This window comes from Chlorocebus sabaeus, chromosome 19 (assembly GCF_047675955.1).
Source record: "Chlorocebus sabaeus isolate Y175 chromosome 19, mChlSab1.0.hap1, whole genome shotgun sequence".
NCBI classification, from domain to species: Eukaryota; Metazoa; Chordata; class Mammalia; order Primates; family Cercopithecidae; genus Chlorocebus; species Chlorocebus sabaeus.
The window spans coordinates 13,911,096-13,982,357 of NC_132922.1; the positions used below are offsets into that span (position 1 = coordinate 13,911,096).

At 48.6% G+C, this 71,262-nt stretch overlaps 1 protein-coding gene, 1 long non-coding RNA gene and 1 pseudogene across 5 annotated transcripts; 1 reads left to right on the forward strand and 2 right to left on the reverse strand.

Moving 5' to 3' along the window:
- Positions 1-19,159: 19,159 nt before the first annotated feature.
- On the reverse strand, positions 19,160-19,241 carry LOC119627471 (small nucleolar RNA U13; annotated as a pseudogene).
- Positions 19,242-27,248: 8,007 nt separating this feature from the next.
- Positions 27,249-54,953, reverse strand: CSF2RB (colony stimulating factor 2 receptor subunit beta). 4 transcript variants are annotated; one of them, XM_007975668.3, is made up of 14 exons: positions 54,862-54,953; positions 45,306-45,553; positions 44,209-44,332; positions 41,404-41,594; positions 38,082-38,239; positions 37,834-38,002; positions 37,140-37,275; positions 36,820-36,995; positions 34,746-34,885; positions 33,677-33,839; positions 32,236-32,326; positions 31,990-32,047; positions 31,011-31,114; positions 27,249-30,290 (listed from the first exon to the last, which is right to left on the reverse strand). In XM_007975668.3, exons 2-14 carry the CDS (start codon positions 45,379-45,381, stop codon positions 29,165-29,167), a joined length of 2,712 nt encoding a protein of 903 aa, XP_007973859.3. In that variant the 5' UTR covers positions 45,382-45,553; positions 54,862-54,953; the 3' UTR covers positions 27,249-29,164. The 4 variants fall into 4 exon arrangements, with proteins under 4 accessions (XP_007973859.3, XP_007973858.3, XP_007973861.3 ...); XM_007975667.3 differs by having other exon boundaries at positions 41,404-41,597; XM_007975670.3 differs by having other exon boundaries at positions 36,820-36,977; positions 54,862-54,952.
- Positions 54,954-55,060: 107 nt separating this feature from the next.
- On the forward strand, positions 55,061-58,840 carry LOC140709094 (uncharacterized). The gene is made up of 3 exons (XR_012089463.1): positions 55,061-55,142; positions 55,304-55,414; positions 56,231-58,840. It is a non-coding gene; the product is annotated as an uncharacterized lncRNA (long non-coding RNA).
- Positions 58,841-71,262: the final 12,422 nt, after the last annotated feature.

Here is a 71,262-nt window from a genome sequence, read left to right on the forward strand (position 1 = left end):
CACTTGTCAGCCTCCAGTTAGAGGGAGTCTGCCTCTCATGGTCAAAGTTGCCAGTCCTGCAGACAAAACAATGGGGCAAGGCAGGTCCCCAAAGCCATCGTGGAGACAGGATTGGTCCAGGATGAAGCTTTCACTGCCCATTCATGGGAGGAGAAACCCCTGGAAAGTGAAAGCAAGGGAAACGGCCAGCTGCCTCTGTTTGAAAAGGGCCATCCTGAGATCTGAGATCAGAATTTTTTGATTACTTCATTTGTATTAAAATGTCCCTTTTTACCAGCCTGGCCAACATGGTGAAACCCTATTTCTACTAAAAATATAAAAATTAGCTGGGCATGGTGGCACCTACCTGTAATCCCAGCTAGTCAGGAGGCTGAGGCACAAGAATTGCTTGAACCCAGGAGGCGGAGGTTGCAGTGAGCTGAGATCATGCCACTGCACTCCAGCCTGGGTGACAGAGTGAGACTCTCTCTCAGAAAACAAAAAATAAAATAATAAAATAAAATGTCTTTTTTTAAAGTAGAAAATGATGTTGATAGTAAATGATATTTTCTTTTTTATTTAAAAATAAAATTGTATTTTTCTTTCCATTAAAAAAATTTTTTACTCATCAACATAATAGAAAACTGTTTAGAAACCACATCTGTAGAGGTATGGAAACAGAGAAGTAAGCTGTAATCAAGAACAACAGGGTCTCCAACCTGAGCTTTGTAGAACAAACTCTGGCGTGGGGAAAAAGGCAGGAACCCAGTTGTCAGAGGCTGCACAGGGTGGCCCAGTTCTCAGAAGCAAGGCTGGGCCCAGGGATGAGGACGGAGGCTCAAGGAAGTCTAGGCACAACTGTGACCCTGTGAACCCCTCCTGCCCTGGGTCAGGGCTGGTCCTGGGGCTGAGGATGGAACTGAGCCTCCAACTGGGCAGTGGGGGAGGGGCACAGGTGTCTTAGTCACAGAAGGAGGAGGACCCAGGAGCAGGAGGCAGACAGGTCACCACTGAGAACAAGAGAGGCCTGAATAGGCAGATCCTGCAAGTGTGGTTCAAGGCATGCAGCTGCCTCTATTCCCCATTTTTGGCTCAGATGACCCCTTCCCATAAGCAACCCTGTGTCGGCATTTCTCTGGCCTTAGCAGAACCAGTGGCCTAGGGCAAGTCCTCTTACAAGAGACAAAGAGACACTGGGAGTAGGGGCCAGGGGGGTGGGGGGTGGCCAAAGAGTCACATTCTGGCACATGGAGTTTGAGGCATCTCATCTCTGGAACATATAAGGGAAGAGGTTCTACAGGTCATTGAATTCATAGCTGTTAGGTTTGGGGGAAGAACACCTACTTAGGAAAACCTTTAAGTAAAAGCTTGAGAGAGCCTGCAAACTTGAAAGCAGAGCAGGTAGACCGGGATGAGAAGAGGAGCACTGAAGACCCCTGGGGACACTGGTGCCTAAGAGGCTGGCTGAGGTGCTTAGGAGGCCAGGAAGGGAACAGAGAAGGGACAATCAGAGTGGGAAGGAGAAAGCAGAGTGTGGTGGGAAGCATAAAAAGGGAGATAGTTTTAAGGCACTAGGAGTGGCCATGTTGCTGGTGTTGTGTCTGAGAGGTCAAGGCAGGGGTGAATCCATCTGGTTAGGTGATGTGGAGCTCCTCTGTGATGCTGGCGGGAGACCATTCTAAAGCCAGGTCATAATAAATAGAGAGAGGAGTGAATAGGAAATGGGAAAATGAAGACAGCTCTTTGGAAAAACTTGACTAGAAAGAGAAGAAAGAGATGGTATGGAAATCTAAGGTGGACACTTGAATGGGTTGAGGGAAAGGGGCATTTTTTTTTTTTAAGATGAAAGACAGTTGGTTATGTTTTCAGGTCCTAGGAAATATACCATAAACTTATGAGATACATGAAAAACAGGGGATTAATTAAAGGGGTGAGGAATGTGAGAGGGATAGATGCTAGCTCATACTTGGTGGCAGTGTAGGAAAGTTGAGAGACAGTGACTGGGAAACAGGGATTCTCTGAAGCTGGGTTTATTAAGTCCAAATGACCAAGTGCCTGTTGTTGGGCACATTTCTGACATTGTGTATGTATGATGATGTGATCCCAGGTTACATCCAATCTAACCAGCAAACAAATGCCTGTCATAAGAACAAATGATTGATTGCTGCCTAACAAACCACCTCCCAAGCTTAATGGTTGAAAACAACAATCATTTATTATTTGTAACCATTCTGTGGGTTGGCTGGGCTCAGCTGGGTGGTTCTTCTGTTCCACAAAGCTGGCAAGGTCATTCATGTGGCTGCATTTAGCTGGGAGCTTGACTAGGATGGAGTGAGAGAGGGCTTCACTGGCTCCTTCCCCTCCACATGACCTCCCATCCTCCAGGGCTTCTCTCTTCACATGGCTTCTGTAGTAGGAGAGCCTGGACCACTTTGCATCATGGCTGACTTCCAAGAGAGCAAAAGAAGCTGCAAGGCCTCTTATGGCCTAGTCTCAGAAATCATATAGCTTCACCCCCACTGCATTCTACTGGCCAAAGGAAGTCACAAGGAGGCCCAGATTGAAGGGGAGGGGAAAGAGATTCCACATTCTAATAGAAGGAGCTGCAAAGTCACAAGGTGGAGGAGCATGTAGGATGAGAGGGACTGTGGTCACTGAGTCTGGAAACACCTGAGCACAGTACATCTCAGGAGTCACTGTTCTAGCTAACTCTTCATTCTCAAACATAGGGAAGCATTTCAGATGCAATTTGCAGTAAACATGTCTTATGCTTTTTAAACTGCTCAGTGAATGTGCATTACATGAAAAAAAAATCATTTTAAATGAACATTATAATTATACTTTTATTACATAAATGTGCATTTGTGGTAAAATTACAAACAATGTTTTACACAAAGGAAAAACGGAAGTCAACTGAATAACATGCACAGCAGGCATATAACCCTGCAGGCTCTTGGACTTACAAACAGAAACTCAATCTGTAATTCTTTCAGCCAGAAATCCCTTTTCTGACAAATTAATTCTTAAAAGATATATAGTCTTCTTTGAATAATCATTGAAAATCATTAAGTGGAACTTGAGATGTTATGGGAAAAGAAAAAGATGTTGAGTTTAAACCTCATTTTCTGGATGTCTAGTATATGTCTGGGAGTATGCTAGGCTTTGAGGATTCAAAACTACACAAAACCTACCTCACCTCTGCTCTCAAGTTGCTTATGGAACAATAGGAGAGAGAGATGCACAAAAAGAGAATTTCAGTTAATTGTGGTGGGAGCTACAGCAGAGGGGTGCACTGAATGCCAGACGAGAGGAGAGGGAAGAGGAAGGGGAGGGACAAGGAGGCAAGAGGAGAGATAGAGCAAGTTTCTTGCCTACACCTGAGGAGAAGGGCAATACACCAGGACAAGAGGGAAAAGGGGAAAACATGAATGAACACAGGCAGATGGAAAAAGAAACTTATGAAGAAAGAGTCTTTGATACTACATATTATGTCCCAGGTTTGGTTTTGTTTGTCAAATTTCCAGATTCAAATTTTTTTCCTTTCTGAAAACCTGTTTTATTGTTAAGTACAAATATCCCAAGCCATATGAAACATCTTTAGCTTAATAAATCATTACAAGGTCAGGCAAGGTGGTTCATGCCTATAATCCCAGCACTTCGGAAGGCTGAGGTGGGAGGATTGCTTGAGGCCAGGAGTTCAAGATCAGCCTGGGCAACATAGCAAGACCCCCCTCTCTACCAAAAGAAAGTATTTAAATTAAAAAATAAATCATTGTAAGGTGAATATCCTTGGATTGCTCCCCTCCCTACACTCCGCACAGGAGATAGAAGCTTGCCACCCACCCAGAGCCCTGCACTGCTCCAGACAAACCTCCCAGTCCCCCAACCCAGGAATCCTGTGTCCTAATTTCCACGTCAGGGTCTATCATTTTCTCTCGTTGTTTTATCACTCTGTGTGTATCTCTGAACATTACCACTTGGTGTTGCCTGTTTTTAATCTATAATTTCCCCTCCACTTCTCTCTTTTTCTTCCTTGCAAAGTATTTGCCTATGCAGTTTTTCCCACGTACTTTTTATGCTGAAATTGAAGCAGTCAGTTGTAAACACACATTGATTATTTCAAGAGTAAAATGCTGCTATAAGTAATGATTATGAAAGCTATTAATTTTATGAAGAAAGACAATAATTAAGAACTTTAAATAGCTGAGTAGAAAAAAGATTGATTATTAATACAAATATTAGGAGAATGTATTTGCTCAATCATTTTACGAAGATTATAGACTGTTTGAGCTTATAAAGTTTAAATAACAATAAAAAGCAGAACAATGGTGATTTAATTATATTATAAATGTAATATTGGCAGAAATTTTAGAGAAGTAGCAGTTCTCACATGAAACTAAATCCCTTTAAGAACTCTATTTCATTTTTAGCGGCTTAATTTCATTTAAGCCAGGGGTCCTTCAAGCAAAAGCACTATTTGAGAATTCTCTACATCTTGTGAGGAATACTTTAGAAGCAAAATGTCGGCTTCGTCATGTCCAAATCTCACAAAGATAAAACTACTCTAAAATCAGTACATATCCAAGATAAATCATCTTTGAGTCAGACATAATAAAGACAATGGAGAGAATGAAGAAAGACATTGCTAAAAATAAACAAAGCACTTCAAATGTGTTTTGCTCTGATTATTCAAATGTCAAAACAACAGACTTTACAAGAATGCTTTAGGAAGGAAACTCCACACAGTTTTGAGTCTCTGGAGGCTAATTTAAACAAAATGTTTATAGAAATGACTGCTATAGATGGCCAAGCATTTTTGGAAACTGAAGATGAAGGTTTTGGGAGTCCTCCTCAACCATTAAGTGCAGAGTTCCTTCTAGGAGCAAATTGCCAGAAACATTTATCTGAATAACGTACCACTATACCCTGAAAGATTAGGGAAATTATCCAAAGGGTTTGTTGAACAGGAGTGTTTATTAAGCATGGCGGGAGTGTGGGAGAGGAAACCCAGGAGCTATGTGTAGCAAAAAGAGTTGAGAAATTGGTATTCTTCCCCAGAAAAATGTCAACATTTAAAGTTCGGATACCAACGTTGATAAAAATGAAACTGTAGTAAGTTTTTGTCTCTGGAATATTGGTATTTCAGGTTTATTCTTGTATCCCGTAAGTGTGTTCTATGATGATGATGGTGCTTGGACCTTCTTAAGAGTCCCAGGCTCTGCTTATGAAGGTGTCAGCAGAACAGAGAGCTGGAGCACCCCCCAGGCTCAGAGGGATGCTGAGTCACAGGAGGACCAGGGACGGAGGTTGAAGGGCTCTCCCAGGCACACGGGGGTTGGGAGCTAGAATATAGACTGATAAATGCCTTCCAATACCCAAATTTTACAGATGAGGAGAGGTCAGAGCCAGGTTCAGAGACAGCGGGGAGCACACCTAAGTTTACACAGCCAGGCAGAGGCTAAGTTGAGGCTGGAGTTCATCTCTCTTGAGAAGGAGAACATGGGTCCTTCCTGATGCTTCTAAGGTCCTGTTTCCAATCATCTCTTTGGGGCTCAACATTTCTCTTGTGAGCTCATCATCTGTGAATCCATCTAAATCTCATCATTCTATTTTTCGGCCTGAACTCACCCTCCACCCATGCCTGCCCAAGTATGAGAAGATCTCCAAGGTAACTTTCCTACAGAAAATAGCTGTGTCTCTATCTGAAGCCCAAATGTTCAAGCACACAGTCCTTTAATTCCCCCTTTACATTCAGTTCCCTTCCTGATGTTGCATATTCCACAAAAGAGGTTTTCTATTCTACCGCCATCTCAGCCTCTGGGAGGTTCTCCAGGAATCTGTCTAGAAACCAGGACTTGGAGTTTATCAGAAAGAAACTGGCATCAACTTAGAAAACCAGCAAGGCAAGTGGAATGGGAATAAGGGTGGGTTAGAGATTCACCTCTTCCAAAGAGAGCGTAGATTCCACTCCATTGCCCCATAGAGTTTTTTAAGGACATACAGGCCAGGAAGCCTCTCCTCTCAGGATAGGCTTGGACAATTCCGGGAGCAGGCAGCCTTGGCACATGAATGAAATGAGGAAGCATGACTGGGGCCCAGGCCAAAGGGACACTGCTGTCCAGGGATTGACAAACGTGACCCCCAATACCACCTGGGATGCCCACCAGCACCTTCAAAGATAAACTAAGTCATGTAGACAGAATACCTACATGCTGTGATCTATCCGAGTGCTTCATACATACCTACTAAAAAATCCATCTAACAATCCTGAGAATGAGGGGCTATTATCATCTCCATTGTACGGATCAGAAAACTGGGGATCAGAGAGGTTAAGTGACTTGCCCAAGGCCAGACAGCTAGCAACGGGCAGAGCTGAGATTTAAACTCAGATAGGGTGGTTCCAGCTACACAATCAATCATTATAGGACATTGCTTATCTTGACACCACCTGCCATAACTGAGTTACAGGAAATTTACCCTTCTGGTCAATTCTCATAGCTAGACCCAGAACCTCCACAAGGCTCATTTATCATTGTTCAGTTTTAAAGTATTTTATCATTTAATGTTTTTATAAAAAGATACTTTAGAATTTGCAGTTATCACTGTCTATAAGAAGCTTTGACTTTGATATTTTCCCATGTTCTACTTTCCACATACCACATACATTTCTGCATTGCACACACATTGCAGCCTGGCCAGGGGTACTGAGCTCTTGCTACTCAGGGAGCTGGGAGGCTGAGAAGCATCTTCTTCACCAAGGGAAGGGACCAGCAGTGAGAGTCTCTCTGCACTCTCTTGGTGGGCAGTGAGGGTAGACATTTCCTTGCGGCAATGAGATGCAGCTTCCTGAGCTCCAGGCAGCAGAAATCCCCAGCAGACCCTGTGCTGGGTCAGTTTTCCCAGGCCCTAATGTTTCAGGGCATGGCCATGGGTGGAGGGCATGAAGGATGAGTCCAGCACCAGCGATCCTCTGAGAAGCATCCTCCTACTTCCACTCCATGCACATCGAAGGCTGAGCTCCTCCTGGCCAGCCCTGGGTCTGGTGCCTCTCTGCATTCCCAGCGCACTGAAGGGGCTCAAGGAAGCCAAGTGGGACCACCCAAGAGAGAAAGAATGCTGGGGACAGGACATTAGCTCAGACCCTTTGTGTCCCCTGAATGCCCTCTCTGTGCCAGCACCATGATTTCACACACATGCAGGGTTGCCAAAGAGAGTTCAGGGTCCCCAGGGCGCCCCAGGCATTCCCTGAATACCCTCCAGTCCTCCACTCCAGGCAGGACTTTCCCCACCAGGGAAGGGCATCCTACACTGTTCCCAGCCAGGTACCCTTCCTGGTGGCAGTAATTCAAGAATCATCGAGGCAGAACGTCAATGGTTCCCAACATTCCCTCTCCTCCTCCCTGCCCTTCTCCCCAACACAGGAAAAAGACAGGAAGAAAAGGCAGCCACCAATCTCTGAATTCTAAACATCAGGACTCAATGTGCCCATCTCTGTGGCCTACACAGGGCACCCAGTCTTTATGTTACCAAGTGAGGTCCCTCAGTGTGTGTGCACAGCCTTATACCTGGCTGGATAGAACCAGAGATGCAAAGTAGAAAAGCATGGGCTCTGGAGTTTCTGTCCTCAAGGAGTTGCTCATCCATCCATCCATCCATCCATCCATCCATCCACCCACCCACTCATCCATCCATCCATCCACCCACCCACCCACCCATCCATCCATCCATCCATCCATCCATCCATCCATCCGTCCGTCCATCCATGCGTTCATTCCGATACCTTCCAATACCCAAATTTTCCAACACACAATTTGAAGTGCTACCTCTGTGCCAGGACATGTGCAGATAACCAGGGAGAGAGATATGAATCAGGTGTGTTTGTAGGGGGCTGGGGGTGGGGATGAACACTGAGCACTCCAGGACTGTGTAGGAGGAAGGGACAGGGCAAAATAGGAACCAAGGAAAATACGAGGGATTTAGCTGACTCCGATTGTAGGTTACCATGTGACAGGCATTATTTCACTTGGTTCCTTCAAAATCATTTTGGGGTTTGTAGATGACCATCTCCAAGTAACAGATGACAGTTTTGGGGCTTGGAGAAGTAATATGCAGATAAATTGCACGAGGTCTCACTCTTAGCAATACTAGAGGTGGGAGTCCAACCCGGGTCTGTCTGGCTCTGGGCTCACACCAGCTGTGGTTGTTGGAGCCACTCCCATCTGCATCCCCATGAGGAGTCAGGGAAGGCTGCACGGAGGAGGCCCTGCGTCAGCTGAGGCTTGAATGATGCATAGGAGTTTATAGTAATTTTTTTCAGTTTTATTCTCTCTGTGTTTAATTTAGATAGTTTCAATTACTATATTTTCAAATTCACTAATATTAAGCCAATTCGATGATGTTTTCTTATGTTGTAGTCTTATCTGTGGTAGTTTTGTTTTTATTTTGACATCTTCCATTTCTGTTCTTTTCATGTTTTTGAAAAATTATTCAGCCTATTCACAATAACTGTTTCAAAGCCCTTGTCCACCAGTTCCATAATGAGCTGCATCATTTTGGGGTTCTATCTTTGACTGGTTTTTCTCTTGTTATGAGTTACATTTTCTTGCTTCTTTCTACATGTAGTAATTTCTTTTTTCTTTTTTTATTTTTTGAGATGGGGTCTCACTCTGTCATCCAGGTTGGAGTGCTGGGGCACGATTTCAGCTCACTACAACCTCCACCTAAGAGGCCCAAGTGATCCTCCCGCCTCAGCCTCCCGAGTCGCTGGGACTACAGATGCACACCACCATGCCTGCCTAATTTTAAATTTTATTATTATTATTATTATTATTTTGCAGAGACAAGATCTCAACATGTTGTGCAGGTTGGTCTCAGACTCCTGGGCTCAAGCCATCCTCCTACCTCAGTCTTCCACCGTGCTGGGATTACAGGTGTGAGCCACTGCACCTGGCCTACATATAGTAATTTCTGACTGGATGCTGAATGTTGTTTATTTTATGTTGGTGACTGCTGAATTGTGTTGTCTTTCTTCAAAAAGTGTTGGATTTTATTCTGATGAGTCACTAAGTTACTTGCAGATCAGTGACATAGTCTGGGTATTTGTCCCCACCCAAGTCTCATGTTGAAATGTAATCCCCAATGTTGGAGGTGGGGCCAGGTGGGAGGTGTTTGGATCATGGTCAGGAAGATCCCTCCTGAATGGCTTGGGCCGTCCCCTTGGTGATGAGTGAGCTCTCACTCTGAGTTCACAGGAGATCCGGTCATTTAAAAGAGTGTGGCACCAGCCGGGCATGGTGGCTCATGCCTGTAATCCCAGCACTTTGGGAAGCGGAGGCAGGCAGATCACTTGAGGTTAGGAGTTTGAGACCAGCCTGGCCAACATGGTGAAACCCCGTCTCTACTGAAAATATAAATGTTAGCCAGGTGTGGTGGCGTGCGCCTGTAATCCCAGCTACTCAGGAGGCTGAGGCAGGAGAATAGCTTGAACTGGGGAGGTGGAGGTTGCAGAGAGCCAAGATCGTGCCACTGCACTCCAACCTGGCAACAGAGTGAGACTCCGTCTCAATAATAATAAAAATAAAAACATAAAAAATAAAACTAAAATAAAAGTGTGTGGTAGTTGCCTCTGCACTCATGCCATCTCTCTCTCTCACTTGTTCCAGTTTTCACTGTGTGACGTGTCTTCTCTCTTCACCTTCTGCCATGATTATAAGCTTCCTGAAGCCTCCCCAAGAAGCCAAGCAGATGCCAGTGCCATGCTTCCTGTACAACCTGCAGAGCTGTAAGCTAATTAAACCTCTTTGCTTTATAAATTACCCAGTCTAAGATATTTATTGATTTTTTTTTTTTTTTTTTTTTTTTTTTTTTTTTTTTTTGAGACGGAGTCTTGCTCTGTAGCCCGGACTGGAGTGCAGTGACCAGATCTCGGCTCACTGCAAGCTCCGCCTCCCGGGTTTACGCCATTCTCCTGCCTCAGCCTCCGGAGTAGCTGGGACTACAGGCGCCCGCCACCTCGCCCGGCTAGTTTTTTGTATTTTTAGTAGAGACGGGGTTTCACCGTGTTAGCCAGGATGGTCTCGATCTCCTGACCTCGTGATCCGCCCGTCTCGGCCTCCCAAAGTGCTGGGATTACAGGCTTGAGCCACCGCGCCCGGCCGATATTTATTGATTTATAGCGATGTGAGAATGACCTAATATGGAAAATATCCCACTCTCAGTGCCAATTTTCTGTATTAGGTCATTTTCACACTGTTATAAAGAAACACCCAGGACTAGGTAATTTATAAAGAAAAGAGGTTTAATTGGTTCACAGTTCTGCAGGCTGTACAGGAAGCATGGTGCTGGCATCTGCTCAGCTTTTGGAGAGGCCTCAGGAAGCTTCCAATTGTGGCAGAAGGTGAAGGGAGAGCAGGCACGTCACAGTGAAAGCAGGAATGAGAGAGAGACAGAGAGACAGAGAGAGACAGAGATCAGTGTAGGGGTAGATACCACACACTTTTAAATGACCAGATCTCCTGTGAACTCAGAGTGAGAGCTCACTCATCCCCAAGGGGATCGTCCAAGACACTCATGAGGGATCCCCCAACCATGATCCAAACACCTCCAACAGGTCCCACCTTCAACACTGGGGATTACATTTCAACATGAGATTTGGAAGGGGACAAAAATCCAAACCATATCAATCAGTTTGATCTTTTAAGTTTTGTTTTTAAGCTTCCTTGAGCACTTATTATTATTATTATTATTACTTGAGATGGAGTCTTGCTTTGTTGCCCAGGCTGGAGTGCAGTGGTGCAATCTCTGCTTACTGCAACCTCTGCCTCCTGGATTCATGCAATTCTCCTGCCTCAGTCTCCCAAGTAGCTGGGATTAGAGGCACCTGCCACCATGCCTGGCTAACTTTTGTATTTTTAGTAGAGATGCGGTTTCACCATGTTGGCCAGGCTGGTCTCAAACTCCTGACCTCAAGTGATCCACCCACCTTGACCTCCCAAAGTGCTGGGATTACAGGCGTGAGCCACTGTGCTGGCCTAGAGCAGTTTTAGAATGACCCTCTCCTGGGCTGGTTTAGTGCTGGCACTAAGGTGCTTTTCTTCTTGGTTCTCTACTGAATGTGTGAGGTGTTCAGTGAGAATTCCTATTCTGGCTGGTTGGAACTTGAACATCTCCAGCCCTTGGTGAGCTCTGGAAATTGTTCAGATACATCTCTCTGTGTATTATTTACGCAGCCTAGTGGAGCTTCACCCCACACATGCATGGTTTAGTGTTCAGCAGTACATGCAAGGGGATCTCTATGTAGATTTGCTGGCTCTCTTTCTCTGTGTAGCTCTTTCTACTCTTGTTTTCTACACCAAATTCCAGCTTCTTTTGCCTCCTCAGACTCAAACCCCTATTGCCCAACACAGCAAGACTGCCATGGTCATGTTGGAGTTCTTCTCCCTACATCACAGTCCAGAAAGTAGTAGAAAGGTAGAAAGGTGGGCACAGCGGCTTATGCTTGTAATCCCAGCACTTAGGGAGGCCGAGGTGGGCAGATCACCTGAGGTCAGGAGTTCGTGACCAGCCTGACTAACATGAAGAAACCCCGTCTCTACTAAAAACCCAAAATTAGCCAGGCGTAGTGGTGAGTGCCTGAAATCCCAGCCACTCAGGAAGCTGAGGCTAGAGAATCGCTTGAACCCGGGAGGCAGAGGTTCCGGTGAGCCGAGATTGCGCCACTGCAGTCCAGCCTGGGCAACAAGAGCGAAACTCCATCTCAGAAAAAAAAAAAAAAGAAAGAAAGGAAGAAAGAAAAAAAAAAAAAGAAAAGAAAGGTAGGATGATCATAGGACCCACCATGTTTGTTTTCCTTCTCTGAGAGATCATATGGAAGGATGTCCTCTTTTCTAACAGCTGAAAACAGATTCTTAATATCGTCCGTTCAGTTTTATACTTCTAAAGTAGAAGGCTAAATCTGGTCCTAGTTACTCCATTATGGCCAGAAGGAGAAGCCCCTCCCTCCCCCCATGCCTGTCTTTTGACCCTCCTCCTCCACTTGCAGCCATTTGACCCATTTGGGTGTTGACTTTGATGCAAGTCAGGGGTGCCTGCATTGGCGTCTGTGCATGCGGTTGTGGGTGTGCGTGTCTGCGTAGTGGCTGGGTATGCATGAGTCCTTAAGGTGGAGGTGGGGCGTGGGAATGGGGTGCAGGGGAAGTGGGGCGTGGGAATGGGGTGCAGGGGAAGTGGGGCGTGGGAATGGGGTGCAGGGGAAGTAGAGGTATGACGGTAGTGGAGAGGTGTGAAATAGCTTCTTGGGAAGGGCAGAGTTCCTCCTTGCTACTGGGAAGTGTCATCTGGGGTTCCTCCTCTGCACTCCCGCCTCCGATGCTAATCCTGAATTTAAGTTAGACCAGCTGATGTGGTTTTGTTCAGCTGGGCATGGGCAGGGCAGGAAGACTGACAGTTCACCATTTCCTGTACCGAGAAGCCCCTCTGCCTCCTCAGGAACTCCACCCCTATCCTGTCCTCCTTCCTAGCTCCTTCCCAGCATCCTCAAGGTTTTGTCAGCACCCTCATAGGGTGGTCAGGTCCCATCGGGGTTGTCCGAGCATGTGTGTGCAGGTATGTGTAGGTGTGTATGTGGGTGTGTGAGTGGGTGAAGGCTTGCATGTTTCATGTTTTCAGAAGTGTTGAGGGAGAAGAAAAGAAGACATCTGACTTTTCTTGTGACATCACAAAGGGCGAGAAACTAAGAAATGCCTCAGGCTCCTGCAGAGAAGGAGGGATGGGCAGTAATAACCTGGGGCGGGTGAGGAAGGATGGTGGAGTGTTTGGTATTGAGTGAGGTGTCCCAAAGGGTGTCTGTGCATCCTCAAGACCTGGGAGGAGAAAGGCTCCATCTGTGGTGGGTGGATCCACAAAGCTTATCCACCAAAATCACTTGAAGAGCTTAACGCAGCCCACTTGGGCATCAACCCGGTAGCACCCAATACGAACACATAGAATCTACACCAGCACTGCAGGGATGGGTGAGAGCGGCAGAGGAGGAGATCCATACCAGGTGGAGAAGGCACAGGTCCAGACTCCCCATACCCTCAACAAGGCCTTCTCCCTCTTCATCAGCCATATCCCTGGGGAGACGAGAGGCGTGGATGGGCCTTATCCTGGCCCACATCTCCTTTCTCAGGACCTGGGGTAGGGCGGCAATTCATGGATGGAGGAATAACAAGACCTGGTGAGATCAGCTTGGCCTGTCTCCCAGCTGGGCAGGAACAGGGGACTCCAGGGCATGGAGGACCCCACCCCCGCCCATGACCAGCAACCACCTGTACCGGCACCTGCCTGTCCAGAGCAGACCAGGAGAATGGTGCTGGCCTGGGAGCTGCTCCTCATGGCCCTGCTGGCCCTGTGCTGGGGGCTTAGCCTCGTAGGGGCAGAAGGTGAGTTCCATGGCTCCCACCCCTTCCCTCTCCCCCTCCTCACTGCTGCACCCTGGAGGAAGCCCGCACCATACCCCTGGGACCTTACCCACCCAACTTCCTCCTGCTCCCCTCGCTTCATCTCTCCCCCCACCTTCCCTGGGCCTCCTTCACTTCCCTTTTCCTGCACACTCCTGCTCATTCTGTCCTGGAAATTCCATCTGAGCATGTCTGGCTTCCCAGCCCATATTTCTCAGCACAGCACTCCAGGCCCCCAGGCTCCAGGGTGGCTGCTCTGGCCATTTCCCTTCCCCTCCTTCCCCAGCAGACACTCGCTGCACCTCAATGGTTCCCACCTCCAGACCTTTGCTCCTGCTGCGTCCTGGCCTGGGGTTCATCTCAGGGCTGGGTTTGTGCCTCATCCCAGGATGCTTGAGGGTCTGGGGGGCAGGGCCTGCCGCTGCTGCGTGTCTCCATCCTGCAGGGATCACACGGTGCTTCTGTCAGGAGAGGAGGGTCCACAGGCAGAAAGTTACCCCGGCAGACCCCTTCCCAAACCAGGGCACCTCTGCCCCAGATCAGCTGGTGGGGGGGTGGTGATAAGGGACCCTGCAGGAGAAAGAGGTGACCCCCTCCTGCCTCTCTTGTCAGAAACCGTCCTGCTGTGGACCCTGTGCTGCTACTGCGACTACACCAGTCACATCACTTGCAGGTGGACGGACACCCAGGTTGCCCAGCGGCTCATCAATGTGACCCTCATTTGCCGGGTGAATGAGTGAATGACGCTGGGTGTAGGGAACATGGGCAGGGGCTATGGTGTCCCCTGTGCTTGGCGTGGGACGGTGGTATAGAGAGGGACGTGTCTGGTCAGCCACGGGGTGGGAGTGGACAGAGGACAGAGAAGGAGGGAGGCCCTCCCGGGAGTTCCTGCCCCGCCAGGCACCTGCCAGTCCAGGCACTGCCGTCTAACCTGGGGTTTCTGGGGAGCACCTTCTACACTGATGTCGTCGATGATGGTGGTGGTAACAATGGTGACAATCTTCTTATTTTGTCACAATTTAACACAGTTGCCCCACAAGATCTATCTTAGTTCCTCCTCACTGTGAGGTGGGCAGGGCCAGGCCACGATGCCCAGTTCACAGATGGGGAAACTGAGGCCCTGGAGGTGAGGCACCAGCCCTGGCCACAGATGGGGAGTGGCAGAACAGGCCATGTGGACATGTCTGGGAGGGAGCTCCATGCTCTCCCAGGCTCCCCCTCTGCGTACGGGCTGCCACCTCTCCCACCCAAGCTCTCCTGGGCACGAACCACACGGAAAGGGGACCAGCATCGCTCTACGGTGTTGACCAGGGTCTGAATCAGCCTTAAATGAAATAATTAAGCCACTGGATCCAGAGAGGCAGGTGACAACTGATTGGAGATTCCCCCACCTAGAGGGGGAGGAGGGCTCGGCTCTGCCACCCCCCACCCCTCCACCACCTTAAGTTCTCCTGGGGGCCTCCATTACACCTTCTCCATTCTCCTCAAAGACCACCCTGTCCCTCCCTGTGACCTGCTTTCTGCTGCTCTGACACAACAGGGGACAAAGACCACCCTGTCCCTCCCTCTGACCTGCTTTCTGCTGCTCTGACACAACAGGGGACAAAGACCACCCTGTCCCTCCCTGTGACCTGCTTTCTGCTGCTCTGACACAACAGGGGACAAAGACCACCCTGCCCCTCCCTGTGACCTGCTTTCTGCTGCTCTGACACAACAGGGGATCAGGGAGAAGCTTCTCACCCAACCCACACTTACACTTCCCACTCCCTCTGCCTGCGACCGGGGCCTGGGCCTGGGCCTGGGCCTGATTCTGGGCTGGGGCTCCTGTCTAAGGCTTGAGACCTGATGCCATCTGGTTCTGTTGCTCAGGGGAAGTGTGGGCTCAAGGTCGCCTTTGGGAGATGCTCTCATGGCCTGAGGTGGTCTCTGCAGAGGGGACACAGGAGAGAGGAGGACATCATGACCTCAGGCCATCAGGCCTCAGGAACATCACGGCCCCCAAGTCCCCACTCTGCCCTGTGCCACCCACGGTGCCCTCTCTCAGGATCTTTCCCAATTGCCTTGCAAACCTGCCCCGACCCCCTCTCAGATGCCCACCAGAGTGCAGAGCCTGGGCATCTCCTGAGCTCACAACCCTGTGGCCTCCCTTTCTCTGCTTCCCTTGACAGCAGCCCCCCCCATAAAGAGTTGTCCACACTTATCGTGTGGAGTGTCTTTCCAGCCATTTCTTCCTGAGCCCACTTCCCCACCAGTGGCCCCCATCAGGCCACCCAAACTGCTCTGGTCCAAGTCAGCAAACATCCCAGGAACAGGATCTCATGGCTGGGCCTCTGCCTTCTTCCTACTTGACCAGGGGCAGCCCCTGACGAGGAGGACCACCACGGCCTCCCTGCAGTTCCTCCTGCACCTGGCTCTGCCCACAGCTCACCCAGCACCCCCAGGGCCCTGCCCACCCTCCTCTTTCTCCTTGTCTGCTGCCTCTTGGTTCTCTCAGCTGCCAAGGCTGAGACGCCCAGGCCCAGTTCATGGGGCTCCTCTCTGCCGTATTCACTCGGCAGAGACCCCCTCAGGCCATGAGAGCATCTCCCAAAGGCGACCTTGAGCTTGCCCTAAGCTCTAGGCCTCCAGGTGCACTGGCCTCTCCACCTGTCACTTAGACAACAGGCATCTCTGACTCCAAATGTCCTCAACCAAAGTCCCACTCTCCCATCTCAAAAACAAAAATGATAATAAATTAAAAAAATAGCCGAACGTGGTGGCTCATGCCTATAATCCCAGCACTTTGGGAGACTGAGGCTGGCAGATCACCTGAGGTCGGGAGTTCGAGACCAGCCTGACCAACATGGTGAAACCCCGCCTCTACTTAAAATACAAAATTAGCCAGGCATGGTGGCACATGCCTGTAATCCCAGCTACTTGGGAGGCTGAGGCAGGAGAATGGTTTGAACTCGGGAGGCGGAGGTTGCAGTGAGCCAAGATCATGCCATTGCACTCCAGCCTGAGTGTCAGGAATGACAGTCTCAAATAAACACATAAATAAATAAACAAAGTCCCACTCTCACTGAAGCGGCTCTGCTGCCTCCGTCTTCCCCATCTCCCTTCGCTAAATGGGAGCTCCTAGTGGCTCAAGCTAAACAACAGGGAGGATTTTGTTTTGTTTTTAAGTCTCTTTTTGCCACTATTCCTTTCCAACTGCAGCATCCGATCCACCAGCAAATGCCGCCAAACTTATCTCAAGCAGAACGTGAATCTCATCCACGCCTGCCCCACCACCCTGGTGCACAACACTTCCTGCCACCTGGATATTCCAGAAGCCTCCTAACAGGGCTCCCTGCTTCTAATGTTGCCACATTCCCACCTCAGTCTATTCACAACTGAGGACCCTCAGGAATCCTTTCAAAGCATTCATCAAAATCTGCAACGCCTTTGCTCATAACTGTTTCCCGGTCACTCACAGTGAGATCCAATTCTGATCCAAGACCCGAAGGCTTCTTCATTGAGTGGTGAGCACTCAACGAACCTTTGAAGAGTGAGTGATCCTCATGCACAGTGGGCTAAGCTGTGTCCTCTCCCAGCAGGGACCCTCCGGAGCCTATGTCCTGCTAGCTCAGTGATGACATGCTGTGGTCAGCCTGCCCCTGTCCTTGCTGTGTGCCCAGGAGATGTGTCATTACCTACCACAGTTTTGTCATCAGTGACATTGACTACTTCTCATTCCAGCCAGACAGGGCTCTGGGCGCCCAGCTCACCGTCACTCTGACCTAGCATGGTGAGGAACTGGGGGCCCTGGCTGGGGCAGGTCTCCTGTGTGAATGGCCCTCCATGTGGTTTCTATTTCTAGAAGGAAACAATGTTACAACAAATATTTATGTACCTACAGTTTTGGGTATGGGTCTGAATATTTCTAGAAGCATAACAATAAAGTCAAAAGGTGTACATTTTTCATTTTGCTAGATATTGTCCAAGAAACAACTTCCCACTAAAGTGATATAAGAGTGCCTGGTCAAGAGAATGAGAAGTCAAGACAAAGAGTGGGAGAAAATGTTGCAAAAGACATATCTTTTGGATAAAGGACTATTATCCAAATTATTCAAAGAACACTTAAAACTCAATGATAAGGGCCGGGTGTGGTGGCTCGTGCCTGTAATCCCAGCATTTTGGGAGGCTGAGGTGGGAGGATCACCTGAATCGAGACCTCATCTCTACAAAATTAAAGAAACAAAACAAAATGAGAAAATGAACAATCCAATTAAAGACCAGAGTAGACACTTCATCAAAAAGACATACAGATGTGAAAAGAGCGTATGAAAAGGTGCTCAGCATCATGCGTCATTAGGGAATTGCAAATGAAAACAACAAGATACTGCTACACACCGGTTAGAATGGCCAAAATCCAGAACAGGGATAGTACCAAATGCTGGCCAGGATGTGGAGCAGCAGGAACTCTCGTTTATTGCTGGTGGGAATGCCAAATGGTGCAGCCCCCTTGGAAGACACTTTTGCAGTTTCTTATAAAAGTAAACACACTTTAACCATATGATCAGCAGTTGTACTCCTTGGCATTTACTCGTATGAGTGGAAAACATGTCCACACAAAAGCCTGCACATAGATGCTTATAGCAACATTAACTGACAAAACTTGGAAGCAAAAAAAAGATGTCCTTCAGTAGGAGAATGGATAAATAAATTATGATACACCCAGACAATGGAATACTATGTAGCACTGAAAAGAAATGAGCTATCAAGCCGTGAAAGGACACGGAGGAAACTTAGCTGCATATTGCTAAGCAAAAACAGTGACTCTGAATAGGCTCCGTACTGTGTGATTTCAACTATATGACATTCTGGAAAAGGCAAAACTATGGAGAGAGAAAAAGCATCAGTGGTTGCCAGAGGTTAGGGTGAGGGAGGGATGAAAAGTGGAGCACAGAGCGTTTTTAGGGCAGTGAAACTATTCTCTGCCATGTTATAATGCTGGATACCTGTCAAGATGTATTTATGTAAACTATAGAGCTTGAGTGATAATGATGAATCAATGTAGGTTTATCAATTGTAACAAATATACCACTGTTGCCATGGATTGAATGTTTATATCCCTCCAAATCAGTGTGTTGAAATCCTTTTTGCTTTTTTTTTTTTAACTTCTTTTTCTCTAAGTTCATATCAGATGGGTAATATGCCCACACGGTAACTGACAGAGCAGAAGCATCGCCATCTTGGACAAGCACTGCCGTTCTCAAGTTCCCCTTGATCAAAAATTGCCTAAATTCAAAGGGCATCAACCTAGTGACTAAGGTCAGCATGACCATAAACCACAAATGACATCTCCAACCAGAAACATTCCAACCTTAAGATAAATCCCTCCCCGACCAGAGACATGCCAACCCAGAGATAACTTCCCCACGGGCGGAGAGACGTCAGCCTCAAGATAACCTCCCCTCCGGCCAGAGACATTCCAACCCCACCATAAACTTCTCCCCGACACAGAACCATTCCAAGCCTGTGATAAAGCTCTCTCACTCTAAAACCAATAAATACTCTTGTTGTTTATAAGCCACCCGTCTGTTATTTTGGTTATAGCAGCCCAGTGGGCTAAGACAATTGCAGTGCAGGCTGTTGATAGTTGTAAGAGAGAATATTCCGACCAAAATTGGCCAGAAGCCCCTTTCAGGTTTATTCTCCAAAATAAATCTGTTTTTGACTGTTGAGCCCCTTTTCTGGTTTCTTTCCTCTTCAACTCTTACAGTAACAAGGTTTGAAGGTGGCACATCTCACACATACTTGGGAACACCCAATCATCACGTCTATGAATTACAAAATGATCTGTGTTGAAATCCTCCTCCACAAGGTGATGGATTAGGAGATGGGCCTTTTGGAGGTGATTAGTTCATGAGGGCAGAGGCCTTAGGAATGAGATCAGTGTTTTTATAAAAGAGACCAGAGAGACTCCCTTGCTCCTTTGGCCATACGAGGTTACAGTGAGAAGGCTTCATCTATGAGGAAGCAGGCCCTAACCAGACACCAAAACTGCCAGCATGTTGATCTTGAACTTCCCAGCCTCCAGAACTGTGAGAAATAAATGCTCTTGTTTATAAGCCACTGGTCTATGTTATTTTGGTTATAGCAGCCCAATGGGCTAAGACGATTGTAGTGCGGGCTGTTAATAGTTGGGGAGGCTGTGCATGTGTGGGACAGGGAATATATGGGAATTCTGAGCTGCCCACTCAGTTTTGCTGTGAACCTAAAACTGTTCTAAAAAGTAAAGTCTATTTTTAAAAAAATAGACTAGTATTTTGTAGTACAAGAGACCTATACCCCCACACATTTCCCATTCTGGGTATTGTCAGTCATTTTACCAGTAATGTTTACCAATGTGGTGAGTAAAAGAACTACATCTCATTTTAATTTGAATATACAGCCACATCTCGTCTTATTGCACTTTGCTTTATTGTGCTTTGCAGATATCATGTTTTTCCAAATTGAAGGTTTGTGGTAGCCATGTTTCAGCAAGTCTTCCATCGCCATTTTTCCAATAGCATGTCTCTGTTATAGGACCGATGGGTTCATATGCCCATCGTGCAGTAACAGACCCATTACATAGTGACAGCAGGGTTTGCAGCAGAGGAAGTTTAATGATTGCAGAGTGCTGAGTGAGAAGATGGGAGGAGACCCTCCCGCTTATCTCACCAAAGAGCTTTGGGCTGGGGCTTTTAAGGGGAATACAGAGGGTGAGAGACTCCCTCCGTAACTGGAAAATTGGGGTTGCTGATTGGTCGGAGGAAGGGAGGATGAAATCATCATGATATGGAAACTGCATTCTTTGGTGAGTCAGCCCATTGTGGGGTCCTTCAGACCGGCTGGTTCAGTAGTTTCATCAGTATATCGGACCTGAAGGACTATCTCACAGGGAAAACTAAACATTTTATAATGTTCACGTTGTTATCTACGGAGCAGTTAAGGGGAACTGTGATCTTGTAACAGGGTCTATGTGATTTTAGCACAGTAGGTACCAAACAGCTATGAGCATGCAGGCTGGAGAGCAGGCCAACCTCATGATGGAGGCCAGCGTGGGTGATTTTTGTTTCTCTCCCTTCTTCCCTGATTAATTTCATAAAGTGTATAGGGGCAGTTTAATCTCTGTGTCACCTTTTGGTAATTCTTGCAATATTTCAAACTTTTTCATTATTATTGCTTCTGTTAATGGTGTTCTGAGATCAGCAATGTTATTACTGCAATTGTTTTGGGATGCCATGATCTGTCACAGAAGATAGTAAACTGAATAAATGTTATGTGTGTTCTGACTGCTCCACCAACTGGCCGTTCTCTTATCTCTCGTCCTACAGTGAGAAGGCTTCATCTATGAGGAAGTAGGCCCTAACCAGATACCAAATCTAGCCTCCCTATTCCCAGAGACCCAACAACAGGTAAATTAGGCCAATTAATAACCCTACAATTGCCTCTAAGCTTTCAAGTCAAAAGAAAAGTTGCACACATCTCTTACTTTAAATCAAAAGCTAGAAATGATTAAGCTTCAATGAAAGCCTAGATAGACTGAAAACTAGGCCTCTTGGGAAAATAGTTAGCCAAGTTATGAATGCAAAAGAAAAGTTCTTGCAGGAAATTAAAAGTACTACTTCAGTGAACTCATGAATGAGAAAGGAAAACAGCATTATTCCTGATATGGAGAAAGTTTTAGTGGTTTGGATAGAAGACCAAGCCAGCCACAACATTCCCTTAAGCCAAAGCTTCATCCAGAGCAAGGCCCTAATGCTCCTTAATTCTCCAAAGGCTGAGAGAGGTGAGGAAACTGCAGAAGAAAAGTTGGAAGCTAGCAGAGATTAGTTCATGAGGTTTAAGGAAAGAAACCATCTCTTTAACATAAAAGAACAAGGTGAAGCAGCAAGTGCTGATGGAGAAGCTACACAAAGTTATCCAGGAGATCCAACCAGGATGATTAATGAAGGTGGCTGCACTAAACACAGATACTCAATGTAGACAAAATAGCCTTTTATTGGAAGAAGATGCCCTTTATTTGAAGCTTCAATGCTTCAAAGGACAGGCAGAATCTCTTGTTAAGGGCTATTGCCACTGGTAACTTTAAGTTGAAACCAATGCTTATTCACAGTTCCAAAGAACCCTAAGGCCCTTAAGAATTGATACAGTTGGCCGGGCGTGGTGACTCATGCCTGTCATCCCAGTACTTTGGGAGGTTGAGGCGGGTGGATCACGAGGTCAGGAGATCCAGCCCATCCTGGCTAACACGGTGAAACCCCCTCTCTATTAAAAATACAAAAAATTAGCCAGGCGTGGTGGTGGGCATCTGTAGTCCCAGCTACTTGGGAGGCTGAGGCAGGAGAATGGCGTGAATCCGGGAGGCGGAGCTTGCAGTGAGCCGAGATCACACCATTGGGTGACAGAGTGAGACTCCGTCTCCAAAAAAAAAAAAAAAAAGAATTGATACAGTTTGGCTCTGTGTCCCCACCCAAATCTCATCTTGAATTGTACTCCCATAATTCCCACGTGTTGTGGGAGGGACCCAGTGGGAGAAAATTGAATCATGGGATGGTTTCTCCGGTACTGTTCTCATGGTAGTGAATAAATCTCACGAGATCTGATGGCTTTATCAGGGGTTTCCGCTTTTGCATCTTCCTTATTCTCTCTTTGCCTGCTGCCATCCATGTAAGATGAGACTTGCTCCTCCTTGCCCTCCACCATGATTGTGAGGCATCCCCAGCCACATGGAACTGCAAGTCCAATTAAACCTCTTTCTTTTGTAAATTGCCCAGTCTTGGGTATGTCTTTATCAGCAGCATGAAAACAGACTAATACAAGAATTATGCTAAATCTATTCTGCCTGTGCTTTGGAAATGGAACAGTAAATCCTGGATGTCAGCACATCTGTTTACAGCACGGTTTAGGAATATTTTAAGTTCATTGTTGAGATATAATTCTCAGAAAAAATATTTCTTTGAGTATATTACTGCTTTTTGCCAATGTACCTGGTCACCCAAGAGCTCTGATGAAGATGCACAAGGAGATTAATGTTGTTTTCATGTCTGCGAACATAATATTTATTATACAGCCCTTGGATTAAGGAGAAATTCCTACTTTCAAGACTTGTTATTTAAAAAACACATTTCTTAAGGCTATAGCTGTCATAGACAGTGATTCTTCTGATGGATCTGGGCCAAGTAAATTGAAAACCTTCTAGAAAAGATTCACCACTCTAGATGTCATTCAGAACATTTGCAATTCATGGAAGGAGGTCAAAACATCAACACTAACAGGGTTTGGAAGATGTCGATTCCAACTCTTGTGGATGACTTTGAGGGATTCAAGACTTCAGGGGAGGAAGGAACTGCAGATATAGTGGAAATACAAAGAAAACTAGAATTAGAAGTATGGCCTGAAGATGTGACTGAATTGCTACAATCTCATGATAAAACTTGAACGGGTGAGGAGCTGATTCTTATGGATGAGCAAAGAAAGTAGTTTCTTGAGATGGAATCTACTCCTGGTGAAGATGCTGTGAACATGTTGAAATAGCAACAAAGGATGAAGAATATCAAATAAACTTAGTTGATAAAGCAGCAGCAGGGTTTGAGAAGATGAACAACAATTTGGAAAGAAATGCTATCAAATAACATTGCATGCTACCAATAAATATTTCATGAAAAGATGAGTCCATCGATGCAGCAAACTCCATTGGTGGCCACTACAAAATTGCCACAGCCTTCAACACAACCCCAACCTTCAACAACCACCGCTCTACTCAGTCGGCAGCTATCAACATAATGGCAAGAGGCCCCAGCAGCAAAAAGATGACAACTTGCTGAAGGCTCACATGACTGTTAGCATTTATTTTTAGCAGCAAAATATTTTAAATTGCAGTACGTACATTGTTTTTTAGATATAATGCTCTCACACACTCAATATACTGCAGTATCCAGCAATTAGTCACATTTCTTCCCTGTCTACAGCCCTTAGCCGAATAGTTGAGTCATTTCAATGGGGATGTCAAATCAAACTAAATATGGCCTGAGAAGGACTCGGTACTTCCATATTTGAGTCCTTGTGGATGAACTGCAACCTAACTTAGTAGGTAGACAGGACTGAAAACCCAACTTAGGAGTATGTGCCTGTAACAATCACTGAGTCTTGGCCAATCCCAGCAGTTATACTTCAACTGCTCATACACTGCTGAGTGTTCAAACTGTGTTCAAATAAGGCAACTGCCAATCTGTAACCAATCCAGCTGTTTCTGTACCTCAGTTCTGATTTCTGTATGTCGTTTTACTTTTTTTGTCTATAAATTTGTTCTGCCCACAAGGCACCCCTGGAGTCTTTCTGAATCTGCTGTGATTCTGGGGACTGCCCAATTCACAAATTGTTTATTGCTCAATTAAACTCCTTCAAATTTAATTCAGCTGAAGTTTTTAACAGGGAGATAGAGGACAGGGAATGACAAATTTCCAGAACCAGCCAGCAAGAAACACTTTTAACACACACACACACACACACCCCATACACTAGCAGATGCACTGGGTCTGAGCTGGGCATTGAAGCCTGAAGTAAGCCTGGCAGTAGCTGGGCTCAGGGAGCTCTCAGTCTAGTTGGAACACAAAGTTGTGAGTCAGGAATTACAAGACGGGTAATAAAGGCAGGGGGACAAAGTTGAGTGGTGGGACAGACAGGCTGAGACATGCTCTGTTTGTGATAGAAGTAGGAGGTGGACAAATGCCTAGGCAGATAGGGGCAGGTCCTCGGTGAAACCCCACCTCCAAGCCAAAGACAGCTTAAAACCTGAAAGCCAAGCTACAAGTTAAATCCTCCGACTGGACTGGTTTGATAACTTGTTTTCCTATTTGGCATGCTTACCTCTGATTGGTCCTCACCATTCACCTATTTTACATATACCTCCCTACCCCTTCCTGATTGGTTTTCCTACACCGTTGTGCCCACCTTTGAGTGGTGTTGTCCCTTTAACCTTTTTTGCATACTCACAAACCAATCAGCACACACTCCTCCTTTTGAATCCATAAAGGGCCCCAGACCCAGCCACATGGCAAAACCTCCCCTGACACCCCATCTCCCACTCCCGAGTTCCCTTTCCACGGAAAGCCATTTTCATCGCTCAATAAAATTATTCTCAGCCCTTCTCACCCTCCAATGTCCAGTATATCTTCATTCTTCTTGGGCGAGGTACAAGAGCTTAGGAACCACCGAACGTGGGTACAAGTTATAATACAGGCAAGCTGGGGTACAACAGCGAGGCCGAGTGAGACCTGGGCAAGGCATCCCTGGCTGGGGGCCCTGGCTTGCAAAGTGACCAAGAGGAAAAGTCCTACATCGTTTGGGCAGACATGGGAATTTCCAAAGAAGCTGGAGGGGCTGTGTGCTAAGAGGAACCCACACTTGAGTTAGTACTTGTTGGGTGACTCAGGGTCCCTGGTGTGGAGTCCTGATAAATGAGCAATGATGAGGAAGAAACCCCAGGTTGGGGAGGGGCCCAAGTCGGGAGAAAAATGAACAACTGTTCTGAGAGACAGCTAATCACAAACAACTGGGCACAACGACCTCATTCTGCTTGTTCTGTATGTTGCCCTCTTCAACGTGACCCTATGAAACTTTCCTTTAGTGCCTGCCTCTTTGCAGACAACCCCTTCTCTGCTCATTGTAATTGTAACCTTGCAACATATTTTCATATCTTCTCTAATAAATCTGCCTTTCTTTACCTACAACTGGCTTGGTAAATTCCCTCACCTCCTGTGCCACCAAACCCAGAGAGTTGCTACCTGCGTCACCGGGCAGATGAAGTTACCCCTGCTCAGGACACCCAGCGTGACCCATGGCCCAAATCATTGCATTTCAATGCTTTGGACACACTGTCCCCGGAGCTGGGCTGCCCAGCTTTTATTGATTGAGCACCCTGGGTGCAGGTCGCCTTGTTGGAGTTGGGAAAGGATTGTTTTCAAAAGAAGGAAAGGCTCCCTCTAGGAGCAAATGACTGTCTTGGTGCAAGGGTTCTGTGTGATCAAACATGTGAAATGCTTGTGAGACCCAAGCCACTGATGGTCTCCAGCCCTACTCTTTCCTTATGTAGTAGGTTCTTAGGGTTCCCCACCATGAAGGGCTCTGGGCCTAGCCATTTCCACCCCACACGGGCTCTTCCAACAGGCAATTCATGCCCCCAAGTTCCCCATGGGGGGACAAATGTCAACTCTGGATGGCCAATGGTTTCCCCGGCCCACTTCTGCTTCCTGTCCTCCCTCTCATCCCCCTAATAAGTTTTTTGTCCTCTTCCATCTCAGGGACAGCCTCCTGCAGGCCTTGCTCACCTCAATGATCACCTACTACACGCGTGGCTCTGGGCTGGGTTCTCAGGGGAAGACAGACGAGGGAGCTGCAGTCCCCCAGGAAAGGTCTCTCAGGACTCCAGTGGGTGAGAACCGCACCTTCACTGTTCAGCTCCCAGATAAACAGACATTTTTCAGGGTCACCTCTGATTCAATCTCCCCCTGCCACCAAATCAATTTATTTGGTTTATGGATTTTTCTGTTTTGCCAACCAACATGGATCATCTTACAACCACGTATGGATCTTTAGGTGACAGACTTACCTTCTGAGGGCAGGCTCTGAGCCACAGGACTACAGTTCAAATCCTGGCTCTGCCCCTTACCTGCTGGCAGACCTGGGGCAAGTTGTGTGACATCTCTGTGTCTTAGTTTCCTAGATGATGAAAATGATACAGGTAGTATCTTCCACTTCCATAGTATCTAAATGAATTGATCTTATAGGTCACTCAAACGGGGCCTGCCAGGAATAAGCTCTCGATCACTCTCAGTTATTTTTATGGGGAATTTGGTCTCTATTTAGTTTTTCACTCTCATGGCTAGAGATCAAATACAGGACGTTCAGTTATGTTGGAATTTCAGATAATAACAAACGATTTTTTAAAAGTGTGTTCTTTATCCTCCTTTCCCTCACTGTCTTTCCTCTTCCCCCCTGCCCTCCTGGATTTTCCCAGAAGCACCCTGCATCTCCCTCCATTGCGTGGTGTCCCACACGCCATCAGGTACCCACTGCAGTGCCCCAAAGACCAAAGGCCCTTCTGTTTAGCAGAATTCATTTCCTTATGTTATAGGAATTATTCAAAAATTATTTGAGGCAGATAGAGAGGAAAAGGGGTCCTTGGGAAGTTTTCATTTCTGTCTTAAAAGCAGCTCCAAAAAATGTTTCTTGTCTAGCAGGAAAGCCCCGGCTCTTAGAGTCAGGCTGGCAACCTTTGATATGCAAATGTGGACCATTAGAAACCGGGTCCACCCAAACATGGGAATTCCCACCATCTTTTCCTTGCCCCTAGGTTTGCCTGGCAGTATGGCCGCCCCCACATAGCCCCACCTGTGTAGAGCATCATGGCACCCTGTATTTGCATATTAAAATGCTAGGGTGAAAGGGCCAGGTTTTTCAGGGGTTACATGAATGAGATGCCTGGTCAAACCAATCCCCTGAGCCCTATGCAAATCAGATACCGCCTCCTCTAGCATCCTTATATAACTGGCTAATTTCCGTGGCACTCGGTTTCCTCTCTCAGTGTTGGAGCCCCCCTCCCTCTGTCCCTTCTTCCTCCTTTCTTGCCTATTAAACTCTCCACTCCTTAAAACCACTCCATGTGTTTCCGTGTCATTTTATTTAAATCAGCGCAAGACTAAGGATCCTGGTGTTCCTTCAGTCACTGGAGCTGTATCACTTACAATAGCAATTGAGGTTTCAAAGAGCACCCCCTTCCACCAGCTACACCAGCATGCACACACAAATTCAGGGTTTCCCTTTGTTTTATGTTACAGATATTTTATTGCAACTTTTCCCCTTTAACAGTGTCTGGATATTTTGGAATTAATATCTCGGACTTCTTTCTAATCCACATTGGTTCATCTTGTTCATTATGAACAGAGGATTCTACTTTACAATGTACTAAAATGTTGCCATGAATTTCAGGACCATTGAACATTCAAGTTGTTTATCATTTTCTTTGGCCACCAACATTGCTGTAATGAACAGGGATTTAAGAGCAAAAGTAACGAGAACACTTGCTTAACCACTTAGGAAAACATATACAAGTAGAACAATCAAAATGGTGGATGCCATAGAGAGAACGAGGTAACAAAATAGGAAGCCTAGGGGCCGATGAAGTATATATACAAGGACTTCCTATATCACAAAAGTAACACTTCAGATACATGGAAAAAGAATTTCAGTACCAAAAGGCACCTCCATCTCACATCTGTACATTCAAAAATAATTAAAATTTTACATGAAAAGTTGGAAACACAAAATGAACTAGAAAAAATTATATAAATGAGGACAAATGCTGCTTTGCAGTGGGAAGACCTTTGTAAATTTGACAGTAAAAGTGGAGAAGGAGTTTACTAGGGATCTGTTTGACATTACAGAAGCATTCACATTTGTACACCATAAAACCTCAAATACAACATTATAAGACAAACTACAGATTTGGGGGGAAAACACTCCATCATCCATGAAAGACCATATGTTAATAGTTGAAAAAACTTAATCAGAAAATGATAGCACCCAACAGAAGAAAAACCTTAATGGGCTTGGCCCAGTTAAAAACTACCAATCAATGTCTAAGATGCCTATAAAAAATGTGCAAACTGGATAACAAAAATAATGCAAATTAAAGCAATTTAATGCCATTATTTTTCATGTATCTGAAAGGCAAAGATTTAAAAGAAATGTAATCCTTGGTGTTGGCCCAGGCATTGACCAGCAGCCCCTCATCCGTGGCCGGTGGGAGTGAGAGTTGCCTGGTCTATCTGGAAGAGTGGCCACCTGGGCCATTTGGACCAAAGGCCCTAAAGCATACATGCCTTTGGGGCATTTTCCTTTGTTAGGCAGTTTCCCCCGACTTTTCTGCAGTAGATGTGGGTTCTGGACTCCTCTCCTGATGTTCCCCAGGTCCCACCAGCCTGCCCATCACTTGGGCCGTTAACTTCTCTACATGACATGGGATCTCAGGGGACTGGAGGTCCCAGAGACATCACCAGCAGGGCTCCCCAGAAGCTCTCAGTCTCTCATGTACGTCCCTTGCACCCCGCCCCCCGCATTACCATGCCCATTTCTCAGAATGACAATCGAGGCTAGTCTGAATTCCCTGAGCCTCACTGAGCGTGCTCAATCCTGTGCCACTCTTCCAAGCCCTAACCCCCACTGTGCCCACCTGGTGCCTCCCGCCTCTGCACCCAGATGAGAATCATGTATGTGCATCAGCACCTGCCGGCGACAGGCAGCCCACACAAATCCTAAACACAACCAGATGCGTCTCAGTCTGACAAGGCTCTGCTCAGACCTCAGCCTCACTCTCATAATAAATCAGGGAAAAAAGAAGCAAGAAAAATGGCAAAAGCAAGGAAACCTGATTTAAAAAAATGAGGGGGAGATGGAATGAGTATGTCTAGAAAGTTCTAATAATTCAGAACCTACAAATAAGTTACCTTGAGGGGAAAAACGTGTGCACGTACGTGTGTGTATGTGTGTGTGTGAGCGCAGGGAGAGAAGTGATTTGCCGAAGGTCAAGGGGTCTGGAGCAAGGCTAACTCCTTTCCCAGGCCTCCAGCTACCTCGACAGGAGGCTGCCCCTTGGCTTTGCAGAAATGACTGAGGAAGGTCAGGCGGGAGGGAAGGTAAACCCTCTCCGTCCCCTTGCCTGTCTAGGTCTGAGGGTCTCAACACACTTCCCCAGGCTTGTTGACCTCCCAAGGGGGCAGAGACAGGTAGTCTTGCTGCTTCAGGACTTTGAACAGCTGAATGATGGGCACCTGGGGCACAGCCTGGCCTGGGAGCTTCTTGACTTGAGAAGCCTGGTCTAGATCCCTGATCTCAGGACAGGGTCCCGGGGAAGAGGGTTTACTCCGTGGTGAGAGAGGGCCGGGGCTCAGGCCGGGGAGGAAGCAATAGTCGCCCACCTGCTGCAGGACAAGGAGGCCCTCGGGCTGTGGGGATGTTGGGGACACATCTGCCCGGCGTTCGCCTGGATTCAGGACAGGGCTTCTGACCTCAGGGGGGACAAGATTGTTCACTGGGGACTTGGGGGACTGGCCCTCAGTTGGAGGGAGCTCCACATAGCCCTCGAACCCTGACTTCACAGGGCCTGGGGCTCCAGGGGGTCCACTGGCCAGCCCAGGACAGAAGCTGGGGGTCTGGTCTGAGGGGACGCCCAGAGAGGGAACCAGGGAGAGAGCCGAGGCCCCTGAGTGTGGGGGGAGTACCAGGTCTGCAGAGGAGACGTAACCAGAGGCCACTCCAGGGTCCTCAGGAACCCCAGAGCTCGCGGGTATAGCCACAGGGCTGTCCTTTGGATCGTGTCCTCCCACCCTTGGCCCAAGAGCAGGAGAGGCAGGGTCTCCCCCGGACTCCAGGGAGGAACTCTCTGCAGTCCCCTGGCTCGGCCTCCTCTCCACGTCCATGGCCTGGCCATGTCCCATCGCCTGGGCCAGAGGGACAAGCTGCACCTGCCCCCCAGCAGGCAGACACAGGTACTCCAGGGACCCCGGAGGTGGGGACTTCTGGCTCCCACATGCCTGTGGGGGCTCTGGCTGGCCCAGGATGTCAGGCAGGGAGCGGCTGTGGGGCGGCCCCAGGTAGGGCCCATTGAAGTCAAAGCTGGAAACCTGCTTCTCAGGCGTGTGGGAGGAGGCAGGCGGGCCTGGCTGGGGGCTGGGGGGCTGCTCTGTGGGCAGATCTGAGGCAGCTGGAGTCGTGTCAGGCCCAGATGGTGGATCACAGACATGCCTGAGGTCCTCTATGGTGAGAGGTGACACCTCGCTGTCCCCGAATCCTACAGGGAACACCCTGTGGGAAGAACATGGGCCAAAGAGTTGGGACCACCCTGGGCAGATGATTCGGCTCAGGCACAAGGTGGGGTGGAGATGGTTCTCTGGAAGCCCTGATGTCCCCCAGAGCTCACAGTGAGAACCTGAGCGGGGCAGGGTTGAGGGAACAGGGGCCCCAGAGAAGAACACGGGACATGAACTCAGTCTGTCTGTGGCTCAGGTGCTCCATCCTCCGTGCTGAGCTCAAGGTCTTCCTCCGCAAGGCTGGAGCCCTCTCCCTTTTGACCTTAAAGTCCATCCTCCTTCAGCACCAGGCTCATGCCCAGCCTGTGCACTGGGCCACCCTTCCATCATTCTATCAGCCGTGCCACCCCCTTCTCCCTGCCGAGTCGGTGGTGAGCTGCTGGCTCAGGCGCCGAGTTCCCGGGAGTTTACAGCCCCAGCTACCCCGTGAGGCCTCTGCAGTGTGACACCTCTGAGCCAACAGGGGAGGGGAAGGCCATCTGTTTCCCTCTTTCGCTTCTGGTCACTTCCTTTGTCTGACCCTCCCTAGCCTGGAAAGGGGAAGTTCTTCCTCACATCCACCCCAGGTGTCTCCTGCTTTAGTGCAAACCTGCCCCCTTGGATCCCTTCACAGTGAGCCACAAACAACCTTACTTGAGTCCCAATTTGCAAAATGGGGTCAGCTCCCCATATGCTCCCCACAGGTCAGGAGTGATCCATGAGCCCAGACACTCACCCCTCCAGCTCAGGGAAGCGGCTGTCCCACGGCCCCTGGTGTAGGGGGCTCCCACTGGTGAAGACCAACATGCTGCCTGGGGTCCAAAGCTCTGCGCTCCTGTTCTGCAAGGGTGGGGACATTTGGGCCTGTGGGCATCAGGAGGCCCCCGAGGTGGGGGCAAGGCAGAGGGGGATGGGGGTGCAGGGGGATTCAAGGAGCCCCCAGACAAGAGAAGCATCTCCACTTCTTCAGGACTGGCCATGGCCTTTTGACACCAACAAAGTGAGGCCCAGATAGGGGCTGGGACTTCCCACATGTCCCTGATACCTGAGGACAGGGTCCTTTTCCTGTGATTTTTCTAACCTGGGGTGCCTGTCTCCATGCTCACCCACATTTCTCCTCCACACCAGCCAAGAGAGATCCCTCCACAGGCAAAGCTGGCCCCGCCTGCCTGACTAAAGGGCTCCCATCACCCACATGCTGGTGTCTTCCCCATGGTCACCTCAGCCTCCCGAGATGGCTCCCAGCCTCCTGTCCCATGCCCTCAGCTCCCTTCCTGAAGGGTTTCCATCTCCACCCTCAAGATGCCCTGAGCCTGAGCAACTTTTGCCACCTGGCACCACTCGGACCCTCACAGCTCAGCCCAGGTGTCTCGTCCTTGGGGAGCCCTTCTTCCTCCTGACACCCCATCCATCCTGGTAGCAGGACCCCCCCACCGTGAGCCCACCCTGTCCCGGGCAGCCCCACACTCAGTTCTGTCCACTGGGCTCCACGCAGAGCTCTGGCAGGCAGGGCCAGGCATGGGCACTCCAGGGAATCCCAGGAATGAATTTCCAAGTGCTGGCCCCAAAGCTCCCAAAGCTCCCAAAGCCCCTCTCCAGCCCACCTACATCCCTACCACCCAAAGCCCACTGGAAGGGAAGGAGGAGGTGGGGACAGAGACAAGAAAGGTAGGAACAGAGAAGCCCCCAGCCCACCCCTCGCAGCCAGTTCCTACCTGGAACAGGTGGCTCTTGCTGGGGTTGGGGATCCTCTCCTCCCACTTTCTACGCAGCCTGGAAAACACGAGGGAGGTGACAGCCATCAGAGAACTCAGGGCCAGTTGCTCCCATGCTCATGTCCAGAGGGGAAACTGAGGCCCAGGAAGTGAGTGGCAGAGCAGGACCTGGAGGGAGCTGGCTGGGATTCCCTGGTGCCCTCTGGGGTCTCGGCTACCACCTCCAGCCCCACAGAGTCCCCTCACCTGTACCCGTAGATGCCACAGAAGCGGAGGGCCAAGAGCACAGCGATGGTGAGGAAGATCACAACGAGAGCCAGCACCCACATGGGCAGCACTTCCAGCAACCGGGGAGGAAGAGGAGTGTCAGCATCGGGAAGGGAAATCGACCTCAGGGCAGGGAGTGGGGTTGGCGCAGTATTCCCTGAGAGCCTGCTCTGTGCAGGCCTAGGGCTCTGGACCTTACTGCTTTGGGGGATTAGCAGAGAGAGGCCAGATCCATGCTGAGAAGGGCATTGGTCTGAACCCCCACAGTGTTCAAAGTGCTGGGAGGACACCGGAGGGTCAGATCCTTTCCGGGATCTACAGCACAGAAGGTGCTACAGGGAGGGCAAGTACCACACAGTTCATGGCAATCACAGGGGACTTCCTGAAGGAGGTGGCATATTAGCTGGGCCTCTAGTAATAGGAAGGATTAGAGAGGTGGAGATGGGGAAAGGCATGCTGGCAGAGACACCAGCAGGTGCAAAGGCCCCTCTGGAGGCCCCTGATCCCTCCTGCTGCCCAGCCCTGAGCTCCCAGGTTCCTCCAGGACTCCCCTCTTGGTCCTCTCTTGGGCCCATTGGTCTGGCCTCGTTTCTACCTGGTTGTGGCCCTCTCCCTGGGCCCCTGCCACTACCAAGCCGGACTGTGCACTTGGGTTGCCCCCAATATCTCCTGTATCCTTACTCCCTCTGAAACCATCCCTTGGACTTGTCTTGTTCTACAGGAGTCCCCTGGTGGTCACTATGGTGAAAGGTGAGGGGTCAGTGCACAAGGCAAGTGCAGGGAGGTGGGAAGATGAAGGAATCACAGCAAAACCTTGCAATCCAAGGACCCAGGCTGCGGCTCTAGATTTTCTTGCTTCCATGGTAACAGGAAACTCAGGCGGAGCAACCACAAAAACTTGGTAGTCCCAAAAGCTAAGAAATCAAGGGCCATATTAACAGAGGCCTAAGCCCCTGTTTAAAGGAGGAGTGATCATGAGACCTGCTCTCCTCTGCTCCCTCAAGTCCTCACTTGCAGTCTGTATTGCACACCAGGTGTCACTTTCCAATGACCAGTGGCCCAAGGGAGGGAAGGAGGCCTGAATGGGGGTGGGGTCTGGAGCCCCACATCTGTGCCCACACAGCCTGCACTCTCTGCCCAGCTGCGCTGTCTCATGAAGAGTGGATGGAGAACTTCTGACTCCATGTCCAGTTTCTGCCTGCTTTACCCTTTGCCTCTTTCAACTTGCGGGTCTGCCGACCAGGTGGGAGGTGCTATCTGCAAAGGCCTTCCCTTTCTGTTTGGCCACCATCTAATTGGGGAGAGGGCTCACCAACAAGCTGTTGCAGGCCTATTACAGCTATTGCATTGGGGATTATATGGTAGTGAGAAGCTATGAGCTGGTCCTGGCCAGAAGCTCTGGACTCCTGCCTTCACCTACCCGACTCGGTGTCCCAGGAGCACACCTCACTCCAGTCGCTCCAGGTTCCATTGTAGCCGGTGCGGGAGGTCCTGACCCTCACCCTGGCCCAGTATCTGGTGGAGGGCTCCAGGGCTGGCAGGGCCATGCTGTGGGCGTTCTGCAGGGTCTCGGTCTTGCTGTCCTGTGGGTTGGCGCTGAGGGTGAGGCCTGGCCCGGTGCCTGTGGGAGCGGCTGTAAATCTCTCCCACCTGGACCCTCAGCTTCGCTGGCTCCCAGCTTCTGCCATGCCCCAGGCCCGCTGCGGCTTCTCTTCTCTCTCACCACTGTGGATCCTCCCTAAGGTCCCACCCAGGGAAAGCACTTCGGATGGCACCGGGGACTCCGCCCCTCAATGCAGGCCCTGACATTGACAACACTGAGGCCCGGAACCCTGAAGCCACCTGTCCCACCATCTTTTGAGCCTTCTCAGCACACCCACATTATGGCCTTTCCAGGAATGCAGTGCAGGCTGACTGGACTCTGGACCCTGACCATGGGAGTTCAGGACCCCAGGCCCGCTCCTGGCTCCACCCCTGGCCCACCTCCCTCCTAGCCTCAGCTGCCCCATTTCTAGTCTGAAGGTCTGGGGTTGGTTCTGTGGTTTCTGTTCTGGGCTCTGGAGGCAGGGGACTGAGTCCTGGCCTGGACGCACCCCCGACTCATCAGAAGCAGCTCTGTCTGAGCCTCCATGTGTGTCCAGACGAGATTCCTCTGAGGAAATAACCCCAAACTTTCATGACTTTTGAAAACCTTCTTCCCAGTGCCCTTTCAACCCCTCCCTGCCCAGAGGGTCCTCTGTTCCCTGGGAACTCAGGGTCAGCTATTCGTGTTGGCCAAGCCACGCCACTTTTCCGAACCTCAGTTACTTCACCAAGAGATGGAACAGTGACCTGCTGACCACATAGCCTAGTGATCACCACGTCCCCGTGGCTACCTCTCACTGGTCACCTGCCAAGGGCCCGACACCTTGCAGTTGGAACACCTCTGGTTGCTTTCTCCTCTCCTGCCCTCCCCAGTGTTTCTCCCCTCCCTGGGCAAAGGGCCTCACCTTCCACGTGGCCGTGTCTTTCATGTACTGGATCTCAAATGTGTGGTCTATGTGTTCGTATTGCATTTTCATTGTTTCCCAGCGCAGACTGTAGCTGTCTCCATCCCTGGTCACGTTGAGGGATGGAGGGGCCATCTGGACTGGAGGGAGGGACACTGTTAGGAGAGTCATCACACCCACCCTCCAACAGAACATTCCCCGTGTCTCATGCTAGACACTGGGGCTGTCTCCACTGGCACAAGACCCCAGGTTCTGTCCATGGTTCATCCTTTTCATCCCCACTTCACTATATCATGTTTTGACCTGAGTGGTATCCTCTTGGGAGATGCTGAGATACACTTGTTTTGTAGCGATGTGGCCCAGTGCTTGCATCACTCCTATTTTTTTTTTTTTTTACAATAAAAATAAAACCACTATTAGTTGGTTCTATTCTAGGCAACCGGCTATTTTTTTTTTTTTTTTTTTTTAAACAGAGTCTCACTCCGTCACCCAGGCTGGAGTGCAGTAGTGCAACCTTGGCTCACTGCAACCTCTGCCTCCTGGATTCAAGTGATTCTCCTGCTTCAGTCTCCCAAGTAGCTGGGATTACAGGCACCTGCCACCACGGCCAGCTAATTTTTGCATTTTCAATGGAGATGGGGTTTCGCCATGTTGGCCAGTCTGGTCTTGAACTCCTGACCTCTTGTGATCCACTTGCCTTGGCCTCCCAAAGTGCTGGGAATACAAGTATGAGCCACTGTGCCCAGCCAGACTATGTTTTAGGCACTGTTATACATATTATTCCACACGAATTATTCCACTCAATTCTAACAGCCCTATGTGGTGGGTACTATTAATCTTCACTTTTCACAGACAGGGAAAGTGAGTCACAGAACCATTAAGTAACTTGCCCTGAGGAAAGGCAGGTAAGCAGTGGTAGAACAAAGATTGCGACCCCACCAGTGTGATGTGCTCTCTTGTCTGACACTCCCAGAGGTGTTGTGGGGAGATGGCTAAAGGCCAGGACCATTCACACGTTCTCATCACCAGAAAATCCCCAATACAGCAGCTGTAGCAGGTCTTCAACAACATCTAGGTGAGGCCTCTCCCCAGCGAGATAGTGGCCAAAGAGAAAGGGGAAGCCCTTTGCAGACAGCACCTCCCACCTGGCCGGCAGACCCACGAGTTGAAAGAGGCAAAGGGTAAAGAAAGCGGAAACTGGGTAGGGAGTCAGAAGTTCTGAACTCTAATCTTGATCTGCCTACTAACAGCTGTGCAACTTTAAGTAAGTCACTCAACCTCTCTGAGCTTCAGTCTACCCCAAAGAAAAAAGAGAATGCTTATAACCTCGATGCCTTCACAGTATAAACATAATATGAATGCCTGTAATTTGTCGAGGCCTCTTATGTGCCAGGCATTATATGAGACCCTTAATATATCCTGTGAGTTTGAACAATCAGAATTCCTTTTTGCAGTGAGGATCCCAAGAGAGTTAATGATAGATTCAAACCCAGGTAACTAAGACAAATTGGCCTCTGCCCTTCACACATGCTAAAGACTGGACGGAAGAACTTGGTCATCCTGAAACAATGTGAGAGGTTCCACTGCACTGGGGTCTTCATTACATCACAGAAATGAAGCATATTAAACTTCAAGGATCAACACTATTTGCACACACCACAGGCCCCAGCTGAAAAGTACATCATAGATCAATTACATTAAAGGAAGAATATCAGTCAGCGGGGAACTTCGGAAATCAGAAAGGAAAATCCAACGAGGAATGAAAGGGAGGGTTTTGGTGACAGGACCAGGAGGGTGTGGCTAGCGGTGGAGATTTGGAGAGCTGCAGGATAGGAGAGGGAAGCAGAAGAAAAGGACAAGAGATCAGAGGTTTAAAAGATCTGCTCCTGTTTTCGGCCACTGCCATCGTGGTTTCATTGCTTCTCTGTTCACTTTTGGTCACTGGACTGCTGCGTCTCTTTGAAAGTGACAAACATGAAGACTTGGCCAGAAGGAACCCTGAGCTGATCTGGGTTACACAATGAGGGTGTGCTAGTCCCAGACCATCCCCACAGCGGGCTGGGAGCAAACTCACTGTTTTCTGAGCTCTTTATGCGTTTCTCTGCCCTCCTTGGCTGAACGGAGACGATGTATTGGCCGTGGGTCCCGGGGTCGGGCACGGGAATCTGGCAGTGGTGCCTGGTGTAGAGACTGCCGAGCCCCTCCCTCAGCACTGGGGAGCACTCTTCCTCCCTGAGGAGCACAGCAGAGCTGAGGGCAGGGGGAGGGAGGGCACACGGGAGGGAGGAGAGCTTGGGGTGGGCTGTGGCTTCTGCCAGGGCCCCAGGGACGGGAGGAAGCATGGAGAGAGCAAGGCCAAGAGGAGGGGAGGGGACGGAGGATAAAGATGCTCACCCTGCATCTGGGCTGGGCTTGTAGAAGAGGCCAAAGGAGACTGAGCTGGCCACCTCCTGCCTCACCTCCCAGGAGCAGCTGAGCACGGCGGCCCCGTCAAAGAAGCACTGCAGGTTCTGGGGCTGGGCCTCGTCCCCTGGGAGGGAGACAGGTCCTCATGCACTCCCGCCTTCATCCCTCTCATCGTCCTCGCTAGGTGCCCTCCGTGTGATTCATCACAGAGGTCACGAGCTCTGGGGTCAAAAGACCAGCACTGAAACTTCAGCCTGAACCTGCCAGCTGGGTGTCCAACAGCTCCGAGAGAGAGAGTTCTGTGCACCTGCACACCCTCCCAGAGAATGGAAATAGTATCTAAGTTTCAGTGTTTGGGGATTGAACAGAAAAACGTGGGTAAGCCCTGCACATCCTGTAGCCTCCAGTAACACACGGCTGCTAATAGCGCTATTGTTGTTATTATTGTAATTGCCAGTGGCAGAGAGCATGCAGAAACCGGGAAGCCCAAAGTGAACAGATGCAGAGTCCTACTGGGCAGCAATCACAGTAGAGGTGGGATGGCCCAGGGAGGCTCCTGGAAAGGTGGCAGCAGGAGCTCTGGGAAGCCCCCAGGTGGAGCCCAGGAACCCTGCTGTGCCAGGAGCTCCTGATGAGCCCACCCTCCCACCATGGGGCATTTCCTGAGCTCTGGCTCCATTACCTGGCTGGGAGTCCCAGCGAACCTCTGGGCTCCACTCGCTGGGACGTCCCGAGAGCCGAGAGCCTGAGGCCAGGCGGGTCCGCACTCGGGCCACATAGGTGCTGCTGGGCATGAGGTGCTCTGGCCCCAGGGTGGCCTGGGAGGTGTTGGAGAGGAAGGTGGCTGCATCCTGTCAGGAGACAGTGGGTGCTGAAGGAGGGGTGCCGCCCATCCCTTTGGGCTGGGGCAGAGCTGGCCGTGGTTCCTACCTCCCAAGAATCCTGGAGCCGCTTGTAGACCACCTCAGACTCCAGATCCCCTAGGGACAACCAGTGGCTCTGGGGACTCCCAGGGGCCACACTCCAGGTCAGCAGGAAGTGGTCCTGGTCGGTGCTGATCTGCAGGTCCTTGGGCGCAGGAGGCTGGACTGGAGGGGGGAAGTGAAGGGCACCTAAGGGCTGGACCACTGGGGGGCAGTCAGGGCCTGTGTGGCCTTTTGTGTGGACACAGGGGGTTCCAGGCCACCCCTGCCCCCAGCAGCTGAGGGACCTTGAGCAAGACCCATTTCCTCTGTGGGCCTCAGCCCTTCATCTGCAAAACTGTAGGGTTTCAACATGAAACCAATGGAAAGCCGTGCCGATTGCAACGCCCATGTGACCCAAGCTCCCTAAAAGGCGCTGGCGAGGAAACTCTCAATGGAGCCTCCTCTGTCCTCAGGCTCCCCACTGCCCATGCTGCGGCCTGGGTGGCTCCTGCCAGCAGAGGGGCCTGCGGTTCAGAGGCCTCTCCCTCCTGCCATCCAAGCTCCCTTCCTCCTGCCCAGGGTCCCTCCTGCTGTCAATGCCCGGGGCAAATGCCTCTGGCTCTAGGAACGTCCTCGGAGCCGCATCTCCAGGCAGAATCCCTTATTCTTTCTCTCGTGTGTCTGCCTCCGCTAAGGGGTGAGGAGATGGGAATGGGTGGGGTTGGTCCTGACCCCCTTCCCTACCTCCAGGCTGAGATGTGGCTGCTTAGTGAATTACAGGGCAAGGTGAATGAGTGAATGAATGAACGGATATGCGTAGGCAACCTTGGGGCTTCTCATGAAATCCTTGCAGCCACAAGGCAAGCACCCATCTCCTGGGAACTCTGGGTTGTTCAAGAAAATGCAGAATGAAGACACGGCACCTGGTTTCTGGCATTTCTGTGTCTGCTTGCCGAGGGATGACTTTCAAACAAAAATACCCTCACACATAGGATGTAAGTGCTCTCTGCTGGACAGGGGCTGTGGTGTGTTACAGCATGTCAGGAATCATCAGCCCAGAACGGCAGACACACAGCAGGGGAGCCGCCCCTCCCCACCCACAGCCAGGACCAGCGTCCCTCATGGGTCATTGCACTCCCAGCCCCCGAGACTGCCGTGGAGGGGGAGTCCTTCCCGGCAGAGCCCTCTTGGAAGCTGCCACAAACTGCACAGACTGGCAGCCCCATCAGAAACCTGCTCAACCAACTCAAGAGGTTTAGTTCACCAGCTCATGTCACAGATGGAGAAACTCATAGAGGAAGTGAAATGTCCAAGGTCTCCAAACATGGAGCCTCAGAGCAGATCAGAGGCAGGCCTGTCACCTGCCCAGTACCCCCCAGCTTCCTTGATTCATTGCTAGTCTGCATTAAGCTGGACCCTACCTCACTACTCAACACAGCCTCCAGGAGGCCAAGGGCCACACTTCTCTCCCTATATCTAAGTTGTCTCCCTCGCCCTAGAAACCTTCCTGGTTTCCGGGCTGTAAGCTCCAAGGGCAGGGTTGCTGGCTGGTTTGTTGACGGCTTTGTTGGTATATGTAGGTGCTCAAGGAAAGAGGGTTGAATGAATGAATTGTGTGTATATCCAAACTACGATTTGCATGCCCTCATGCCCCCATCTCCTAGCCAGCTGTGTCCTCGTCATTTCTAGGAATGAGTTCTTGAGGTCACATCCTGAGCTTCAACTTCTTTCCCAACTCCTGCTCCTCCAATCTACCCTGTAAGTCCCCTGTCCCCAGCATTCTCACATCCACATCTGATCATGGCATTTCCCCTCAGTGCTCTCCATGCCTAGAGGGTCCCCTCTACCCTGAGACTGCAGGAGACAGAAGCCTCTCCAGGGCCAGGTCCCTGCCTGTGTCTCCTGCTTCTTCCCACCACTGCCCAACCTTTGAAGTTGATGCTCCCTGGACACAGTGGCCAGCAGGTTCCCCAGCCGCCCGTGCCCTTCCGATCCCCCAGCCTCTGCACAGCTGTTACCCTGCCAGAGAGGCTCCTCCTGCCCTCCTCTCCTGTCCACCCTTCAGATCTGAGTTGCAAAGCTCTTCCTTCTGGGAAGCCTGTGCTGATCTCCCAGGGACCCCGTGCTTTACCCCCTGCATGAGGCACCCACCCGCCGCTGTCAGTAAATTCTCACGGTGGACAACATAGTGTTTCTCCTCCCTCCAGCCTGGGCACGCTGAGCTGCTCTCAGGAAGGAAGGGACTCTCGTGTCCATCAAACCCATGTGTGGAAACATTGCTTCTGATGGATTCCTGGTGGCCTAACCCATGCCCTCCTCTGGCAGTGGCTTTATGATGCTGTGACCAAAAGGGGCAGGAAGCCATGGTCAGAGCCCCTTCCGTGTGACCCTTGCAAAGAGCACCAGGTGGCCTGGTGGTTAGGACCAAGGACCCAGACCATCCTGCGCTGGATCTGGATCTCAGCTCTGCCAGCAGCAGCAGAGAGGCCCTGGACTGGTCACCTCCCTCTGACTCCGTTTCAGCAGCAGCCAAAGGCACCAGTAACAGCACCAAGCGTGCCGTGGTTCTGAGACTCCAATGACAGCCTGCAGTTCCTCCTACCAGCCTGCCACCGGCGTGGGTTTTTGCCACGTCAACGAAAACTTTCATGAAACATGTCCCTTTTTAGGTTTAGCTTCACTCTAAGCAACCATTTCCTTGAATCCAGGACTTCGAATTGCGGGTTATATTTCTTTCGAATGTAGAGGCAAATGAAACTTAACTATATAAAATGATCATCTACCCCACCCTAGACCACAGATGGCTTCATGGACCACTGTGGGATTGCAGCCCACACCGGGGTGCCTCCTCCAGGGCAGGGAGGAGAGAAGCTCCCTGTCTACCGTGCAGGAAGCCCCTGGGAAGGCTGACCCATCTCTGTCATTACTGCTCAGCGGGGGGACTTCAGAGGAGGCATCTGACCTCCTGGGCCTCAAGGGCCACATCCAGGAAATAGGTTGCTTCAGAGATGAGATGAAACAACTAAGCGGACAGAGTTTTCTAACTGGGAAGGTTTCTAAGTGAGCGGTGAGAACGGTTTTCTTCAAGGGGAGCCTGCAGTGCTGGAAGCCCATGGCTTCGTGGGAGGTGGCAGCTGCTAGGGGCATAGAGGTAGTCTTTGTCAGGGGCCCCTCATACAGTCCCCGCTCTGAAGCCTCCACATAACCAGACCACACCCTCATCCCTCAAGAAACCCTCACCCAACCCCAAGCCACAGGCTCCTGCCTTGAAGACTCCCTGGGCCACCCCTGGTGCCCCCCTGTCCACACAGGAAACCAAGCCCCGGGCAGGGTCCCCAGCCCCTCACCATGCTGGGTCAGAGTGACGGTGAGCTGGGTGCCCAGAGGCCTGTCTGGTTGGAATGAGTAGTAGTCAACGTCCGTGACGACAAAACTCTGGTAGGGAATGACACATCTCCTGGGCACGCAGCGGGGATAGGGGCAGGCTGACCAGGGCATGTCTTCACTGAGGTCACAGGACACTGGCTCTGGAGGGTCCCTGCTGGGAGAGGACGTGGCTTAGCCCAGGGTGTATGGGGATCACTCACTCATCAAAGGTTCACTGAGTGCTCACCACGTGCCTGGCTCTGTCCAGAATCAGGGGCCAGGCAGTGACAAAACACACACAAATGCTGCCCCCAGAGCTGCCATCCTGGGAGAAGGGGACCCGCATGGAACAAAGCGTGTAGCGTGAGCAGTGGAGAGAACTTCATGTGGATAAATAAAGCAAGAAGCAGGTGAGGAGGCAGTAAGGGCTGGGCTGGGGAGGCAATTTGAAATATGGGACAAGCAGGCCTCTCTAAGGAGGTGACCTGGGGGCAGAATGTGAAAGGCATTGAGGGAGGGACTGTGCAAATTGTGAGGAATTCAGGAAACGGGAACAGCATGTGCAAAGACCCTGGGGCAGGCAGAGTTTGGTGTGTTGCGCGGTTTGGCCTCAAACCAGTGCACGGGGACTAGAGCATGTGACAGGGAAGTCTAGGAGACCCACCCATCAACGTGATGGAATTGGATCTCACTGCGAGTGAGTGGGAAACAGTTCTGAGCAAAGGTGTTGTAGATTTTGATGAATGCTTTGAAAGGATTCCTGAGCATCCTCAGTTGTGAATAGACTGAGGTGGGAATGTGGCAACGTTGGAAGCAGGGGGCCCAGTTAGGAGGCTTCTGGAATATCCAGGTGACAGGAGGTGGCGTGCACCAGGGTGGTCAGGCTGGTGTGGGTGAGAGTCATGTTCTGCTTGAGATAAGGTTGGCAGCGTTTGCTGGTGGAGGGATATAGCAGTCAGGAAGGAATGGTGGCAAAAGAGACTTAAAACGAAATCCTCCCTGTTGTTTAGCTTGAGCCACTAGGAGCTCCCATTTAGAAAGGGAGATGGGGAAGATGGAGGCAGCAATGCAGCTCAGGTGAGAGCAGGACTTTGGCTGAGGACATTTGGAGTCGGAGACGCCTGTTGTTTAAGTGACAGGTGGAGAGGCTAGTGAGCCTGGAAGCCTAGAGCTTAGGGGAAGTGTGGGCTTGAGGTCACCTTTGGGAGATGCCCCCGGGACCTAAGGGGGTCTCTGCAGAGTGGATACAGCAGAGAGAAGGCCCATAAACTGGGCCTGGGCGTCTCACCCTTGGCAGCCGAGAGAACCAAGAGGCAGCAGACAAGGAGAAAGAGGAGGGTGGGCAGGGCCCCAGGGGCGCTGGGTGAGCTGTGGGCAGAGCCAGGTGCAGGAGGAACTGCAGGGAGGCCGCGGTGGTCCTCCTTGTCAGGGGTTGCCCCTGGTCAAGTAGGAAGAAGGCGGAGGCTCCACCATGAGATCCTGCTCCCCGGGGCATTTGCTGACTTGGACCAGAGCAGTTTGGGTGGCCTGGTGGGGGCAGCATCCTAGGGGAGTGGGCCCAGGAGGAAATGGCTGGAAAGACACTGGATGTGGTGAGTGTGGACAACTCTGTAGGGAATGCTGCTGTCAAAGGAAGCAGAGAAAGAGGGGCCGCAGGGTTGCCAGGTAAGGAGATGCCCAGGCGCTGCACTCCTGTGGGCATCTGAGGTTTGCAAGGCGATCGGGAAAGATCCTGGGAGAGGGTACAGTGGGTGCCACAGGGCAGAGTGGGGACTTGGGGGTCATGATGTTCCTGAGCAACAGGACCAGACAGCATCAGGTCTTAGGCCTTAGATAGGAGCCCTGGTCCAGGCCCACGCCCCGGCGGTGGGCAGTGGGGAATGTGAGTGTGGGGTGGGCAGGGAGCTTCTCCCTGGTCCCCTGTTGTGCAGCAGGAAGCAGGTCACGGGAAGGGGCAGGATGGTCTTTGGGGAGAATGGAGAAGGTCCAACAGAGGTGCCCAGGAGAACTGAAGGCGGTGGAGGGTGGGGAGTGGCAGAGCCGGTCCCACCCCCCAATGCTGGGGTGACCTCCAATGGGTTGTCACCTGCCTCTCTGGTTCCAGCTGTTTAATTATTTCATTTAAGGCTGATTTAGACCCTGGCCAACACCCCAGAGCGATGCTGGTCCCCTTCCCGTGTGGCGCATGCCCAGGAGAGCTCGGGTGAGAGAGGTGGCAGCCCATATGCAGAGGGGGACCCTGGGAGAGCACGGAGCCCCCTCCCAGACACATTCACATGGCCTGTTCTGCCACTCCCTACCTTGTGGCCAGGGCTGGCACTTCACCTCCAGGGCCTCAGTTTCCCCATCTGTGAACTCCCAGGCCAGCTCCCAGGCCAGCATCATCGCCCTGCTCTGCTCTGGACAGGCAGGCAGTGGGACAGTTGGGGCATTGTGGCCTGGCCCTGCCCACCTCACGGTGAGGAGGAACTAAGACAGGACATGTGGGGTAATTGTGTTAAATTGTGATGAAATAAGAGAAGATTGTCACCATTGTCACCACCACCATCATCAACAACGTGAGTGTAGAAGGCACTCCACAGAAACCCCAGGTCAGACGGCAGCGCCCGGCCTGGCAGGTGCCTAGCAGGGCAGGAGCTCCCAGGAGAACCTCCCTTCTCCTCTGTCCTCTGTCCACTTCCACCCTGAGGCTGACCTGACAGGTCCCTCTCTACACCACTGTTCCACGCCAGGCACAGGGGACACCGTAGCCCCTGCCCATGGACCCTGCACCCAGAGTCACTCACTCATTCACCCGGCGAATGAGGGTCACGTTGACAAGCCGCTGGGCATCCTGGGTGTCCGCCCACCTGCAGGTGATGTGGCTGGTGTAGTCGTTGTAGCAGCGCAAGGTCCGCAGCGGGATGGTTTCTGACAAGAGGGGTAGGAGGGGGTCACCTCTCTTTCCTGTGGGGACCCTTGTCACCATCACCCCCAGCTGCTCTGGGATGCCCAGCTCTGGGGAGGGGTCTCCCAGGTCCCTGCAGAGGCAGCAGGTGGCCAGGCAGAGGTGCCCTGAGTTGGGAAGGGGGTCTGCCCGATGTGGGGGCTCCTGGTTGCAGACCCTCCTCTCCCGACAGAAGCGCGATATTCTGTTGGTTCTCAGCACACTTTCTGGGCCTCTGCTGTGTGCTGTTCCTGGGCACGGTCCCCTCCGCCACCTTCAGGACAGGGACATGCATCAGGCACAGGCCTGGCCCCTGAACCCATTGTGCAGCCTGGGAGGGGGCACACACTCAGCCCTGGGATGCAGTGTGGCAGAGACCTACCCTGCGCCCTCCCCCCTGCTCTCTAGTCCCCAGCCTCGGGAGCCTGGTATTTGTTAAGGGGACTGTGGTCCCAGCATTGTCACAGAAGCCCTTGGGAGTCTGGGAGCCCTTGGGAGGGGCCATTTCACCTCAAGAACCCAGGAGCATCCCAGCATGGCCTTCAGGCACAAGGAGGGTGCTAGCGGCTGAAGCAGGGAGAGAACCCCAGCAGAGGACCTGCAGGAGCAAAGTCCCGGAGGTGGGAACCCCTGAGGCGCAGAGAGTGTCTGCTGGGGAAGGAGGGACAGGGAAACGGCCAGAGCAGCCATCCTGGAGGCTGGGGGCCAGGAGTGCCGTGCTGAGAAATGTGGGCCAGGAAGCCAGACACGCTCAGCCGGACTTTCCAGGACAGGATAAGCAGGAATGTGCAGGAGGAGGGAAGCGAGGGAGGCCCAGGGAAGGCCAGGGGGAGAGACGGAGGGAGAGGAGCAGGAGGAGGGCTGGTGGGCAGGGTCCTGGGGGTATGCTGTGGCCCTCCCCCAGGATGCAGCAGTGAGGAGGGGGACAGGGAAGGGGGTGGGAGCCACGGGACTCACCTTCTGCCCCTGCCAGGCTGTGCCCCCAGCACAGGGCCAGCAGGGCCATGGAGAGCAACCTCTGGGCCAGCGCCATCTCCCTGGTCAGCTCTGGACAGGCAGGTGCCAGCACTGGTGGGTGCTGGCCATGGGCGTGGCAGGGTCCTCAGTGTCCTGAAGTCCTGTGTTCCTGCCCAGCTGGGAGCCAAGCCAGATCCATTTCACAGGTTCTTGGGACCTCTCCCTCCTGGCCTCTGCCTCCTCCAGGCCTGCAGAAGGAGATGTTAGCAGTGAGCTGCCCCTCCCCTTCCACGTGTCCCAGGGACACCACCCGTGTTATGGGGACAACCCAGAGAAGTGGCCCTCATGCATGACCCCTCAGTGTCCTGCAAGATGAAGGCAATGGACATGCGCTGCATGGCCTGAGGCACTGGGCCCCCACTCGAATCACTGACGCTACCACTGCACAATGCACTAGACAGCAGAGCAGTCAAGAGGGGGGCCTGGGATTTGACTCCTACTAAGCTCCCCGTGGGCTGCTGGTCCATGGCTGTTGGATGCCACGGTGTCATTCCCTGGACATGAACACGTACACACACATGTCCTCGCTTCCACAGGGCCTGTGCTCTCCCCACCCCTGCTCCATTTACCGTCATCCCCCCACCCTCTGCTTGCCAGTTCCCTTTTCTCCTCGGAGGCCGGGGGTTTCCTCCCTTTCATTTCACTGGTCTGGGAAGTACCCAAGAGAGCAGAACAGACAACTGTGGCTCCTTTTCTTCTGGAAGATTGCTGGAAGCCTCACTCAAGATGCCCACGCAAACACACACACACACACACGCACACACAAACACACGCACACACACACGCACACACACAAACACACACACACGCACACACACAAACACACGCACACACACACGCACACACACACACACACGCACACACACAAACACGCACACACACACGCACACACACAAACACACACACGCACACACACAAACACACGCGCACACACAGGCACACACACAAACACACGCACACACACACGCACACACACAAACACACACACACACGCACACACACAGGCACACACATGCACAACACACACACACACACGCACACACACACACACACGCACACACACAGGCACACACATGCACAACACACACACAGACACACACAGATACTTACATATATACACGTACACACGAAATGTGCACACACATACCCACACATATACACACAAATGCAGACACAGACACACACATACACAGACACACACAGGTACATACAATATACATGCATATACACACGCAAACATGCACACACACATACACACAAACACACACAGAGAGACACAGACACACATACACACACACGAACAACACAGATACATACATGTATCCACACATATATACACATATGCACACAAACATGCACACACATTCACACATATACACACAAATTCACACACAGTGGCACACACATGCACACACATGCACAACACACACACATACACATATACACACTCGCATATACCACCTACACGCAGACATACACACAAACATACAGATACATGCACAGACGCACATACATACACACAGAATCTATCAATGGACATGCTGGCTGGAAACAAAGTCTATTTGACCCCAGAATGTACTAATACATGATGAAGGAGGAATCAGGAATCAATGTGAAGTGATGAAATATTCAATTTTAAAAAATGCTAAAGTCATTGAATAACAACATAAAAATGCCTATCTAAAACCCCATTTCACACCATTCCCCAAATAACAAGTTAATTACAAATTTCAATGTAAAATGTTACATCCTATGAAACCTGCAAACCAGAGGAGTGAATGCCTTTGAACTCTTTAAGCTTAAAAGCATAGGACACATCACAGAGACAAAGGCTGGCAGAAGTACATAAAAGTGAAATCTTCTGTAATTTATCAAACTGACAGAACCATAAAAGCAAAGGACAGAGTGCAAACAGAAAATCTTTGCACCAACGTACTCATCCCTTAGGGCTACTCTAACAACATACCATAGACGGAGTGGCTTACAAGTAACAAAGTTTATTTCTCATAGTTCTGGAGGCTGGGAAGTTCAAGATTCAATATCTGGTGAGGGCCTGTTCCTCACAGTCTTCTCCCTGTAATCTCACATGGCGGAAGGAGCAAGGGAACCTGCTGGGGTATTCTATAGGGTACCACAGGCACTACCTCCAGATATTCTCACATTGGGGATTAGGATGCAATATAAAGTTGGGAGCACTTGAACATGTAGACCATAGCAACCAGAATTACGGAGCACAGGTTAGTGTCGTTTACTGTAAAAGGTTAAAACAAATCAATATCATTAAAGAGTACAAACAACATTCACATATACAGAGAGAATTCATGATAGTGGCTGACAATATTGCAGTGTTTTCCTTGAGCCAGGCATTATTCAAAAGGCTTCACGGATATGAATACGTCCATGTATAGGTTACTGCTAGAATCTCCACTTTGTAGATGAGAAAACGGATGGGATGTTATATAATTGGTCGACAGTCACACGGTTGGTAAGGAACAGGTTGGGATTCAAGCCCACGATGAGTTACCTCTAGACTCTGTCCCTGACCTCTATGCCAATAGTGATTCCATTTCCCAAATCTACAAACAGCGCACATCTATTCTGACATACACTAACCCAGCAGACGCTTCTACAGACAGGCACAGATACAGCAAAAATAAAAGAGTACATTAAGACATCTAAATCAGCATCCTCGGGGAGATTTGAGAAAGCATAGCCATTTAAAAGAAGGCACTTCTATGCAAAGAACAGAGTTCTTGGAATTTGAAGATGTGAGATCTATAATTAAAAAAAAAAAAAAAAAATCAGTCAAAGGCTCGGCGTGGTGGCTCATGCCTGTAATCCCAGCACTTTGGGAGGCCGAGGTGGGCAGATCACTTGAGGTCAGGAGTTTGAGACCAGCCTGGCCAACATGGTGAAACCCCGTCTCTACTAAAAAAAAAAAAAAAAAAAATATATATATATATATATATATATATATGGCTGGCCACGGTGGCACACGCCTGTAATCCCAACTATTCTGGAGACTGAGGCAGGAGAATTGCTTGAACCTGGGAGGCGGAGGTTGCAGTGAGCTGAGACAGCCATGGCACTCCAGCCTGAGACTCTGTCTCAAAAAAACAAACAAAAAAACCCCAACAAACTATCAATAACGGGCCAAACCACAGAAGGGATACCACAAATGAAAAAGATAGATATATAAAATAGAGCAAATAATCAAGGAGATGAAAAGTCTTAGAGAAAAGTTTAGACCTGGGAAAGAAATTCAAAAATTCCAGCATCCAGAAGCAGGGGGTGGAGAGAATTAAGAGCAGTATGGCAGACAGTGTCAGCCACCTAATCTGAGAGACAGTGGAAGACCGTGTCCCTTTCCTCCTGGCGGCAGAAGCCAAGGTTTCAGCTGAGTTGATTACTACACAGAATAAAAGTTTTTATTTCCTCTACTCCCTTGCTGCTAGGTGCCGTCAAGTGACTAAATGTGATCCAAGGAGGTGAGAGTAGAAATATTGTGTATGTCTTCCAAAAAAGGCTGCTCGATGGCAGTTGACTCAGGTGGGAGAGGTTCATTTTTGTCCCTCTGTCTTTCTTCCTTCTTCCAACCTGCAACTTGGAGGTGATAGCTGGAGCTTCAGCAGCTATTTTGGACCATGAGGTTACCTTGAGGATGGAAGTCATATGTGAAGATGATGCAACAGAAAGAGAGGAAGTTGGATTCCCACTCTCACTCTGGAGCAACCATACTAGCCTGAAACTGCTACCCCTGGGCTTCTTTTATATGCTGGGAAAAAGAAACTTCTATGTTGTCAAGCCACTGTTGCTTAGGGATTTTCCATGTGCAACCAAACAGATACAACAGCAAATGGGGAAAGCTTCCCAGGGCTTTCAAGGAGACAACAGGCCACTCAATAAAGAAAAAGATTCCTTTGTAAAATATTTTTTAAAGACAGTAAGGAATCTGTACTCAAGGGGCGGGGGCTACTACAATGGGGTTTTATAGTAGGGGACAGAGATCAGAGTTAACTCCCAAGATTCCTTTTAATAGAGCCAAACCCAGTTCTCACTGGTAAACTTTCCATCTTGCAAGAATATGAGGATAATCCTAGAAATGCTTCCAGAAGAAAACAAATAGGATACTTTGAATGCGACAAGGGTCAGATTGCCTAGAGATTTCACATGAGAGACTCTGAACTTTAAATAGATGTCTTGAAAATACCAAGGGAAAATCATGCTTAAACCTAGAATCACAAAATGCCAAGTTTTCTTTGACATTTAAAGGACACAAAAAATTTTGGATATGTAAGGACAAAGAAAGTTTTTCAAATCTTTTCTGAAAAAAATTACTCTAGGTTATATTTCAGGAAAAAAAATATCCAAGAAAGGCTGAAATACTGAGGCAAAGAAAACCAGTAACACTTATAGACAAGTAAAGAAGAATATTGAACCAAAACTCAGATGATTTTAACATGGGAGTTGGCTGTGAGGCTGGGGTGGAGAGTGGAGGAGAACTGAAAACTTGCTAAAGATCTCCTCTTGTTTTGGAAGAGCATATATGTGCTAAATAAACCCAAATGCTGGTAGCAAATATGGTTTCTTTACAAAAATATGTATATATTTTTTGAGACAGAATCTCACTCCATCACCCAGGCTGGAGTGCAATGGCATGATCTTGGCTCACTGCAATCTCTGCCTCCTGGGTTCAAGCGATTCTTGTGACTCAGCCTCCTGAGTAGCTGGGACTACAGGCATGCACCACCATGCCTGGTTAGTTTTTGTATCTTTAGTAGAGACCGGTTTTCACCATGTTGGCCAGGCTGTTCTCAAACTCCTGGCCTCAAGTGATCTACCCACCTTGGCCTCCCAAAGTGCTGGGATTACAAGCGTGAACCACTGCGCCCAACCCAGAAAATATAAGTTCAATACATTTTAAATCCTTAAAAATGTAAAGATTAAAAATCACTAAGAATGCAGAGTAAGCATGGGGACAGGAGGATGACAGAGAAGGGGTGGGAGGGACAGAGAAAGGAAGAGAGAGAAAAGAGAAGAGAAAAACCAAACACCTTCTTACTTAAAATAAACACACACATAAAACATTCGCAGGCTTATGAAGAAACTGAATGGTAGGAATAAAAACTAGGGGGAAAAAAGCAAAATACAAATTCACTCCAGAAACAAACAATTTCATAGGTCAACCTGACAAAGACTTTTAAAAGAAGAAGACATCATGGCCAAGTAGAGGGTACTCCATACGTTGAAGGAGAACGCTCGAGAAATCTATTTATGATTCAAACAAACAGATGAATGGATTAAAAGGGAAAAAGGATAAGTTGATCTTGAAAGATGCTCCTAAATATTTAATAATAAACAAGACTTTTCTGGTTAAATGAACAAACAAACCCTGGCAAACGAGGCAGTGGAGGAAACATTGGCATTACTGAAAGTCTGCCAGAAACCAAAGGCGATGTCAGAGCCAAGGGGGCACATTAGTGTCCTCCCGTAAAAGCCTCACACAAGAGGCTCTCACTATTGTCTTTACTTCCAGTGGCCAATGTCCCTCAGATAATCTCTAAATTCAATGCAATCAACATGAAAATTCCAAAAAGATACTTAATGGACTTGGCAAACTGATTTTTTTTTTTTTTTTTTTTTTTTTTTTTTGAGATGGAGTCTTGCTCTGTCCCCCAGGCTGGAGTGCAGTGGCTTGATCTTGGTTCACTGCAAGCTCCGCCTCCCAGGTTCATGCCATTCTCCTGCCTCAGACTCCCGAGTAGCTGGGACTACAAGCACCTGCCACCACACCTGGCTAATTTTTTGTACTTTTAGTAGAGACGGGGTTTCACCATGTTAGCCAGATGGTCTCCATCTCCTGACCTCAGGTGATCCGCCCTCATTGGCCTCCCAAAGTGCTGGGATTACAGGCGTGAGCCACAGCGCCCACCACCCGACCCCTCGCTTTTTTCTTTTTCTTTTTTTTGAGACAGAGTCTCGCTTTGTTGCCCTAGCTGGAGTGCAGTGGTGTGCTCTCGGCTCAGTGCAACCTTTGCCTCCTGGGTTCAAGCGATTCTCCCACTTCAGCCTCCCAAGTAGCTGGGATTACAGATGCGCACCACCAAGCCCGGCTAATTTTTTTATTTTTAGTAGACATGGGATTTCACCATGTTGGCCAGGCTGGTCTTGAACTCCTGACCTCAAGGGATCTGCCTGCCTTAGCCTCCCAAAGTGCTAGGATTACAGGCATGAGCCACTGCACCCGGCCTTGGCAAACTGATTCTAAATTATAACAAACCAGAGATGAGAGACTTGCTCCATTCCCTGGAAAAATGATAAGGAATATCGCAGTAGCCAAATGGAACAGAAAACGATAAGGAAAATAACAAAGTACGTATAGAATCCTAGGATGTAATAGGAGCACTTCGAATCATTGAAGAGAGGAGAAACCGCACACTCATAATTAGCAATGTTAAGACAATTAGATGGTAATTATTTTTAAAAGTGACTTTACACATTATTCACCTCTCTAAATTCTAGGTGGACTAAAAATCTGAAAGTCAAAACCAAAATAGTAAAATTATTAAAACTCTTTCTGTAATCTTGGAGGTTTACAAGACACCAAACCAGAAATCATAAAGTAAAAAGAGGTTTACAAGACACCGATAATCTCAGAGGTTTACAAGACACCAAAACCGGAAACCATATAAAAAGTAATGACAGGTTTGACTTAACAATGAAAACATTTTTATATGACATAAGGCATCTTAAACATGGTAAAGAAAAAGCTAAGTGATAACTTGGGAGAATATATTTTCAACATATATAAATGGATTATTAATACACATAATAAACGAGTCACTTCAAAAGTTAAGATGTAAAAGAGAATTCAACAGGAGATGAACAAAAATTTCTCCACGTTCATCATAAATGAAATCCAGATGGCCAATCCACATATAGAAAATGTACAACTTCACCCATAATCAGGGAAAGAAAAAAATCAAGCAACATTGAGAATTTCCGTACATAATATTGGACAAAAATTAGAAGATTGATAATTTCTCTAAAGGTAAATTGGCCCTTTTAGGCACTACCTGGGAATGTCAGCTTAGCTCAGCTGCTTTGAGACTGATTTGTCAATACCTATTAAAATTTCTGGCCGGGCGCGGTGGCTCACGCCTGTAATCCCAGCACTTTGGGAGGCCGAGACAGGCGGATTACAAGGTCAGGAGATCGAGACCATCCTGGCTAACACGGTGAAACCCCGTCTCTACTAAAAATACAAAAAACTAGCCAGGCGAGGTGGCGGGCGCCTGTAGTCCCAGCTACTCGGGAGGCTGAGGCAGGAGAATGGCGGGAACCTGGGAGGTGGAGCTTGCAGTGAGCTGAGATCCGGCCACTGCACTCCAGCCTGGGCGACAGAGCGAGACTCCGTCTCAAAAAAATAAATAAATAAAATAAAATAAAATAAAATAAAATTTCTAACACACAACCTCTGGCACGGTAATTCCGCATTCAGTAATTTAGTCTACAGAAACAGTTCCGTAGATGTGGAAAAATTAGAAACAATCTAGGTGTCAATCAACATGAGATTAGATGCATTATGGTGTACTCATCCTAATAAATGCCACATATTTCTCAGGGTTACTTAACAAGTTAGATCTATATGTATTATTGTAGAAATTTTGAAATCTTCCAAAATATAATATTAAGTAAAAAAAAGAAATATATATAAATAATATATATATATAATAATATATAAATAATCCCATTTCTGTAAAGAGAAAAACTACCAGCCAGGCACAGTGGCTCAAGCCTGCAATCCCAGCATTTTGGGTGGCTGAGACAGGTGGAACACCTGAGGTCAGGAGTTCAAGACCAGCCTGACCAACATGGTAAAACCCCATCTCTACTACAAATACAAAAATTAGCCAGGCCTGGTGGCGGTTGGGGACTGTAATCCCAGCTACTCAGGAGGCTGAGGCAGGAGAATCACCTGAACCCGGGAGGAGGAGGTTGCAGTCAGCCGAGATTGTGCCACTGCATTCCAGCCTGGGCGACAGGAGTCAAATTCCATCACAAAAACAAAACAAAACAAAACAAAAAACAAACAAGAAAAGAAAAGGAAAGAAAAACTACATGCTTGTATCATGCTTAGAAAATGTTCTGGAAGAATACATGTGGTGAGAAGAGTAAGCTACGGAACTAGGGAAAAGAAATTGCTGGGGACTTTGTCTCTTGTGCTGCATACTTCTAGATTATTCTAATTTTCTTGAAGGCAGGTTTCTGCGTAGTTGCTTGTTTAGTATTAAATACATTCCTTATACAGTATATGAACTATCCTGTGGTGTTGGTATATCTGTACACTGGAACAATATAAATAAAACTGCAGGATGAGAAAAAGAGTGACCAAAAGCTAATTGGAAATGTTCACTCATTATAAAATGATTAAAAAGCAGAAAAGATAATAGAAAAAATTTAGAATTTGGCTATACAAAAATATAACAGCAGGGTTTTTGAAGACTAAAAATTGCACATATGCAGCTCGTCCCTAGCACCCGTCTGACAAGGTCCCAGTAAAACACCTGCCCTTTCATTCTCAGGGCCAGTACGCACGCCTGCACACACCCTAAAGCAGACACCCTAGATACCTACCCATCCAGCCAACATACTTGGTTACAGAACACACACACCTGGGCACCAACGCACATCAGCAACCCAAATAAGCAGGGCACAGTGTCATAACTAAAAAGACAGAGAGAGCGAGAGAGAAAGAGAGAGAGAGAGAAAGAGAGAGATTGCCGGATAGTGCCTTGTATGTCTCTGGGCAAAGGGCTGGGCTCTTTCTCAAGTTCAAAGTGAGCTTCTCAAGCCACACCGCACCCAGCTCTGGGCCTCAGCGCAGCAAGCTTCCAGGTTTCACCCTCTGCCTCTTAGTCTCTCTGCACTCCTGCGTCCCCAGGGATCCGCACATGCACATACACACAGAGGCACACACACAAATGCCCACACAGGCAAACACACGAGCATGCATTCTCTCTGTTTCTATATCAAGATGTCACGGACTCTCTATGCTCCCCATTCCACAAATGAGGAGACAGAAGCCCGGGGTGGACAGGGGGTGCTCTCACTACCACCAGTATCTTAGCGACAAAGTGAAGACAGACCATAGGTGCCTGACTCCCAGGCCTGAGCTCTCTCCACCTCACTAGGCGTCCTTCCCGCCAGGACCAACCAGATCCCACTGGCGAGGCTGAGTCCTCCCCAGAGCTATCGTACAACACCAAAGCAGCTTGGCACCCCTGGCTGCCTCCCCACCCACTGGCTGCCCCAGGAGTCTGGGCTCAGGTCATCCCAAGAGGCCAAGCCCTAACTCCTCTAAGTCCCCGGGGCGCAGCTGCCCACAGGACGCCCCCCAGGCTCCCCCTGTCCTTTTCCATCCTGGACTCCCCACATTCCCCCCTGCTGTGACCCCACCCCCGCCTCAGCACCGCTCCTGGACGCCGGAACATACCTCTGTGTGGTCGGAGAGTCCAGCTTTCTTCTGGAGCCTCTAGGCAGAGTGAGCCTCCCACGCTTCCTATTTATGTTGACGTCATCAGGAAACAGAGAAGCAGAAAGAGGAAGCAGTGCCAGCCCAGGACTACTTTGCTAATAGTGCACGTGACTTTTCTTACTTCCAGAAGGCCTTCTACTCCAACTTATCGTCTTACAAACTGCTAGGCCTCCTTCAAGCCTCAGCTGACACAGGGCCTCCTCCATGCAACCTTCCCTGACTCCTCGATGGCGATGCAGGTAGAAACGGCTGCAATAACCACAGCTGGTTTGAGCCCAGAGCCAGGCAGATCTGGGTTGGACTTCCAAGTCCACCGCTTCTTAAAGTGTGTCCTTATGCAAATCATCTGCGTGTTACTTCCCCAAGCCTTGGGACATCCATCTGTCTGTTACTTTTCCAGAAGCATCTACAAACCTGGAAGGACCGTTGAGGGGATCCAGCGAGACTGTGTGCAGGAAGACCTTAGCTCAGAGCTGGCCAGAGGAGAACCCCCTACAAGTGGTAGCTGGTGGTATGTTGATTTCCCCCATGTCCTCTTTGCCCTGCCGTCCCACCCCACCATGTGTCATATGGTCATGCATGTTCATGGCTGTCTTTCCTCCGACACTATCTTCAGTGCTGGCTTGTGTCTGGCTTGCATTTCCCTACCAAATACCTAGCACATGGCCTGGTACAGAGGAGACCTTTAGTGACTGTGTGTGAATGAATGAATGAATGAATGAATGAATGGCTCCCTGAGCACAGCAGGGCTAGCAGAATTAAGGTCAGACGAATGAGGCACTCCCTCGGGCTCAAAATTTAAGCAGGCATCTCAAAATTCAGTAATCGATATAAGTAATATTTTAATGCAATATGGTTTAAAAAAACTCAATTAATGCAGAAACTATTCATGGTGAACCAAATATGAAAAGTTTGAATAAAGACAGGATGAGTCACAGTGCCAAGACACAACAAAATGCAGTCAGATTTCTCCTACATGGGGCTATCTCCCACGGGAAAGGACAACAGACAGGAATGAGGGGAATGGAGGGCAAGAATGAGGGGAATCGAGGAAATGGAGGGGCGGGAACCTGCCTCGAAGCCACTGGAATTCTGGCTTGATTGTTCTTTGCTTTCCTCCTACCAGGAAGGGCAGGGTTGACCAGGAAGAGCTGGCAGGGCCTCACCCTAGCAGAGAAAGCCCAGGGTAGAGGAAGGCATGGGTGGTTCTCTCGGGCACTCCGGCCAGTGTGATGTCTCTGCCTGGCATGGAAAAACCCTGCAGGGGGTTCTCCAGGGCTGGAGAGGATGGAATTAAAGCGACATCCCAGCCTCTCTTTTCTCCCAGGTGTCCCCACTCTGCCTGTCTTTCCTGAGTTCCTCTGTGGGACTGGCAGGCTGCAGGCCTGGATGCCCTCAGGAGCACAGAGGATGCTCTTGGGTGGAGAAACGAAGACCCCAAGACTCTGACTCAGAATGACTCCGGACACCAGACCCAAAATGTGAAGGAGCCTTAGGAACACCTGAGCCAATTCACTTGACTGATCCTCTCCTTTTAAAAGTTGTCATAGAGCAGCAGAGGATAAAAATCTACATTTGAATAAGTCTAACAGAGTTCTCTCAATAAGTATTAAAAGCTCTAAGCGAGAAGAATCACATTGTCAGGAATTCATTGAATGTTTTTGTTTGTTTGTTTGTTTTCTCCCTCAGTGGTATGTAAAATACCGTTTCTTGCAATTGACAATCTTTTAGAGACTAAGAAACCCAAGAAAATGTTGGCAAGAACGTAGTACTCATAATGACCAGGGCTTGAGCATTTATGCTGTGAGCAGACCCTGGGCTCGGTGCTTCTCCATCTCTTCCCAGTAATCTTTATGTAGCTGTTACTGTCTTCACCGTACAGGTGAAGAAATTGAGGCATGAAAAGGAAGCTAACTTGTCAAAAGTAGTAACTCGTATATGTTAACATTGCATTTTTTTTCCATTTCCATTTTTATTCTGAAACTATTTCAAAATACAGAGTGTTAAAGGAACGGTACAAAGAACTCTCACATACCCTTCGTGTGGAAACCCCCTTTGAGTTTCACTAAGTGTCTCAATAAATGTATTTTCTAGCAAAGGATCCATCTGGGACCGTGCATGGCTCTTAGTTACCATGTCTTTCGGGTCTCCAGTTTGAAACAGATGCCTTGTTTTTTCCTTGACATCTCGAAGACTGCAGGCTAGTTGTTTTGAATAATGTCCCTCAATTTGGCTCTGTCTGATGATTAGACCGAGGTTGTGCTTTTTTGGCCAAAATAACATAGAAGTGATGCTGGATTATTCTTGATGAGTCCTATCAGCTTTCATTGTCAATCTGTCCCACCACTAATGTTGTTCACTCTGATCATTTGATTAACTTGACCTCAGTCAAGTTTCTCTATTGTAAAGTTACTTCCCCTTCCACATCGTAATTTATAAGCATTTGGTAGGGAGATACTTTTAAGCTTTCTCATCCCACTCCCACACCTGTATAATTTCAATATGCAATGATATTCCTTAATTTAATTAAACATTATCGTGGTGATCATTGCCAAATGGTGATTTTTTAAAATTCTGTCATTTAGAAGCCTTAGCCAGAGCAATCTGACAAGAGAAAGGAATAAAAGACATCCAAACAGGAAAAGAAGAAGTCAAACTTTGTCTCTTCTTTGGTGATATGATTTTGTACCTAGAAAACCCTAAAGACTCCACCAAAAGTCCCCTGGAACTGATTAACAACTTCTGTAAAGTTGGAAACAAAATCAATGTGCACAAATCCGTAGTATTTCTATACACCCGTAAAGTTCAAGCTGAGAGCCAAATCAAGAATGCAATCTCATTTGCAATAGTCACACACACACACACACACACACAAATAAAATACTTAGGAATGCCTAGCTAAGCAAGGTCATAAAAGATCTCTACAAGAAGAATCACAAAGCACTGCTGAAAGACATCACAGATGGCACAAACGATTGGAAAAACATTCCATGCTCATGGATTGGAAGAATCAGTATCATTACAATGGCCATATTACCCAAAGCAATCCATAGACTCAATGCTATTCCTGTCAAACTACCACTGCCATTGTTCACAGAATTAGAAAAACTATTCTAAAATTCATATGGAACCAAAAAAAAAAAAAAAAAAAGCTTAAATAGCCAAAATAATCCTGAGCCAAAAGAACAAAGCCTGAGGCATCACATTACCCAAATTCAAACTATACTAAGGCTACAGTAATCAAAACAGCACAGCACTGGTACAAAAACAGACACATAGACCAATGGAACACAGAAATAAAGCTGAGTACCCACGGCCATCTGATCTTCAACAAAGCTGATGGAAATAAGCAATGGGGGAAACACTCCCTATTCAATAAATGGTGCCATGATAGCTGGCCAGCCATACACAAAAGAATGAAACTGGATCCTTACCTTTCACTATATGCAAAAATTAACTCAAGATGGATTAAAAGTTTAAATGTAAGATCTCAAATTATAAGAATCCTAGAAGAAAACCTAGGAAACACCATTCTAGACATCAGTCTTGGGGAAAAATTTATGACTAAGTTCCTAAAAGCATTTGCAATAAAAACAAACATTGACAAGCAGGTCCTAATTAAACTAAAAAGCTTCTGCCCAACAAAGGAAACTATCAACAGAGTAAACAGACAACCTACAGAATGGGAGAAAATACTCACAAACTATGCATGCAACAAAGGTCTAATATCCAGAATCTGTACAGAGTTTAGACAATTCAGCAAGCAAACAACAACAACAATAATAATAATAATAAAATAACCCCAATAAAAAGTGGGCAAAGAAATGAACAGACACTTCTCCAAAGAAGACATACAAGCAGTCAACAGATATGAAAAATGCTCAATATCACTAATCATCAGAGAGATGCAAATCAAAACCACAGTGAGATACTATCTCATGCCAGTCAGAATGACAGTTATTAAAAAGTCAAAAAACAATAGAGGCTGATGAGGCTGCTAAGAAAAGAAGATGCTTATATGCTATTGATAAGAATGTAAATTAGTTCAGACATTGTGGAAAGCAGTTTGGAGATTTCTCAAAAAACTTAAAACAGAACGACCATTTGACCCAGCAGTCCAATTACTGGGTTTATATCCAAAAAGACACCCGTGCTCATATGTTCATTGCAGCACTATTCACAATAGCAAAGACATGGAATCAACCTGGTTGCCCATTAACAGTGGACTGGACAAAGGAAATGTGGTACATATACACCCATGAAATACTACACAGCCATAAAAAGAATGAAATATGTCCTTTGAAGCAGCATAGATGCAGCTGGAAGCCATTATCCTAAGCAAATTAATTCAGGAACAAATACTGTATATTTTCACTTATAAGTAGGAGCTAAACGGTGGGTGCTAATGGACATAAAGATGGCAACAAAAACACAGGAAACTACTTAGAGGGGTGAGGGAGAGAGGCAAGGATTGAAAAATTAACTACCAGGTACTACACTTACCATGTGGTTTGGGACATGAATTATCATGAGATATACTCACATAACAAACCTGCATGTATAACCCTTGAATCTAAAATAAAAGTTGCCTTTATTAAATAAATAAAATGTCATCATTCCTTTTGTATTTAATAGTTGGCATTCTACCTAAGGAAGAGCTTGTTTTCCTTCTTGTTTTCTTTTTTCACTTATTTAATCCGTGTGGACTCACGGATTTCTATTTTATTAAATGGCTTATAGTCAGTTCCTATCATGATTTATTTTAATGCCCAAATCATGCCAACTTTGGCCAGTGACAGCTCCTACAAATGGGCTCCTGTGTCCTTTCCAATGATCCCCATCATTCTTTAAGACCTCCCTGCCTTTCGGGCAGCATGAAATGCTCATCCCCTCTCCTACTTGCTTTGCCCTGGGCTTGGACTTGGGAATTTTCTCCAACGGGTTCAGGTTCCTCATAGTAGACAATGGTGTTTAGAGCCAAGATATACACACAAGGTGACCTCGTTCCCTGCTGCTCAGGTGTCACTGCCCTCCGGTCTCTCATTGGACAGAGTCAGAGAATGAATGAACAAATGCATGTACTGTATTTACAGCTATATTTTCTTTTTTCTTTTTTTTTCCCCCGTTTTCTTGAGACAGAGTGTTGCTCTTGTTGCTCAGGCTGGAGTGCACTGGCGTGATCTCGGCTAACTGCAACTTCCACCTCCCGGTCAAGTGATTCTCCTGCCTCAGCCTTCCAAGTAGCTGGGATTACAGGTGTGCACCACCACGTCCCCCTAATTTTTTTTTTTTTCTGTTTTTTTTTTTTAGTAGAGATGGGGTTTCACCATGTTGGTCAGTCTGGTCTTGAACTCCTGACTTCAAGTGATCCACCTGCCTCGGCCTCCCAAAGTGCTGGGATTACAGACGTGAGCCACCACGTCCGACCAGCTATCTTTATTTCTATATCTATCATTTTGAAAACCATGAGTTCACACTTATACTGCCAATTCCAATCCAACACCACAGGGTTCTTTCTAGCTTTCTGTCTGTCTGTATCTGTACCTCCCTCCTTGGCTGTGCCAAACTACACTATTGTTGTCAGTGTATTTACATCGTTGCTCCCCTCCCCCTGCCCCACTGAATATAGCCCACTTACTTCCAAGCTGGGCTGGGTCCTGCCCTGTACTGACACCCTCTGAGACTGGCTTGTGTCTCCCAAAAAGATATGCAGAAGTTCTAATCCCCAGTACCTCAGAATATGACCTTATTTGGAAATAGGGTCTTTACAGGGGTAATCAAACTAAAATGAGGTCTTATGGGTGGGCCATAATCCAATATGACCGATGTCCTTATACAATGGGGAAAGTGTGGACATGGAGACAGCCCTAGAGATAAAACAACTGAAGACACACAGGAAGAAGAAAGTCATGTGACTGGAGGGATCCCACAAGTTAAGGATGACCAAGGGGGCCGGGCATGGTGGTTCCCAGCACTTTGGGAGGCCGAGGTGGGCGGATCACGAGGTCAAGAGTTTAAGACCAGTCTAGCCAACATGGTGAAACCCCGTCTTTACTAAGAATACAAAAATTAGCCAGGCGTAGTGGCGCATGCCTGTAATCCCAGCCACTCGGGAGGCTGAGGCAGGAGAATTGCTTGAGCCTGGGAGGCAGAGGTTGTAGTGAGCAGAGATCACGCTGCTGCACTCCAGTCTGGGCGATAGAGCAAGACTCTGTCTCAAAAAAAAAAAAAAAAAAAAAAGGATCACCAGGGATTGCCAGCAGCCACCAGAAGCTGGAAGAAGGCAGGAAGAATTCTCCCTAGAGGCATCAGAGGGCATGGCCATGCCGGTGCCTTGACTTTGGCTTTCTAGCCTCCGGAAAAGTGACACAAAACATTGTTATTGTTCTAAGCCACCCAGTTTCTGTTATGACAGCCCTAGGAAATTGACACACTGTCCTTGTTTGAGTCCTGGCTACCCTTAGACTGTCTTCTGGCCCTTAGCAGGCCTGCCCAGTGACTTTGACCGAAAAGGAAGAAAAAGAGAGAGGGAGTCTGGAATCAGAATATTAATACAGACCCATCTGCATCCAAAGGCTGTGTCCCTAACTCTTCTTTTTATAGGCTAATAGGCAAGACCAAAATAAGCCTATTAGCAAGCCGATCTTAGTAAGCTCTCAAGCAGGTGTTGGTGCACTCTGGTCTACGCAACAAACATAGACTGCAGCCTGTTTTAGCTCAGCCCAGGAGCTAAAATTATTTTGTTTTTTGTTTTTTTTTTTAATTTTAATGGTTTTTAAAATAGCAAAATAAGAATAATATTTTGTGACGTGGAAATTACATGAAATTCAAATTTCAGTGCCCATAAATAGTTTTTTTTTTTTTTTTTTTTTTTTTTTTGAGACAGTCTCTCTCTGTCACCCAGGCTGGAGTGCAATGCTGTGATCTTGGCTCACTGCTACTTCTGCCTCCTGGGTTCAAGCAATTCTTGTGCCTCAGCCTCCCAAGCAGCTGGGATTGCAGACACCCGCCACCGTGCCCAACTAATTTTTGTATTTTTAGTAGAGATGGAGTTTCACCATGTTGACCAGGCTGGTATTGAACTCCTGACTTCAAGTGATCCGCCTGCCTTGGCCTCCCAAAGTGCTCGGATTACAGGCATGAGCCACCACGCCCGGCTTGTAAATACTTTTATTGGAATACAGCTACACTCATTCATTTCTGTTCTCTGTGGCTGCACGATGTTTTTGTGCCGCAATGACAAAGTGAAGTCATTAAAGCAGACACTTTGTGGCTGGCAAAGCCATGTTTACTATCTGGTCCCTAATAGAAAAAGTTTGCCAGCTCTGTTCTAGTGTAGGCATTCAAACAGCATCCTATTGGACTATGGGGAAAAGAGAGATGACTGTTAGTAAGGGAGGCACAGGAAGACTTCCAGGGGCAGTGACACAGGCACTGGGTTGTGGACGATATAAGATTTTGACATTTTTTAATGTATTCATCCATTCAAAGAGCACTGAACACCTACTATGTGCCAGGCAATGAAATATGGAGATGACATCATTGAGTTTACAACTTAGAGAGGGCATGCTTCTCCTCTGAGTTGGGGGTCCTCTCTGTCCTATGCACCAGAAGGAGGAGAACCCCTCACTCAGAGTAGAATCATGTGGAAGCCAGAGACTCATCTCTGAGGGGGTCAGAGGAGGATCCACAGAGGTGGCACCCCCTGAGCTAGACCTTGGACTATGTGGAGTGTCTTGCCAGGCAGAGCAAAAGGTGTATCTGGCTACGTTCTTGGAGGTGGTGGCCTTTGCCCTCCAACTCATCACCCTTGGGATCTACTCTCTGACCTGGCAAACTGTGTAACTGTGAGAACACCAGACAGTCAAGGGAACCTCCAATAGGACTGGCCCAAGACCCACTTCCAGACTCACAGGTAGCAAGTGGCACCCCAAGGTCACAGCCACTCAGCGGCTGAGTTAAGGCCAGCGCTACCTCTTACAGCCTCAGTGAGGAATCCAGGAGCAAATGTGGGGTCTGAACTTTCTACTCTTTCTTCGCCCATATGCTCCAGCTCCTGGGACTTTGGGAAGAAAGATGACCAAGGGAGACTCAATGTTGCCCCACGTACACAGGAAATTTGGTGAGATCCTGCCTCTGCCCTCCCCTGTTCCTCTGCAGAACCCCTAGTTGAGCATCTTCCATATTCTGTTGTAGCTGCTCACACTTCTGTTTCTCTTGCTAGCCTGACAGCCAATCAGGAACAGGGATTATACCGTTTATTTTTTATCTCTAATTCTGAGGACTTGTAAATCCTCAATTAATGTTTATTGAATGGACTAGGATATAGTTGAACTGAATGGAGCAGACAGGATGCGATTAGATCAAGTAGGAAAGACACTAAAAGATGATTTCAGTAGGACATGTGTGGCCTCCCTACATCAATCTCAAAAGTTCCAGATTCTTCCAATAACGCTTTCTGGGGTAAGTTCTAAATTCCCTCTATGGGTCTTACCTGGGAATTTATCTGCCATCATACATATTTTTCAATGTTACCACATCTAAGTGGACTTCCTTCTTTGTTCTTGAGCAACGGCAACTATCAAAACCTCAATTTATTATCTCCCTAGTGCAGCCAGGCCGCTGTCCTGAAGGTCCTTCCATAAACAAGTTACACTCAGGCCCTCCAGTCCTCTTACTTTCCCACCTGTTGTCAGACTGCATTTGTGATCATTCTGCTGTCCCTCCTGCAACCTCCTAGTCAGACCTTAATTAAGTCTCCAAGACTTTCCCACCAGAGGGTCCTGCCTCACACTCCTCTTAGCACTAACCCTTCCTCACAGGGCTGCCATGTTGCACACCTCCAAGGGGCACCATTCCCGTTGTGTTCTATGGAATTGCAAATGGTGTCTCCTGAGTTGTACAGCACAATGACCCTGAGTGGTCACCATAGTGATGTATTGCTCCGTTGCTCAAAAAAACCCACTTGAGGTCAGGAGATCGAGACCAGCCTTATTATCATGGTGAAAACCCCTCTCTACTAAAAACACAAAATTAGCTGGGCTTGGTGGCATGCACCTGTAATCCCAGCTATTCTGCAGGAGACAGGAGAATCATTTGAACCCTGGAAGTGCAGGTGACAGCAAACCGAGATTGCACTACTGCACTCCAACCTGGGCAACAGAGTGCAACTCTGTCTCACAAAACAAATGAACAAACAAACGAACAACAACAACAACAACAAAAATTCCATCACCCAGGGAATTCCCAGTACCCAGGGCCTTGACTCTAAGCCCCTCAGTTACTTAAGACACTCCAGAAGCCTACCTTCCAGACGTATGTACCTTGACCCCTCCCAGCTTCCCTGAACCAGGTCGTTTCCCCCAAGCCTGCTCTGAAACTCGTCTCCCCTAAGACCTTGCATCACGAATTCCCACTTCTCTCTTCTATGTTTTCAAACCAAGTTGTTTTCTCTCAGCCATAAACAAGCAGGCTGCACCCAGCTCTAAAAGCAGAAACCTTTTTTTTTTTTTTTTTTTTTGCCCCAAGCTTCTTCCCAAACCGTGTCCTTCTCCCCGTTCAGTCATTCCATTTGACCAACTCTTCTAAACACCTACCGGGAGCCAAGCCCTTGTTCTGGGCACTTAGAACGTATTGATGACCAAAAGAGATAAAGGCCTTTGAGACTGTTATAATCTTGCAGGGGAGATACACAATCCGCAGTGAACATACTACATTAGTAAAAAATACAAGGCAAATGGCACTTTGGACTGTGAGTGTCAGTGCAACGGAACAAAGAAGTGGAGCCATTAGGGGACTGGATGGGTGATGACAAGGCAGATTCCAGCATTAACTGGGATGGTCAGGGCACACCTGCCCATGCAGAGGAGGTACTCAGCATTCCTAAAGGGTCCATTTGCACTCACTGTCGGCATTTCTTCCCTCTCACTTACTCCCCAGCTCAGTGAAACCTGCTCCACCAATGCTGCTTTGTCCACAGGGACCTTCCTTTTGTCCAGTTCTAGAGCTACCTCCTATTCTGTGGCAGCAGAATTTGGCACTGTGGAGCCTTCACTTCTGGACACCTGTTTGTGCCTTGGCCTCCAGGACACCACACTTTCCTATTTTCTTCCCTTTCTCTAGCTCAGGGGTGTCCAATCTTTTGGCTTCTCTGGGCCACATTGGAAAAAGAAGAATTGTCCTGGGCCACATATAAAATACACTAACATTAATGATAGCCAATGAACTAAAAAAATCGCAAAAAAAAATCTCATACTGTTTTTATGAATTTGTGTTGGACTGCATTTAAAGCCATCCTGTGCTGCATGTGGCCCGCAGGCCACGGGTTGGACAAGCTCATTCTGTTGGATCTTTGGCACTCTCTGTTGTCATTTCCTCTTTCTTTGCCCATTCCTCAGGTGATGGTGTTTCCAAGGCCCCATGAGTGCTCTCAGCTCATCTCAAGCTGCGTTTCCCACAGAGAATTTCATCCACACACTCACTGTGGAACTCACATCTCTGTTTCTCACTGTAACCCCTGGATACATCAACAGTCTCCTTTCTGTTTATGAAAGGAAAAGACCTTGCCCTCCTGCCACTGACATCCTCTATGTAACAAAATCTCAGGAACTGGGAAGGAGTGGGGGTCCTGGGAGAGCAGGTAGAAGAGAGTGGAGGGTAGAAGGCAGGGCGTAGGAGAGAGAACAAGCTCGTCTGCCTGCTCCTGGCTCTTGCTTTCCATAGCTCCCCTCCAGGTGGCCGTGATGACAGGGAACAGGCATGACAATATGGACGTGCAACCATGTGACTTAGTACAAACACCAACTTGGCCAGTCAATGGAGGAGCAATGAAACAGCTGGATCCCGGATGTCACTCAGGCACAAGGTTCTGGTTGATAGTAAAAGACACCATTTCTTTTCGCTGAACCACATTGACTTTCCACAAAGTCACATGCTGTCATGTAGGAGCCCATATTAACAATCACCAAACTCCCAAGGAAATAAACCACCATGGGTGAGAGTCAGCAGAAACAACCAACAATACATATAGACCTCCAAGAAACAAAGATCTTGGAAAAAATCAGATCTTGGATATAAAATACAAAGATATAGACTATCAAGAACCAAAGAGCTTCGAAAAATCAGATCTTGGATATAAAATACCTTCCTGTCCTCTGTCCCAAGAAGGTAGAACTTGATTAGTTGAAACTACTCACAGTAATTCTCTTCTTTCCTGTGACTGGCTTAGGAAGGGTCATGTGATCTCAATCTGGTCAGTGAGACAAAGGAAGACGTTGTTTCTACCTCTGGGCATCACCCTTTGCATGTGATACCTGGAGTTCCCTCAGCCATCATCACTCCCATTCTGAACTGTCAAAGTGGAAAGAGGGGAAGCTCCTGGGTTCTTGAAGAAGTTGAGACCCTACATGGCCCTGCGTGGTACTATTGTGTCTCCAGATTCTGTATCTGAGCAATGACAAACCCTTTGCTCCTTGGCTACTTTCAGTGGTTTTTCAGTTGCTTGCAGCTGACAGCACTCTGCTGTACCCGCTAATATGCTGTGTATTCTGTTCCCCTTCGTGAAGGCCTTCTTTGTCTTCTCTACCTCCCCGTCATCCCTGCACTATCTCAGTGACTTTGCCCTGGACCTTTAGCTCTTCCAAGGCCAGAAAAGTGCCCAACACACATCTCACCAGCAGGACCATCCTGAGCCAAAGACAGGGAACCCAAACATCCACGTTCTGGTCTTCAGGGGCAGGCCAAGGTGGTAAAGGAGATACCAGGGACCAAACTGTGTGGTTTGGAGTCATGAGAAAGATAAGAGCCATCAGCGTCTGATCTACTGCAGAGGCGGATACAACAACTGCTCTCAAGTGAGAAGTTGCAGGAAAACCCTTTCATAAGAAGCAATGCTTCCTTCTTAGAGATGGGGCTCTTTTTCAAGGTCTCCAGATAGGAGCTTCAGGGCTGAGGGACTTCAGGCCATTACTATTGGCAGGTAGAAGCTGCCCAAAGAGAAGGGTGTCCCCACAGCAGGCTCATTATAGCGATGGGAAAAGCAGGGTTGTTCTGAGGGGCCAGCTGTCAACAGGGAGCTGGGTTCCAGGTGCAAGGGTAGGAGGGGAACTGGGATGGGGAAGGGCCAGGCAGTCTCCACCTTGAGCTTCTAGGCCATGGGAAGGAACATAGGAATTCAGCTGTCAGATGTAAGTGGGCCCCAGCTGTCCGAAACAAAGCTGGCACCAGAATGAGAACCGAGAATTAAGGAGCACTGGGAAACAGCAAGTTTCCTCCTGCAAGTCCCTCCTGACTCGGGTCAGGGCGGGTCCCAGCGCTGGGGATGGATCTGAGCTGCCAGCCTGGGGGTCAGGGGCACCAGGGGGCAGGAACCAGGTAGGTTGTCCCTGAGAACGCTGTTCTTTCTGTGGGGTTGGAGGTTCTGCTCTAAGTGAGAATGCAGGGCTCTGTGGGAGGGATCCCGGGAGGGGTCTGGATAGACAGACCCTGTGAGTGTGGCTTGGGCACGAAGCTGCATCTGAACAAGGACACTCTAAGGGCAGTGGTGCCAGTGGAGGAGCCAGGAGATGTCAGTGTGGTGTACTGGGCTCAGGGAGGGCAGCCTGGGCTGGGGCCCTGTACAGCCCTGGGAGCTGGCAGATAAGAGGGAGGAACCCACATGCCTGTTCCTGTCCTGGGTATCTGCACCTTACTGCCACTGGCAGGGACCTGTCCAGGATACATGGAGTGTTCAGACTCTGTCCCTACTTGCTTTCTTTCTTTCTTTTTCTTTTCTTTTCTTTTCTTGGAGACTGAGTCTCACTCTATCGCCCAGGCTGGAGTACAGTGGTGCGATCTCGGCTCACTGCAAGCTCCACCTCCAGGGTTCACATCATTCTCCTGCCTCAGCCTCCCAAGTAGCTGGGACTACAGGCACTGCCACCACCCCTGGCTAATTTTTTGTATTTTTAGTAGAGATGGGGTTTCACTGTGTTAGCCAGGATGGTTTCGATCTCTTGACCTCGTGATCCATCCACCTTGGCCTCCCAGAGTGCTGGGATTACAGGCTTGAGCCACTGTGCACGACCTGTCCCTACTTTCAAACACATGTCCCCTGCGGTCTCCATGAGACTTTGCTTCTCTCTAGACTGTGGTTTTATCCAGACTCTTTGTTGCATCATTTGGTGCCTTCAAATTGATAGTTTCCTTAGTGACAGATTGATAGTATGACAGAGGAAGTGGTAAGCATATGTCCTGGGGTGACTGGCATGGGAGTGGGGAGCTAACTGGACACATAGGGCCACTCACACCAGATGGACTTATTTGGCAGGGCAGGGAGGAGTTGAGGTTTGGTGGGGAGGCAGATGAGGAAAGTTAACTGGATTCAGATGGTGTGGGATTGTCAAGCCTGGATCCAGGGCCCTCAAGGCCCCTCTCATCTGGGAGCTGCCCCATGGACTTGACCCTCAACAGCTCCTTCCATCCAGCCCAGCCCATGGGGTAGCCTACAGTGCAGCTGGCCCTCCTGTGGGTGCCCAGAATTCCCCACATTGCCTGCCTCTTCTCAAAGGCCCCAGCCCCTGTAGCCTGAAGGGTTCCTGTTCCCCTGCAGCAGAGCTCCTCACACCAGCCAGGAGGGCCTTCCATATTCTTAGGATCTTTATGTTCTTACTGACTACAAGAGAAAACTTGACAGAGGTAGAAAATCTGATTGATTGATGGGAGGCAAAAAGGTTCCAGAACTGTATCCCCTGCCCTTACCGTGCACAGAGGGGTCAGTGACACTCCAGTGATACCAACTCTACTTTCATGGCCCTGGAGGAGACCTCCTGTCCCTTTATTTCCAGGAGGATGAACCCCCACTCTCAATGCTGCCTAAGGGTGTGGGGCTTGAGGAGGCCTTTACTCCCCACTTGGCACCAAATTACCAAGAGTGGAAGAAAGGCCAGCTGTCCAGTGGCCCCAGGCCAGTTGGAACTGGTCACCACCTTCCCCAAGGTGACCATCATGGTCAGGTCCAGCACATCAACTCTCTGGCTCTCCCTAGTCACTGCCAGAAACCCAGGCTCCCAGGACATCCTTCAAGATCCAAGACTTCATCCCCAAGTCCTCCATACATAAGTCCTCCTAATAGCATCTCCTGTCTGACCACTCAGCCTTTCCAAGCCCTTCACTGTACCTGTGGGAACTCATGGTCTAGCAACATCCCCTGCTCCTTTTCTCTGACTGTTCTCTTTATTCCTGTTATGGGCTGGATTGTGTTACCCAAAAATCCGTATGTTGAAGTCCTAACCCCAATACCTCAGAAAATGAACTGATTTGAAGACAGGGTCTTTACAGAGATAATCAAACTGAAATAGGGTCATTAGAATGATCCCGGATCCAATATGGCTGGTGTCCTTGTAAAAAGAAATGTTGAGACAGGCACACATTCAGAGAGAGCACCGTGTCAACATGAACATGCCACGTGCAAGCAAGAAGAGGGATCTGGAACAGGTCCTTCCCTCACAGCCCTTGGAAAGAACCATTCTGGAGCCACCTTGATCTCAGACCTCTGGCCTCCAGGATGAAGACAACATATATCTGTTGTTGAAGCCACCCATATGGTACTTTGTTCTGGAAGCCCTAGGACACTCATGCAACCCTCTTGTGCCAACTCAAACCTGTTCTCCCTGAGTACACTGCTTCCTTGCAGCCCTCTCCATTGGAGACTGATTTTCTCCCTCATTCCTGCCTTCTAGAAACCCCAGCTCATTTGCAGCTCATTCTGTGTTGCTGGCATCTACCAATGATCTGGTCAGCGCCCAACAATCCTGATGATGTCAGCAACCAGCTCTTGGTCTCCTTCCCTCCACTTCCTCAGGTTGCCATCTCCCAAGAGCCATCCAGCCAATACCTCGACCTCTTGGTCATTCACCTCATTAGTGGCAGAACTGGAATTCAGAGCTAGTTTCTTTCCATACCAGCAGCAACCAATAGGTGAAGAACACTGGCCCTGGGATTAGCCTACATGGGGTTGATTTCTGGCCCTGCCAGCTATGGCTGTGTGTTCCTGGGCAAGTCTTTTCATCTCTTTGGGTATTAATGTCTTTGTCCATGAAATAGGGATAATACTAACAATAGTATTTACTTCATAGTGTTGTTATGAGGACTAAATAAGAAAATCCAAATAAGGATCTATGTGGCACATAAACTCTGAAAATGCTATTATAAATAGCATATATAAATAAAAAATGCTGTTATTATTTCCTGGAAATAAGAGCATTCTAGCAGGTGAAACTTTGTAATCCAAGAGGATGGGAGTAGAGTTAGAGAGAGGACAGTCCAGGGGACTGTTTCCTTGATTACTTTATATAATAGTGGTAAAATGAGGTCTGAAATACAGACCTTCTAAGTTCCAGACAATGACATACAATAAATATGATTAATTTATATTTATTGCATCAGACAGGGTCCAGTCCACAGACAGAAATCATACCAGTTATCTGATCAGAGAGAAGTTAACATAAAGATTTGCTAATTAAGTATAGAGTTGTTAACTAGATAACTAAAAGATTAAGAGAGCAAGCCAGAGAGAGAGAGAGACAGAAAAAGAGAGAGAGAACTGTAAAGTATCATGGTGGTAACAACTGCAGGAAGCAGCTTTCACCCCTCGCAAAAGGGAAGAGGTTAAAATTATAAAAACTGAGAAACAGAGAGGAAGAAGATGAACCTGAGCTCTCTGAGGAGGGGCCACTCTTCAGCTGGTGTGTCAGTGTGTTCTTGTGCTGCTATAAAGAAATACCTGAAACTGGGCAATTTATAAAGAAAAGAGGTTTAATTTTCTCATGGTTCTGCAGGCTGCACAGGAAGGATGGTGCCATGTCCACTCAGTTTCTGGGCAGGCCTCAGGGAGCTTTTACTCATGGAGGAAGGTAAAGTGGGAGCAGGCATGTCACATGGCAAGAGAGAGAGCAAGAGAGAGAGAAGGGGGAGGTCCTAGACTCTTTTAAACAACCAGATCTCATGTGGTTGTTGAACTAACTGAATGAGAACTCACTCATCACCACGGGGATGGTACTAAACCATGTGGTTCCCCCAGACCCCCATGATCCAGTGCTTTCCATTAGGCCCCACCTTCAACACTGGGAATCACATTTCAATATGAGATTTGAAGGAGATAAACATTCAAACTCTATCACTCCTCTCCTGGCACTCCAAATCTCGTGTCTCTCTTGCATTTTAAAATACAATCATACCTTTGCAATAGTCCCCTGAAGTCTTAACTCATTCCATCCTTAATTCAGAAGTCCCAAGCTCCAAATCCCAAGTCCAGAGTCTCATCTGGAGATGAGGTCCTTCTGCCTATAAGCCTGTGAGATCAAAAACAAGTTATTTACTCCT

Excerpts from the sequence above, each read along its gene's own strand:
- CSF2RB (XM_007975667.3), bottom strand. The coding sequence starts at position 45,381 with ATGGCGCTGGCCCAGAGGTTGCTCTCCATGGCCCTGCTGGCCCTGTGC. Across the intron at positions 34,886-36,819 it reads CATAAAGAGCTCAGAAAACA|TCCAGATGGCCCCTCCATCC; the intron begins GTGAGTTTGCTC and ends CCCTCCCTCCAG. Across the intron at positions 30,291-31,010 it reads CGCTTCCCTGAGCTGGAGGG|GGTGTTCCCTGTAGGATTCG; the intron begins GTGAGTGTCTGG and ends TTCTTCCCACAG.